We start from the raw sequence: 69377 nt of genomic DNA, 5'->3' as shown, positions 1-69377 counted from the left end.
TTAGAAATACTCCTCATGGTTGCATTATCATCTCTTTATATGTCGATGATATGATCATTACTAGTGATGAGATTACAAAGTTGAAAACGCAACTAGCAGAACAATTTGAGATGAAGGATTTAGGTACTCTTACATATTTCTTGGGAATTGAAGTAGCCTCATCTCCTAGGGGTTATCTTCTTTCCCAATCGAAATATATTGCTGATATTCTTGACCTGGTTAGTCTCTCTGACACTAAAGCTGTTGACAGTCCTCTTGAGACTAATGCTAGATATACATCTTCTGATGGTGTTCCTCTCTCTGAACCTACTCTATATCGCACTCTTGTTGGTAGTTTGGTGTATCTGACCATTACCAGACCCGATATTGCTTATGCAGTGCACATTGTTAGCCAGTTTGTGAGTTCTCCTACTACTGTTCATTGGGCAGCTGTTCTTCGGATCCTTCGTTATCTTCGAGGCACTCAGTTTCAGAGTCTTCTTTTCTCTTCAACTTCTTCCTTGACATTGTCTGCTTATTCAGATGCTGATTGGGCTGGGGATCCTACTGATCGCAAGTCTACTACAGGTTTCTGTATCTTTCTAGGAGATTCTCTCATATCTTGGAAGAGTAAGAAGCAGGATGTTATTTCTCGATCTTCTACAGAGGCTGAGTATTGTGCTATGGCATCCACCACTGCTGAAATAGTTTGGTTGCGTTGGTTACTTGCTTCTTTGGGTGTTGATCAACCTGAACCCACTCCCATGTACTGTGACAATAAGAGTGCTATTCAAATCGCTCATAACTCTGTCTTTCATGAGCGTACTAAACACATTGAGATTGATTGTCACTTCACACGTCACCACTTCCAACATGGCACCATCACCTTACCCTTCATTTCTTCTTCGTTGCAGATTGCTGAATTGTTTACCAAACCTCATTCTACTCAACGTTTTCGTTTCTTGACTAACAAACTCTCGATGCTTTCGATTAACGCATCTTGAGTTTGAGGGGGAATGTTAAATATATTTTAGTTATTAGTAAAGGGTAGTCTTGTCTTTTTGTATTCTCCTAGCTTCCTATGTATTGGCCCTTTGGCCTTATCTCTATTATCAATCCCATTTGCATTTCTCTCTTCTTCTTCTTCTCCTCTCCCTTCTCTCTTCCTATGCAGCTGATCTAACAGTTGTCATACTGGTTGCTTAACCTCGTCAATGTTTCCTCGAATTTGTGACTCACCATCTTTTGTTGGTTTAATTACAGCGGTGATTCTATCAGAACCTTTGTTTATACACTTGTTTTCTAGTTAAATTAGTAGATAGAGTATGACATTTGTAGTATTTTTTTATTGTTAAATTATAAACTAATTCAGATTCTTAGCTAACAATATGTTTATCATAAACTTCAAATTCAAACCTCTAACATTCGATTCCTTTGATTAATTGTTGCATTTTAAATGTTCAAATTACAATTATTTTAGTCAACCACGTGACCTGCACCACCAGCTAAGATTATTTGATTCACTTCATTGTAGAGCAAGTGGATTATACATACATGGTATATGAGTGCATGCCTATCTAGTTTTGAATATCTCACCTAAATAACAAAATTATTTACTATACAAATCTCATATGGACAAAAAGACTAAAAGAGGCATATTCTCCGTCGATTAAAAAAACTACGTCCTATAGTAACTAAGACGCGCATGGATGATATTATCCTATATCATAATTTTCATTTAAACTTTGACTTTTTTAATCCTAGTTTCTACTACTTCCACAATGCAATGAATTGCGTGTCTCCATCTTCATTTACTTGCTTTATTGTTTGCCAAGTGGCGAATATTGTGAAATACGTTAGACTTTAATTTTAACTCCCCATTAATGAGTTGGGTTTCTAAATATAAATCGTCTTTACCATATATACTAATATTAAACAACTAGCTCATACTATATATATCCTTAAATATTACATTGTGTGTTTATTGTTCATTCCATTTTCCAATAAAATTTTCACTTTCTCCATAATAATGAATAGAAATGATTAATTTTGAAATGTTCATAGACTTTTTTGATAATTTTGAGAGTGACATATAATTTAGTACAAGTGAATTATGTAAACAATATAATAGACTTATAATTACGTAAAATGTATGTACTCACAGAATAAGAGTTTTGACTAGTGTTGATAATTAGGATCATCATGCCCATGTTCATCAAAATTAGGGCGGACATGCCTATTTTTAAATAGGGCATGAAACATTATGCATTGCTCACCCTAAATATGAGCATAAAGGACTTACAGGCCGCCCTAAATTAAAATAAAACTAAAAATGATATAGTACATGGAACATTGTAGTATATTATATATTGTCTCTTATTTTTTAGTTCACTGCTTAAACATTACAATATTCATGTTATCATACTTGAGATTACATGGATGCACGGTGTGACAGTGAGATTCAAAACACAAAACATTGTTTTGCATAAACCAGACAAACAATTAATTGACAAAATAATATCTTTTGGAAAATTGTTACATTATACTTGAATGTTGACAACATGAATTACTCTTGTTATACTTGGTTCATCAAATTTCTTATTGTAGTATTCATTGATACATGTGGGTCGCTCTGTCTGCTTTTTTGAAATGTTCATGGACGAAAGGACATGTTGGGTGGATGAACACATTTTTTATGTCATGCCCGCCCAAAACATGCAGGTGTGTGAGCCCCATATGCATGACCCAAATTGTCATGATAGTTTTGACATTGTCCCTGCATCATTCACCATAAATTTTCAGTCTTAACTAAAAGTAATATAAATGAATGATGAATAATACACTAACTATATATAAATCTTGAAATTATTAATATATAAATTAGACTCTTTTTTAATCTGTGTGAAGTAGTAGTACACAAAAATGATTTCTAAGTAGGACATAATAGTTTACAGGAAAGAAATTAAAGTAAAAACGCGTGGCCTTATACTACTAACATACTTAAATACAAATGAATTAGTAACATAATGAATCCTACCCTTTCTATAATGAGCTGGAATCTACGAATTCTTTGTGACTGTTTTCGTGTCTATTAATTAAAGGGACCGACCATGGAAATTTAAAACCATTAACAAAATCTTAATTACCTATCCCATGAAGAAAGGCCAACGTAGTCAACACTTTGGTATAGCTTCTTTCAGTGTGAATTGAAGAATATAATTATTTCAACACAGTCATTGATTCTAATATGTTCCCGACCATGAATGAGTGTGTTGCTAAATACTAATTAATAGTTAACATTATATATGCATGCCGCTTATATTGACTGTGACTGATAAAGGGTCATGTTAAACTCATTTGTTGGGTTGTGGCTAAAAAGTTAGAATTAGATAAATGTACATTGAAAATATACTAGTTTTTGAAAGAATGAAGTTGTAATATCTCCAAACAAAGTTGGTGTTCTGAATCTTTTATGCAGAAGACGAACTGAGTGTAATATCTATGCATTAACAATATAAAGATTTATACATAATTAATTCATCATTTATTATTTATTTATATTAATTTTACTTAAGAGTCAATAATATAATGACAGTGTAAAAAACTTTTACACTATTAGTGTATACATCTTTTTCTCATTTTATTTTCACTGCCAAGTGCCAACCAAACATAAACATAACATTTCTGCCCCTTAAAATTGTTTTTGAAAATATTGCCTATGCACTATTCCTTTGTAATTGATCCAACATCTTTGGGCCAGTAGCCCAAATACCAAATATTAGGGTGTTGCTATTATGCTATATAACACTTTTCTTTATCAAGAGTTCTCATCTCATTTATTATCTGATATAAACTGGGAGCATTTACAAGACTAATGCTTTATATTCACACATTCTCCCCATATTCCTTGGAAAGCTATTCATTTAAAAATGTGACTATAAAGGGACCAGATACTCTCTCTCTCAAAATCACTATATCTCTATATTCATCGCTAATATCCTCTAATATAAAAATATTAATTTATATTTTTAAATATTTTTATTGGATCAAAATAAAAATTAGGACATGGACGAGGACATATAAATTTTGTCAGAAACAAAAATGAATCCTAAAATAATCATGTTTTTATGTCCCTAATCAATTAAATTCTAATAAGTAATATAAAAATATAACTTCTCTTTTAATGAAGTTTCAATTTTTAATTAGATTGAAACTACAAGTGATCTCCATTAGTGACTCTAGTATAGTAGTTTTAAATAATTCTAAGTACTCACATAATTTGCTATAGCACTGAGAAAAAATAACGAAATGTGTTTATATAAAAGGCACAAAAAAAAACAAATGTCTTTAGAGAAAAATGAATATAATTCGTCATTTTTAATCTTCATTCTCTCTTTAATAAAAATAATTTAAATAAATAATAATTATATATTATTTTTTAGAGTGTCAATACATATATATTACAATAATGCATTTATGTAGATTATATATATAGTAAGACAGAACAAATATATTATCCCACATTTTTGTGTCACTCTGATAGTAATCCAATTATGGAGGAGACCAAGAGGTCCAAACAGAAGCCCAAATGACTTAGTGATTATGTGGAAGAATTCTAATTTTAATTATTGCTTGCAGTGTTTTTCTCCCCTTGAGCTAAATGTCTTAAGCCCATTTTTTACTACTTGTCTAAACCTAAAAATAGTTGTTGAAGCTATATAAGAATTGTGGCTGCTAGTAGAATTTATCTTCTTATAATCTAATATTTCTGTTATTATCATTATCAATACAAATTATTCTTTATCACACTTCATGTATGAAAATATATAATTGACCAGAAAAATATTTAATGATTATATTTTTAACTTCAATAATTTTTTTCAATCTATCAAAATTAATGATGTATAAAGTAGTACAAAAAGTAAGATAATAAATATATTCCATAGTAAGAGCAAAAGTTGTGTGAAAACCAAATTATTATAAAAAATAATTTACACAGGAACATTTCCTTCATAAACATAACTACAAGGACATAAACGAAGCCACAAGTTATCAAATAAAATGAAAAAGAAAATATACATAACAGTAGAAGAACCCCACTAGGAGCATACAAGTAACATTTCACACAAAGCAAAACTCCAAAACATCACACGTTTGCTCATAAAACCTCAACATCACAACAAAAATTATTGGATCCCTATTATTCACAATTCCACAGCATCATATCATGGTTCCACCCACCAATCCCCCTCCAACAACAAAACTCACCCACATTAACCCTACCTTGTAACTCACGTAACCTGCAGAAATTTCCACCGGCAATGCACTATCACTTTCATCACCACCACCAACACTGCTACTACTATCTTCTGTAGATGACGAATTCATTTTATGTAAACCTCCTTTCTTCGCTGCCACCGGTGCCAGTGCCGGAGCTTTACTAGGAAGCACGAGATCAAGAGGAAGAAGCACCTTGTCCACCTAAACATTATATTAATACCATGTTAACACCATATTGTGACACAGTATGTTAGAAGTTGTAGAGTATAAAAACAAAATTGTTTTTATAATAATTTTGTACATGAAAGCTTGAAAAAATCAGCAATTTCTCTCTTATTATTTCCCTCTATCTTTCCCAAAAAGAAACTGTCATGCCAAGTTATTGTTGCATATATAACAATGTTGGTATAAAATACAGTGTTCGATATTCAATTTTGTTGTATAAATAATTGGACTCACCTGATATATAGCAAGCTTGCTGTCCGTGTACACAGCACCGGTGATGGTGGCGTTGACAGCGCCGGTTGCAATGCTGACTTGGTTGCCACCAAATGTGGTGACATTGAGTTGAAGCCTTTGAGCATCATTACCGGCTTGTGTCTGAACCGGGTTTGTGAGGGTGTCAAAGTTTGAGATTGAAATGAAGGAAGAAAGGGTGTGGAACTGAAGAAGCTCCACCTTTTGTCTATCACTTAGTGAGTTCAAAAACCCTGCTTTCAGTTTTGAGAAGGCACTGTCCTCTGGTGCAAAAATGGTTAACCCTCCTGAGCCTGATGTTAGAAGCTGTGAGTTTAATTGGTTGACGAGTTGTGTGCTTTTCAGAAGGCGAGTGAGGACTGAGAACCTTTTGGCCTTTCCCAAGATATTGATTATGTCAATGGTGGGAGATTTTGGGATAATAGTGGCTGTGGGGGCTGAACTTGGTGTCACTGGTACTATGGGATTTGTGTTGAATCCTGGAGCCGGTGCGGTGGCGGCCGGTGGAGATGGTTGTGACAGTGGTGGTGATGATAATGGTGAGGCCGGAGGTGATGTTGTTGGGGGTTGAATTGGCGAGAGCTGAGCTGAAGTTGTGGTGGTGTACAAGGTAATGAGTGCTAATATTAGAAGCGAAGTAGTGAAAAAGAGGGTTTCTTGCATTGTTCTCATTTTTAGGATTGAAGGAGTGTTTGTGTTGAGATGGTTTTGCAATTGGTAATGCCTAGTATAGTGTTAGAGCTTTGGAGATGTTGTGTATTGATGTGAAGGAAGAGGGTTAAGGGGTTGCCTTTTATTTAGGAGGGTTGGAAGAGAAATGATTGGTTAATTAGGTGAAGTGTTTTGTTAGAAAGATACCCTTGGTTTTAATGAACTATATATCTGAGAACAAATCTTCTTTACCTGTCATGGAAAGGTGGTGTATCATGGCTTGAGATTTGGGAGTGATAGAAGAGTGAGAACACAAAGGCATAAATTCATAATGATGTACATGCATGGAAGTAGCTATTTGCTCTCATGTCATTGTTGGTTTACAAATATGGTAAAAGAGTAAGGCAGCATAACATAACCTATAATATATTAGATCATATTTTTTCATAAACACATAACTCCATGTGTTTTTTAAAAAGTCTATTGTTGTTTAACAAGTGAGATTCCTATTAAGTTAAATTAAGTGACTTTATTTAATTATATTAGTATTCACCTTATACTATTTTTAAATAGACTTTTAAATAGTCTAATACTACTTTTAAACATATCATATCTGAACTTTAATTTTAAATGCTAGAAATGAATGGGACACATATAACATGAATGGAAGGGGACGAATTGGTATGTACTCAGGTTAACCGGTTTGGTAGTTTCCATCAAGCAGGATGAAAAAGAAATGAAATATATCAACTAGCATCGTCTAAAGGAAGTATAGGTAAAGATGGAAGGCCTAATCCTATACCTCAGGAATGTGACCTGTCCTAAAATGAGTGTGTCTCTATGTCCTTAACTAATAAGATTTTTTCAAATAATGCAAATATTTTATTTTATATTTTAGAATTTTTCTTTTTAATGAAGTGTCACTTTTTCATTAGACCGGGACAGGAAAATAGACAGGAATGGGGATTTGTCATCTCTATCCATGCTTTATACCTAATGTAAGATTAAATGTCTCAATATCTCTCCTATGCCAATCAGTACCTTATGATGGTGAAATTGAGAATAGTATTTTAGAATTTTAATTTCAATTCCAACCATGATAGAATTGTTATCAGTTCAAAATTATAAATTTTATATTTCATATAGAATTAGAGCATGAAATTATAATCATAATTTCGACGTCTTAGAATTAATGGGGGCTGTGGCTGTAGTTTGATGGTGGTGGAGGTGCTAGTGTTGGCATTTTGCATGACTTTGGATAAATATTTCAAAGTTGACAAGTGTGTCAAACAGAGCATTACAATGACAAGAAATGTTTGGGAAGTATTACCTTTCATTCTTGGAAATGGTTTAAATATATGTTAGTGTATATATACATATAATCAGTATACAACAAATTCCTAGAATATCTAGACTAAATATGTTTTACCTCCAAGTTTTTAGAAAGGATAAAGGATAGGGATTATCTTTTAACTCCAATAAAAGTGATATACAAGCCTCACAGTTTTGAAATTATCTATGTGAAGTAAAGAGCCAAGGTTATTGTGTACTTGTAAAGGCCTTTTGGTTATCTCAAGATGAAATAGCCTTGACAAAAAGGTTGAGTTAAATTACTGTTAGTAGATGCAAATTTATGAAATAGCGGGATGAAAGCTTGATTATTATTGATTATCCTATGTAGATCGCTATCTGTAAACTTATATGTTGAAGTTTATGGCAATATTTCTAAACTTTTAAATGAGACCACCCTACCTCTCTTTGAACTGTTATTTATCGAAGAAACGTATTTATTCCATTAGAGCAGTTACATTAATTATTAATTGTTATTAACAGAATAATAAGAATATTCTTACTGTTTCTATTATGTCATTTTTATTTCCTGGCTTTTGTTCTTAAATAAGAACAATTTTTTGTTGTTCTTAATTAAAGGAAAGTGAGGAAAGAGATAGATGATGTGGAAAAAGACAGATGTTGTAGAACCTAAATAAGAATAAATGATGTTTGTTATTGTGAGAAAAAGTAAATATTATTCCTTAAATAAGAACGAAAATGATGATAATCGTAGATGCTCTTACCACACTTGTGCCACATTCCTCAGCAATTATGATCAACTAGTACAAAAGTTACTAACCTAATTTATTTGGAGATACTATTATTTATACATCTTTCTGAGTATAATGCTTCCCCCAGACCTCTGCTCCAACAAATAAAGCAGCAATTACTCTATGCTACTTAATTGAAGCAGAGACATTCTGAACAGTGCATACAATTGAAAACATAAAATTAAGCAAAACAATCTTATATTCTTTTTGTTTTTGACAATAAACAGTAGTACATATACTTTTATTTAATGACAAAACAGAAAAGGAACGAAAATCTTCACAAACAAAGACTTCTAGTAGATAACACACAATTCATGAAAAATAAAAATAAGACAACATAAAGAAAGGTCCACATTCCACAAAAATAGCATGTTTTGTTCTGAAAATGCTGTTCAACATGAAATTGCTGCTGCTGCAGCAAACAAAGCAGCTCCAAGGGACACAAACGTTGCTCCATGAACACTGCTAAGTAAACTGATGGCACCAGAGCTGTTCTTAGTTGTCTCACCTTGATCATCATCTTCAGCAGAAGAGTTCTCCTTATCAGCTTTCGGCGCCTTTGCGAGTGCAGGCGCCGGAGCAATACTCTTAGGCTTAGAGAAGTCCAAAGGAATAAGCACTTTATCAACATGATATATAGCAAGTGTCTTATCAGTGTACACAATACCTGTAACAGTGGCATTTACCACCCCACTTGTGATATTCACACTGTTTTCATAAGCAGTCACATTTATCTGAAACCCTGTGGGGCTATCACTAGCCAGTGTCAAAACCGGGTTGCTGAGAGCATCAAAGTTTGAACTTGACACATAAACAGGTAGAACATGGAATTGTATAAGTTCCTTTTGTTGTCTCTCTCCCAAGGAGTTGAAGAACCCTGCTTTTAGTTGTGAGAAGGCACCATCATCTGGTGCTAGAATGGTTATGCCTCCAGATTTTGTTGTTACTAGTTGTGCATTGACTTGGTTGATGATTTGGGTAGTTTTTAGTAACCGGATTAGCGTGTTGAATGACTTCGCTTTTCTTAGGATTTTGATGATGTCTTGGCTTCCAGAATCTGATGAGGGTGATTGTGGTAATGATGGGACTAATGGTTTTGCTGGTGCTGGAGCTAGGGTGGTAGGGGCAGGTTTTTTTGCTGGGGCTTTTGTTGGTGCTGAAGCTGGTGATTGAGCTAAAGTGGTGGTTGAAAAGATGAGGGGAAGTAGTAGGAGTGATAAGAAGAGAATTTGATTCATCTTCTTATTGGTAATTGAAGTTTTGCTGCTTTTGGAAAAAAGTGTAAATGAATGGTTAGTTAACTTAATTGTTTATGGCAAAGAGTGTTTGATGTGTGGAAGGTGTAACTGGGCAGACAGGTTTTATAGATGCTAGATGAATCATGGGTAGGTACAAGGTTTAGTTAAGAAAATAATATGTTGTTTATTTTGTGAGGGGATGTCTTAATCTGTTAGGGAGATCAAGGTGGTGCATCAAGATTCAAGACAGGTAATGGTGATACAGAAGTGGATTTGGCTGCTGTAAGACATCACAGTTTGCTTGAAAATGCAGGGAAAATTGCATGAGAAGTGAGATCTGAATGGGTTGTGATGTGATACAAGATGCACATTATTATTGATGAAAAGGAAGTACCTCCCTTTTCATTCAGGTAAGAGAGATATGAAATCAAATCAACTACAGAAAGTTCTGCAAGCTGTAGAATCTGTTTCCTAGAGCCATTTTTATCATTTGGCTCATTAAGTTATCTGAGTATTAATAATAACTTTAGTAATGATATATTCACACTAGTTTTGCCACTACAACTTTTCATGCTCATTTTGTAACTATCAAATAAAAGACTTTTGCTTTGGAGATAACAATATGTAAACGATAGATGATTAGGATTCAGGTGTAGAAAGTGGAGTGAAATAACCTCTTTGCATTCCAAATAATTACAACAGGAAAAATGCTGCTATTAATGGGGTTAGATATAATTAGACCTTCAAATATATTGTTTACCATTTTGTCTTAAAGGTAATTAATCACTTTACTAATTTAATTCGTTGGTGCTGTTGTACTACACAACTAAGTTGGGACTTGGGAATGTTTCTTAGAAGAAAGATTTACAAGGAAAAAATATTGCAGTTTTCATTTGGTTGGGCAATCTAGACACCAAAATATCAAAACTATTTTACAAACCTATGATCATTTTCAAATGGTGTTCCTACTCTATCCACAATAATTCCACTACAGAGATCATCTAGAATGACAAGGATCATATCCTCCTTTATCCTATCACAAATAAGTTTGGCCCTTCCAACTACACCCTCCTCATCAAATTGCAAAAAAATGCTTCCAAGCTCTCTCTGAATTTTCTTCAGGTTTGGTTTCTCTGTGACACTTGCCATCACAATTACATCAAACAAGTTATCTAGTAGTCTTTTCGCACCTTAAAAAATGATATATGTTTGCCTGATTTGGTGTGTAGGTGTACACAATAAAGAGTAAAATCAAGGAGAATGCAAAATCTGGTATACCTCAATGGCCAAAAGAAAGACCAGTTATATATACAAGATGCAGGATATAGTCCAAGGCATTTACCATTTCTTTCACATTTTTTGTTAATTATTGTGACATGGTTTAATGTTCTATAACTGTTGCAAGCTTGTTAGGAAAGGAACTAAGGAAGTACCAAATGTTAAATTAAATTCTTCCATGGCTAAGCTAAGGAAGATTACTAACAAATCAGACACACGTCCTCTACCCAGCGTACCAAGTGTGTAAAGGAGCGTGCACACCCACTCCTCTATATTATGTCTTTTAATTATTTCACGATTTTACAAAGTATTTAAAGATACAACATAATTCAAAAATATTTCACTCTATTGTATATAATCATATATATGGATAATAGTGTATGAGTTTTGAATTCATGAAAATTAAATACAAAATAACCACAAATAAGAAGCGAAATAAAATTGAAAATGAAATAATTAAAATCTTGAAGAGTTGAAGGAATTGGGGTGTAAAGGAAGAATGCATATACTCTTTCCTTTCCCATGTTCTTTATCTTTATCTCCCAAACAAATGAGAGTTTACTGACAAATAAAAAATAATATTTTATTTTATTTTATTTTACAAAAATAATATATTAATATATTCAAGTGGTGATGCATGAGGAGGATATGGAATGAAGGAAAGAAATTGAGATTGCCACATCAGCTCCTTCGTTTGCTGACACACATGCACTTTACCAAAAGCATAAAGTAAATAATTCAATTTTCGCATACCCCTCCATTACCTTCTTCTACTTCATTCTTCTCTTTAGGGCTGGTGTGGGTTTTTTCATTGAAACGGAACCATGAATATCTTCAGGCTCGCGGGTGATATGACCCATCTTCTCAGTATTCTTGTTCTCCTCCTCAAAATCTACGCCACCAAATCATGCTCAGGTCAGGTCACATTACCCTTTTCCTTCTTTATTTTTACTATTTGTATTTCTCACTTTCTCACACATTCCTTCACCAATTAAAAGCTTTCCTTCAAATTCTGGAAACAGTATCTTCACTTTTGTGGGCTAGGCCTCATGCACTAGTTAGCATCTTATATTCTTTTATTTATTTATATTTTTTTGGGGTTTTAGGGATTTCTTTGAAAACTCAAGAGCTATATGCATTGGTGTTTCTGGCACGGTATTTGGATTTGTTCACTGACTTCATCTCAGTCTACAACACCATCATGAAGGTGGTGTTCATAGCGAGCTCTTTGGCCATTGTGTGGTGCATGCGTCTTCACCCTCTTGTCAAGAGAAGTTATGATAAGGAACTCGATACTTTCCGCCATTATTTTCTTATTGGGGGTACTTTTGCTCTCGCTCTTGTTTTGAATGAGAAGTTCACCCTTCAAGAGGTACAATGCTTGTTCATTCCTCACCGTGTCGTCTTTTATAGTTTATTATATTTCTGATTTTCGATCATTCTTCATTTCCCTAATTATTTAATTTCTCTGCTATGTATGTTCATTTTTTGTTGTTGATTAGATTCTGAGTGTGTGTTGCTATTTAATTTGTTTTTAACTAAGTTCAACGTACGTGGATGAGAACCTGTATCAAAAGAAACACTCGACGTGATAGGATTTGAAACTGAAGCAGTAAACTAGAAAGTTGGGGTAGCACCTGTTGTAGAAAGGATGACAGAAGATCTGTTGAAGCCCCAATAAAGAGAGTAATCAGATGGTGGGTAGCCTAATAGTTAAAGGTAGAGGGAAACCATAAAAAGGATTTAGAGAATAGAGATAAATGTTTTGTATTGGACATTATAGCATCGTTTGATTTATGTAGTTCACCCCACCTTCTGAGAAAGAGGCAAAGAGCTTGGTTGTTATTATTGTTGTTTTAAGAAAAGCATTGGATATGCTCTGGTATATGACTGTATGGCTTGGTGATTGATTTACCTGGTCCCAAAGACAAGCTTTAGATAAGCGGGAGACAATATGGTTATAAATTTTGGAGAAAGTCCAACTTAGGTCTGTTTTGGCGATTATAGTTAGAAGCATCGGAAATTTTGCATTTTACTGTTTATTTCTTTGAGGTCTTGCAATTACCCCCGGGGCATTTTGTTGCTATAAACAGTTCTTAACCCATGGATTCTATTTTCTGATTTTTTTCACTTCTCCTTTTGATGTTACTTGTCGATGTGCATTTGTTTGACCTTCTTTATTACTGTACCTGTGTTGATAACTTTCTCTATTCGATTATTTTTTGCTCTACTTTTCCGGCTTTAAAAATGACCCTTCTGAGAATCTGATGTCATACAACCCTGGTATAATTGGAGCTTTTTAGGATACTTTGTAAATTCAACTTTGGCAGTTGAATTACCAACAGCAGTGCAGACCTATGCTGCACCTCTTTCACCTTACTGGAAAGGAAATGTTTCAGTTTCAATATTTTTGTTATTAAAATAAAGGTAAGAAGCTGAAATGTATTATATTCATATATTGTGGCCCGATGAACTTGTCAGTTCATCAACAATCATCTTCAACTTTACAGAAATCCAAAGTGATGTGAAATGTTGGCTAAGTAATTTAGTCAGATACAATTTAAATTCTAGGGTGGAAATATAAAAAATTGAGTTAGTGGCCTACATCAACATGGCAGCAGCATGCTCAAAAGTATGGCCAACTTCTTGCTATTAGGAATCCTTCAAAGCTTGCTGCTTAAGGAAATTTTAGATATACCATTATATGACACATGTATGCCTCTTCGCTTGCGAGGCAAGACTGCATAAATCTATCCTCCCCAGATCCCACAAGGTAAGAAGAGCCTTGTGCATTGGGCTGCTGTCCATTATATGACACTAGTAACACACAAAATAGTTGATAGTCAAAATCCTTATCCATCACACATCTAGACATTGAATTGCAAACAATTGGACCCGTGCAATTTTTATGCTAATGCTTGGAGAGAAAACGGGATAACTTAATTTGAGTTAAACCTTCTCATAAGAGTTCATGTTTAAATATCATACCGATACTTTGTTGATAGTTTGAAGCATTCAATGTTGAAATGTCACCTTATGGTCTCTATAAATGGTTAACTGAGAAAGGCTAAAAGCCATATAAAATGGTAAAAGGTAGGCCAGCATAGTGAGTGATGAGACTTCTGAGGATATGATATCTATGTCCTTATGAAATCTGCTGCATGTGTAACTGGTCTTTCGTTCATATTTTTTTAAGTTAGTTGTTGCAAATCTTAAAGAAAACCTGTCATTTGGTTTCAAATGTTCTTCCTACCCAATAATATATTGCCTGTTGAATGATATTATCAATCTGGATATTTAAGTTGTATGCATTACATGTTAGCTTTATGATAATTCTGTTACACTGTAACATCTTGAATATACATGTTGACTTTATTGCAGGTCTTATGGGCATTTTCAATATACTTGGAGGCAGTTGCAATACTGCCCCAGTTGGTTTTGTTGCAAAGAAGCGGAAATGTGGACAATTTGACAGGGCAATATGTATTCTTTCTTGGGTGTGTAAACTTTTATTGATTTTAGTTCCTCTTTTAAGATCCGCCTTTATATTTTGCTTGCTTATACCGTAAACATATTCACCTTTGTGTTGGTCGTTAGCTGATAGTCCTGAGGTATTGGGATATTTTCTACTAACGGTTTAGAGTCACAATGATGTGTTATGGATTGTACCTCTGCTTGATTAGTTTATAGTTGTCCATTTTCATAATTTTTTTTATGTTACCTGATTTGCAAATGCTGTTTATTGGGCTGGATATGCATTTTTTTTGTTTCTGCATATGTATATTTTTTCTTGCCTCAAGTTTTATTGCTTGTGTAATTTACTTGAGCAGTTAGCTGTAAAAGTTATACAGATTTGTCAATTTGAACTTTTCTCAGAATGCATAGAAAAACATATATACTGACTATTCTTGAACTACAGTGCATATCGTGCATTTTACATTCTGAACTGGATATACCGCTATCTGACTGAGCCGCGTTTTACACGATGGATAGGTAATAAATGCTGAAATCAAGAACAACTTTTAAAACTGTGTACTTTGTTAATAATCTGACTTCTTTCTTGTTTTTTTATAGCTTGTGTGTCTGGCATTGTCCAGACAGGTATATATGCTGATTTCTTCTACTATTACTTCATCAGGTAATGATATGTATCTGTTAAGTTCATTATGTTTCTGTTTTGCTGATATAACAAATAGATAATATCAGGAATTTTGTCTTGCAGCTGGAAGAACAATTCAAAACTAAAGTTGCCTGCTTGAATTAACTAAAGGTTGTTTTAGAGTTTGAACTTGTTTGAGATAAATCAATGCTGGGTTTTATAGAGCGTGGATTGGACCAATGTTAGTTAGATAAATATGAGATTTAGGCGGTTCCAGCCCCCATCATGAGTGGGGGTAAGTGGGTTTTAACTTCTGATGAATTGGGTTTTAGCCCATCTCATAGCAACTCAAGACTAGGTTAAATGCAAGTGTTATGATATGTTTGGTAGATTCATGTCTCCTTTGCATATTGTATTTTTACTATTTGTAGGTAAGGTACCTGATTTTGCTTATGATTAGAAATTATGACAATTACACTAAGAAATATACACTTTCTACTTCTCACCATGGTAGCAAAATTATAAATTTGTTACTTTTCAAACATGTGGATTGCATAGTTAACATATTTCATCCAATTTTTTAAATGTAATATACACTTCCTTTACAGTCTATTTAGAGTCTGTTTGTAAATTGGTTTTTGAATGGTAATGGAGGGTAGTGAAAAACTTCATAACCATGAAGTATATGTGTGAACTTTATGGTATAACTTTGAAGTCTTCCACTTTCCTTTTTTTTTTTCATCCAAAACTCAACTGATTAAGTATGTACATGTGCAAACTTTGTTTTTAAATGTTGCCATTTCAACAGCTATATGTTTGGTGTGAGAAATGACCACCCAGGTTAGGTGCTTGATTCATCACATTGATGGGAAATAACGTCCTTCGATAGAATTATAAGAACTAAATACACTAAATTAAGATCCTGAAACTTTAAATCTCGAATTTTCAACTTGTGTGTTTTTGATAGAGGTCATGTTTTTGTTTTAACAAACCAAAAGGTCATCCTTAAAAAATGCTCGATGATAACATATGAAAAGAATTTAATAACCATTGACTAGGCTCCAAAAATTTAGGGAATTCAGCCCAATAGGATAAAAAAACAGTTTTAAAATGACACGACAAACAATTTTTGTCTAGTTCTACATGATGTCAGTCAATATGTCATATAAACAAAATATCATATCCAATTCGGTAAGAAGTTTCCTAGCACATGGGTCATCAGCATTTGCATTAAGTTTAGTTATCCTAATTAGACTTTTCTCCATATTGAAAAATTACAATGCTGGGGCAGTTTAAGATAAGCAACATGATAAAAAATTATCTTGTTCAATGAACTCTATTTGGATTATAACAAGACTAATTAGATGCTTGTTTAGGTGTAAATGTTTCAGCTTGATTGCATTTTAAAGGATGAAATAGATTAGAGCATATTCTCAGCGTATATTTAGTCTCAAGATTCATAATAACTAGATTGAGTATTTTATTGTCTTTCTATGCAGCAATGTATCCTTTATATTTTATCTGTATTGCTAGATAATCCTTATTAGTCTTATAAAGAACATGAGAGTAAAGCATCAACAATCAGAGTGGCGCAGCGGAAGCGTGGTGGGCCCATAACCCACAGGTCCCAGGATCGAAACCTGGCTCTGATATTTCACTGTTGCTTCAATTTATTTTTGTTTTCCAAATTTTCTTCTACTTTCCCAGTGCTGGAATGTGTTTGTTTTGTAATATGAACAATTTGATTCCATTTTTTGGAAGATTTAATGTTTTTACACGGATAATATTAAGATTTATACATAGTCGATGGATCATCAACCATTCATTTTTTACTTAGTTAATGATGATTGAAAATAATTTTTGTGGAAGAATGTAATGTTTATACACTAATAGTATCAAGATTTATACACAGTCAGTAAATCATCAACAATTCATTTGTATAACTTTTATCTAAGAGCCAATAATAATTGAAAATTAATGAAAGATAATAAAGTTATTTGTATTATTACTTTTGGGGTTTGTGACTACCTTTCTTAACAAGTATCATTCTCAGAAATTGAACCTTAAACCTTGAAGTCGAATGCAACCTTAAACTATTATACCAACCTTTTGTTGGTTTTCAACTCTATATTTGAAATTTCATTTTGTGACCATAGATACCTATTGATTAATTAAGTGCGTGTTTCATTTCACGTATTCACTTTTAAATGTTGTAATAGTGATTTAAAATTTTAAATGTTCTGACAATTTAATAGAATCTCGTTTGGAGTCTCATGCATCCCCACTTGACTTTGAAGTTTTTATCATAGATGATCGTAATTTGCCATTTTTGTCCAATATATTTATATGATTTATTCTATACATAAACATTTATACTTGTATATTATCTTAAAGTTTCTGGAATTACAATTCAGATAGGGAAAAATGTAGTATCTAATTATATATATATTTTGCTATTATATGATTTTAAAGGAGTCCACGTTATTTATTTTCCACACTTATATTAACTCACCATATTTGAAGACTTTTATTTATTTATTTATATATATATATATATCATGAGTATATAGTTTTATATATTATTGATGCATCATTCAGATTTACGTGTATGAATTTGATTCAATAATAATATTGTTAACATAAATAATTGATGGTGTATTACAATATATTACAGTGTCATTACTTATATTATTTTCTTATAACATTTATCTAAAACCAAGAAATTAAAGGGTCAAGCGGTGCTACACAATGTAATGTGTCAAAGGTGATTGTGGTACAAATTGCCGTCTAGAGAGTACAAAGTAAATTTTGCTTCTCTAGGAGAAAAAACAAGGCATATTAAATCCTATAAATAAAAGAGACAAATGCAATGAACTTGTAGAAGTGATCATGGGAAACAAAGATGTGAAGGTGGTGAGCTTTTGGGTGAGTCCATTTGTTAAAAGGGTCGAGTGGGCTCTAAAACTCAAAGGTGTTGATTATGAGTATATAGAAGAAGATATTTACAACAAGAGTCCTCTTCTTCTGGAACTAAACTCAGTTACAAAGAAGGTTCCTGTTCTTGTTCATAACCACAAACCAATAGTTGAGTCATTCATTATCCTTGAATACATTGATGAAACATGGAACCAATATCCATTGCTTCCTCATCATCCTCATGAAAGAGCTCTTGCACGATTTTGGGCTAATTTTGCCGAACGAAAGGTAATATCAAATCCACTGCTTCCTTTTCTTTAAGATGATTATTTTTTGATAACCAAATTGCCACAACTTTTTATGTTGGGGTGGAAAATGGGTTACAGGTATGTTATCTAATATATCAACTTCTATTTTGCTCGGCTTGATATCTATATAATAGAATAATGATATATTTGTTAAATAGGTCATGTATGAAAGCACTTATTATTCTTTTAATTTAACCAACAAAAACAACCACAATTTTTGGGACAACTTATATATAAGCAAATAAAATAATTGAGAGAGTAGGAGTAGGCTCCCAATATGGGATTAGACATATTCCCATAGAATCACACTCCTCTCCGTTAGTGGAGAGAGGCCAGTTAGTGGAAAATACATGGAAAAATCAAAAAATAATGACATTTTTATCTCTATACTTTAATTGTTATTACATTTTTTACCTTAAAAATATATTAAAAAACCTAATTGTTCCCTCTAGTAATGGAGTAATGGAGAGGAGTCTGACTCATTCCCATAGTGTAATATGTAACGTGTATATGTGTGTCTGTGTATTAATTCCTAAATTAGTGTAGGTTTCTTCAATCTTCTACCTGAATAAATATATATTAAAAAACCAAACTTTACTCAATAACTTAATTTCAATATTTGATTTGTGTATACAATAGCTTTTAGACATTGCATGGGTTGCAATGTGTAGCAGCGGGAATGAACAGGAAAAAGCTGTAAATATAGCAAGAGAAGCAATGGAGAAAATAGAAGAAGAGATAAAGGGAAAGAAATTCTTTGGAGGTGAATATATTGGATTCCTTGACATTGCACTTGGATGGATCTCTTACTGGCTTCCTGTTTTCGAGGAAGTTGGATCTATGCAGATAATAGATTCATCAAAACATTCAGCCACCATTGCATGGATGAACAATTTTCTTAGCCACCCTGTGATTAAAGAGAGCTTGCCCCCAAGAGACAAAACGCTTGCTTATTTTCACACTAGGAGAAAGGCATTGTTATCAACTTTTCAAGGCTTCTTCAAGGATTAAATCTGTTCTCTATATCACAACATTGGAATTTGGTTGCATCCACCATACCTACTCAGTTGTCAATATTTGTAATAAACGCAATGTAACCACAACTTAGAATCACATTTAAAACTTTGGTAATGCTAATCAATGTCAAATTATTTCGAGCAAATCTCTTACCATTAGTCAATTTGGTTCAAGTCGGGTTGAGTTGACCAAATCCTTATTCACTAGATCATGGTTAATTTTAACTCGACTTATATAATATCAGTCCGATTCACTTTGGCTGCGACCAGTGGTGAGTTTCTCAGAAAATTTGGCTTATGTTAATGGCTCTAGTAAATTACTTTTAATTTATGAGAAATAGAAAATGGTACGAACAAATATTTATAAAACGGCATACAATTTAACAATAAATAACGAGCGCAACCAGCTTTAATAGCAGACACGCTTTTCATTTTTTCAATAAAGGAAATGTAGTGTTTTTCACATCAAAATTTGACAATAACTTATCTCGTGAAGATCAAGAATGAACGGAAAAATCAGACAATAAGTTTTTAACCCCAAATATATAATTGAAGAATGTTAACTACGAGATTCAAGAATTTAATACTCAAATGTATGAAGGCTAATAGTTAACGGAGGGCATTAACCTGAGGTCAATTCAGATGGTCAGATAACAATGTCAGAAAAATCAATCAGAGACCAAAAAGAGTTTTTGTCACGAGTAAATTTCATAAAAAAATGCACCATCGCCAGATACCCAACCTAGTCTCAATTCAGAAAAATTAATAACAACGGTGAAACAAGAATTCGGACATAAGTGAGAAAATAACTTATTTACCAGTAATAATAGCTCATAAAAACTCACGTCGTGTACAGGAGTACGTAAATGCTTATTGTCATGACAACTGAAACCTGGAATAGAAAACAGCACCGTTTGAAGAAAAGCCAACGATCAAAGAATGACACAACTATTGCCACCACGTTCTTCATTTGCCATCCTAAGATGTTCTCTGAGTTTCTGAATTTCCTCATCTGATTTGCGTTGAGCTGACTTAGCATCCATCTCTGCCTTACATCTTGCATCTCTTTCCTCTGCCAATTGTTGCTCAAGCCTTGTCATTGCTTCTGTCAACTTAGAAGTAACCTACAAAACAGTGTCATTAATACTTGTGTCCTATCGAACGCGTTATATTTGGAGACAAATACAATTATAAATTTTATACGCCACGACAAATACAAACTATTTTAGACCATGTTTAAACTTTCGGAAAAATAAGATTAACATCAAGTGAAATGGGATAGGGGATATCATAAGATATATACATAACAAGTTACCATCTCGGTAATTCGTTCTAGCTGGTCATCATACTTTTGCTGCATTTGGAGCATTTGCTTTCTATAGTCCAATATCTCTCCCTTTGAACATTCCTTCGTAGAATCAGCCTTTCTTTGTTGGTCACGCAAATTAATTGCTCCCTCCTGCACTCAAGTTAGTATTTGGTTACATCGTATATTAAGCTCGTTTATTTATAATTTTGTATTAATAAAAAATTACTTCTAATATTCATACGCTTGATTTGTTGAACTGCATAATTTTAAATTCAAAAAATGTTGAAACTCAGCTATTAGTGGAAGCTCAATTTTTCAACTTCTAACAAAAATTAATCCAAAAACATTGCAAGAGTATAACCTTTTGTTTTAAGTCTATACATGCAAATATTATTGATAAATAACATCACTAAAATTTGCAAAACCTTTACCTTCAGGTCGGTAAATATCTCATTCGTAAAAGGACCTCCTCCATTCTGTGATATAACCATGTCAACAAGAGAGACAAGTAGCTGAACTTGTTCAAATTTATTTTTTTCATCCTTAGTCTTGTTATCAAAAAGCACACAACGATTCTCACAAAGCGTAAGAAGTTCCTACAAAATAGGCAAAACTAAAACCATGAACAATTGATTTAAAAGCAAACCGGGAAGACATCTCAGCTATTTATTTCAAAACTAAAACCATGAAAAATTGAACGCAATCCTCTAATACACTGATTGAATATCACCAAATCACTAGAAAAGCCTTCAACTTCACGGGTAAAACATTCTCAAATTCAAAAAATAGAAGAAAAAACAGTTAAAGCATTCATGTGGTGCACATAGAAAGAACACCAGACAAAGAAAATAAGGCATCCATGAAAAGTTTTGTTTATAAACCAATAAATTCTATAGAATATAAAAGAAAACCAATATAAACCAAATATGCTACAACTAATTATTTTATATATCTCTCTAACTGGAATGGAACGTAAGAAAAACAAAAACGTGTTGCCTAGAAGCTTAAAAGGCCACGAACAACTCAAGGTCTTAATCTTGTAACAAGCCATGGAAAAAAAACAAGAGATACTATGAATATAGATTCTTTTGAATCAGAATATAGAATGAATTAAGATGATTAACTGAAGGAAGAATATCCTATTTAAACTAAAGGGGGAAAGAGGATACTAACTAACTTAACAGAAAAAACAGAAAATAACCAAAAAGGGAAAGACCCAAAGAAAATAAAGAAAAGGGATAAATGGGCTTCAGATAACAAAAGGCCCAAAAACAAATAAAAACATCAGCAAGTTGCTCCGTAGTGGAAATAGGTAGTAAGGGAACTAAACCATGTTGTATCTTTTCTCTGACCACATGGCAATCGATCTCTGTGTTTAGTTCGCTCATGGAAGACATGATTATGAGCTAGCTAGACAGCTGATCTGTTATCACAGGAGAACGGAGTTGGAAGGGAGGAAGGAACATGAAGAACATCAAAAAGATAGTTCAACCCTTGTAATTCACAGAAAATACTACCAAGAGCTCGACATTTTGCTTCAGATGAGGATCTGCTCACTGTTTATGTTTTCTAGTTTTCCATGAAATCATTGAAAGGCCATGGAGGATGCAAAAGCTTGAGATCTGAGTCGGCAAAATCAGAGAGCTTCATTGTTAATTTTGAGAAGAATAAGAGACCTTCAGCAGGGGAAGATTTAAGGTAGCGCAGGACCCTTAAGGCTACCTTATAGTGGGAGTTCAAAGGATTAGACATGAATAGGCTTAATTGTTGAACTGCATATGAAATATCAGGTCTGGGGATGGTGAGGTAGATAAGTCTGTCTACAGGCCTTCGGCAAGAGGATGGATCAGTGAGAGGGGTGCCATGATGTAATTAAAGTTTGGTCGAAGGGTAAAAAGGTGACTTGGCCGGTTTAGAAGCAAGACTGCCAGAGTCTTGAAGAAGAGAAAAAGTATACGTTCTTTTGTTAAGAAGGATACCATAAACTAATCTGGCAATTTCCAAAACCAGAAAATATCTAAGGGGCCCTAAGTCTTTGATCTTGTCGCATGTGCCCAAAATTTGCTTGACACATTGAATTTCAGTTAAGACAAAGTCAACCACATAGATGAGAATTGTAATGAAGCTGGAAGGAGAAGCTTTGGTGAATAAGACCCGACCAACTTGTGCAAAAATGAATCCTAAAGAGACTAGCTTGGAAGAAAAGGTTGTATGTCATTAGCTGTTGACTTGCTTCAGTTCATATAATGATTTGTGTAGTTTGCGGACAAGGTTGGATTTTGATTGAGTAAACCAGGTGGTGTCATATACACTACCTCATGGAGATCGCCGTGGAGGAAGGCTGTTGTTGTACAATTGCTCTAGAAACCAATTCTTTGCTACTGTAAGAGCCACTATAACTCAGACAATGGTTATTTAAACTACGGGTGAGAATGTGTCTCTCTACGACGCCATCAGCATGGGACTTAGTTTTTAAACTCATTTACAGTCAATTGCAAATTTGTCTTCTGGAAGGGGAACCAAGGACCATATGTTGTTGAGATTGAGGGCAGTGAGTTCTTGTTGCATAACTACTTGCCATCAAGGTATAGTAAAAGCTTGTTTGTAAGATGAGGATTCTATGACAGAAGATATGGCACAACAGAAGCTCCTATAACTAGGAGAATAGTTAGTATAATCAAGAACAAAAGATAAGGGATAAAGAGTACTTGTAGAAGAAAATTTTGTATCAAGCTTAGAAGCAACAAGGTTGTTGTGAAAGTCTTAGAGAATGTCTTCGGGGTGTGGTAATCCATAGATCAGATTTGACTATTGGTTCCTCAATTGAATATTAAATCCAGGATAATATCATGTTGTTGCATCTCACCCTGGGATTATGAAGAAGATCATTCGATGGTGGCTTTGCGAGGATTCCATCAATGAACCTTATTTTGTTCTTGGATTCAATTGCCATCTTAAATGAAAGAGCCCAAGAATGATTCTTTCTCTCATTCGCCAAGGGAACTACCAAGCTTAAAGTTGGACTTTTACTACCATGAAAGAAGTATGGATTCTAAGGATTTATGTTTTGGTCTGCCATAGAAAAACAAATCGTAGAGAAAAGAGAAAGAGAGAAAATGAAACTGGAAAATGGCAAAAGGAGAAGGAAGGTTGGAGATCAGAGCAACAGTTGCCCTGATACCATCTTAATCTGGCAACAAGCTATGGAAAAGAAACAAGAGATATTATGAATACTTCTTTATTGATTCTTTTGAGTCATAATACATAAAGAGTTAAGATGATTAACTCAAGGAAGTAGAATCCTATTTAAACTAAAAGGGGAAGTGAATATTGCACTTCCATGGCTGACAAAAGATGAAGAACAAGCCTTGCAGCAATCACTGATTTGGCATAAAACAAGGCAAAGAGAAGCATATGAAGCTTTTGAACGAAAAAAGAATGAATTTCTTTATAGATCATTTAATGAATTGAATTTAGAAAGAGCAACCTGAATCCTATTTATCTTAATCCTAATGAATCAAAACAAATTCATGCTTATCCAACTGAAAAACAGAAAAACGGGAAACTACTAAAAAAGGAAACTAAACTGATAACAGAAAAAACAGAATTATGAAAACTTGCTTTCAGTTAAAGGCATTGGGCTTTTATCTGGACTTTGTGAATTAGTGGTAATTTCAACACACTCCCACAAACTTGGCATATGAAAGTCAATTTTGCTATGTTTGGATAGGATGCTTCGAAATGGTGAAGGAGATAGCGATTTGGTGAAAATTTCTGCAAGTTGAAGATAAGTATGAATAGCTAGAAGATGTACTGTGTTATTTAGCAATCTTTCACGAACCACATGACAAACAATGTCAATGTGTTGGGTTCTTTCGTGAAAAAACAGATTTGATGCGATGTGTAAAGTAGAATTGTTGTCAATGCTAACTAGTTTGTGATGTGAAATGCCAAGATGTCTGAAGAGGAAGAGTAACCTTTGTGCTTCACAAGCAGTCATGGCAAAGGTCATGTATTATGTTTCTTAAGATGATCTTGATACGGTGTTTTGCGTCTTTCTCTTCCAAGATATGAGGGAAGATCCAATGAAGAAGCACCATACAGTGACAGATTTTCTTGTGTCCAAGCATGTTGCCCAATCTGAATCTGAGTAACCTTGGATGATTTTTGTATTGTGAATGGAAAGAAGATGCCTTGACTAGGGGAAGACGTCCAGTATATGAGAGTATGTGTTGCTGCTTTATGGTGTTGATCAGTAGGAGAGGCAAGGAATTGGGGCTAAGACATCACACAACAAAAGAAATTTCAGGTCGAGTGTGAGTAAGATAAAGTAATTTGTCTATGAGTCTTCCATAAGGAGTGATATCTTGGAGAGGAGACCCTGATTGAGAGTGAAGGGTGGTGTTGTAAGCCATAGGTGTTGAAGCAGCTTTAGCTCCTAGGTCTCCTGTTTCTTGTAGAAGCTCAAGGGTGTAGTTCCTCTAGTTTAATGCTATGCCTTGTCTGGATCTAGCAACTTCCATTCGCAAAAAATACTTTAAGTCACCAAGGTCTTTAATACTGAATTTATTGTGAAGAACAATTTTGGTGTGGATGATTTGGTCTAAGTTGTTTCCTATCAAAATCAAGTCCTCTACATATACTAAAACAACTGTAGATGCCAATTAAATTTTTACCACTGGGCTAAAAGTTTTCATATAGTCTACACCCACCGTTTGAGTGAATCTATTTGCAACTAATCTTGCCTTGTATCTTTCTACGGGCCTTCGGCATGGGGTTTAATTTTGAAAACCCATTTACAACCTATGGCTCTATTATCTGGTGGGAGCTCAGTTAGGATCCCGGTATTGTTGTTAGCTAAGGCTATTAGTTTAGTATGGATAGCCTATTGCCATTGTTTTGATGGAATTGCCTCAGAATAATCCTTAGATGTTTGATTGACAGATATGTTCAGAGAAAAATGTTTGTTTGTTGGAGAGGTTGTTATAGCTAAGGTTTTTGCTAATGGGATGTTGGACATGTGGGTCAGGAAGTTTGGAATTGTGAAGAAGGGTCCAACGATAATCTCTTAGATAGGTGGGTAAATTTCTAATTCTCTGAGAGTGCCTTGTGGAGGCAGGGATGGTTGAGGCTTCGGGTGTGTTGTTGGATTGATTAGGAGTCTTAGCGATGTTAGGAGGTGGCAAGGTGGTTTCAGGCATAATATAAGTAAATACATCTTGTTGGATAATAGGGAGTATAGGTCGGGAGTTAGGATTGATTTCAGTATGGGTGGATGAGGTACTAGAAAGAGGGAAAATATGTTCAAAAAAGGCAAGGTCTCTAGAGATAAAGATCTCATTTATTTTGATATCAAGTGAGACACAACCTTTAAGTCCATGGGTAACCTAGAAATATGCATTTTCTTGCTCTATCCTCCAGTTTTCTTCTTTGATGGACTAGTGCGAAAGCATAACAAAGACTCTCAAGTGCTTGAGGTTGGGCAAGGTGTTATGTAATTCTTCAAAAGGAGATTTATTAGATAAGAAAATAGTAGGTTGCATATTGATTAGATTAACAGCACGTGATATGGCATAGTTGCAAAAACATATAGGCAAGTTAGATTGAAAAATTAGAGCGCTAGCCACACCTAGAATATGTCGATGCTTTCTTTCAACTATGCCATTTTGCTGTGGTGTTTCAACACCTAAGGTTTGGTGATGTAGTCCCTTTTTCCTTATAGAAATCCTTCATAGTAAATTCTCTCCTATTATCTGATCTAATGGTTTTAAAATTCTTATAGAATTGATTCTGAGCATATGTGACAAAAGCCTTAACAAGGGGAGTGGCTTCTGCTTTTAATTTCTTGAAAATCATACAAGTGAACCTGGTCTTATCATCTACTATCGTCAAAAAATACTTGTGGCCAAAAGTGGATGGGGAGGATAGAGGTCCCCACATGTCTATGCATACTGAGTCAAAGGAAGATTCAGACTTAGTGCTAGGAGTGTAGGGAAATTTTTTTTGTCTAGCTAAATGACAAATCTCACAAGGATCTAAAGTTTAATTGAATCTAATAAAAGGAAAACAGATTGTATAGCAGTCATTTTCTTATGAGATAAGTGGCCTAATCTACAATGTCACATGTTACAATCATCGTAGCTAGTAAATGAATTTAGGTGATGTGGCTCATAGTATTTCTTGCTGGATTGTTTTAACACATCAAATCCTCTCCTTAGCACAACTGCACCAATCATCTTCAAGGAGTAAAGGTCCGGAATTTCAAAATGGTTAGGTGAGAAAGTCAAGGTGCAAGCCAAAATGGAGGATGTAATTTTAGAAACAGATATGAGGTTGAAGTGAAAGACAGATACGTAGAGGACATCAGTAAGGTAAAAGTTATGAAAGAACATAACAGTTCCGGAATGGCAAGCCGTGACTTGATTGCCATTTGGTAATGCAATCAATAGAGGTTTAATCCTCATGTGATTCTAATAAAGAGGAAGGGAGTCACAGACATGGTCTGTTGCTTCTGTATCAAGTACCTAAGAACTTGACTAGGTTTTGCATACAAGAGAGGTCAGAGATGTACCTACCTTGGTTGGCATTGAGACAGATATTGACCCAACATACTCAGATTCCTCTGGTGCCTCAGTTTGTGGTTCTGTGCCTGAGCAACAATTGATATTGGTAGAATTTGTGAAATATCCTGAAGGAAACCCGTGCTTTTTATAGCCTGTATGAATTGTATGTCCAGTTTCTGGCAAGAGGTGCAAATCTTTTGTCCTCTACCCCTTGTAATGGAACCATATCTACCTTGAGTGTTAAATCTTGCACGTGTTGTTCCTCTTATCTCTCTGCCTCTTGACCAGTTGTCATAGGAATTGTTTGCTATAATGGCTGAGAAACTTGGTTCTTCAAAGAACATTTGTCTTTCTTGTTGAACCAATATCGAAAATACCTTGTTGATTGGGGAAAACGGTCCATAAGCATAATTTGTGATCTAACAGAGGAGAATTGATCATTCAATCCTCTAAGAAAACAGATTACATTGTCATTTTCCCTATACTTTCTTATGGTTGGTATCAATGAACAATGTCATTTGATTTCACAGTAGCAAGGTGGAATTGGTTTGTAATTGTCCAATTGTTGTCACAATCGCTTCATCTGAATGTAGAAATTGTCAATCGAGGCATTACCTTGCTTGATTGAATGAATTTGACCAATTAATTCTTAAACTCGAAACATGTCTCCTGGGTGTTACCTTTCCTTCAAATCTTCCCATATTTCATGTGCACTTTCCATCTATAGCACACTTTGCACCATTGACGGTTCTATTAAGTGAGTAATCCTGACACCACTCAGTTGTTGCATCTCTTCCATGTTGCATTCATCAGATCATGTGGAGAGGCTTGGTAAAAGATCCATCGATGAATTCCAATTTGTTTGAGTTTCTAGGGCCATGGTCATTGCTCTGGACCATGAATGGTAATTTTCACCATTCAGCAGGGTAGAAATTAGAGCAGACCATGGGTTCTCATTAGGGTGGAGGTAATATGGACTTGAAGGATCTAGAATTGGGATAGCGAATTGATTGGCCATCAAGAGAACAAGAAAATACAGATTCGTGGAAAAAGAAAAAGAAATGCAAGAACAACAAGAAGAAAAGAAGAATTGAATGCTTAAAGGAAAAAAAAAGGAGGTGAGGATACAATAGATGTGCAGCAGAGTCACCCTCTTAAGGGTGCTCTGATACCATGTGAAGATTGCACTTCCATGGCTGACAAAAGATGAAGAACAAGCCTTGCAACAATCAATGACTTTGCATAAAACAAGGCAAAGAGAACCTTACAAAGCTTTGAATGAAAACATAATGAAGTTCTTTATTGATTCTTCAATGAATTGAATTTAGAATGAGCAACCTGAATCCTAGTTATCCTAATTCTAATGAATCAAAACGGATTCAAGCTTATCCAACTGAAAAATAGAAAAACATAAAACTACCAAAAAAGGAAACTCAACTGATAATAGAAAAAACAGAATTATGAAAACTTGTTATTTCAGGAAAGCTTTCAGTTAAAGGCATTGGAACCATCAAGATCCTTCAAGCTTTGATCTGAGGAGTCTGGACTTTTATCTAGGTTTTGTGAATTAGTGAGAATTTCAACAAGGAAAAAAGGATACTAACTAACTTAAGAGAATAAACAGAAAATAACCCTGAAGGGAAAGGCCCGAAGAAAATAAAGAAAAGGGGACAAATGTGCTTCGGATAACAAAAGCCGGAAGCCCCATAGAACCAAAGAAGAGGTGGAGGGATGGAGAAGATGATCAAGGTGCCTTGTGAATGAAGAAACCGTGTATTTAACACAAGGATCTAGAATAACACAAAAACATAAGAACAAAATAACCATATAGCCCCAACCGGCCTGGAATATGGAATTTGACAAAAGTACAAGAAACCACTGCACTTTAATTTACTTAGGAAAGAATACCAATCTCTGAGCATATATATATATATATATATATATATATATATATACACATATATATATATATATATATATAAAAGTACATTACATATCCACAAGTCTGGAGATATGCATCACCTGCAATCACACTCATGATGTATATCATTAAAAAACTGTATTGTTAATTTGAAAACTGTGCCATGTTGATTAATGCAGAAATGAATCTAGAAAAGGCTCAATCGTAAAAATTGTTATTTCAAGGATTTTTTGTCCCCAAAAAACAAACTAGTAGTTGCAAGCCCAAGAGAATTTAATAGATTAAGAGAAGAATTCAATCTAAGAAAAAAGAGAAACAGTTAATCCAAATCATTATACTCAAATAAACCTTCAAAAGCTGCGGACACTCGCATCCCAAATAATCATCGAGTGTTTCCCCATCATCTTCCAGAACATCCCCTCCAGTGAAGACCAGTATCATGTAGTTAACAATTTTGTCTCCAAACAAAGCCTGCAAGCGATGTAATATAGCAACCTCTTCCTGTGTAAAACGGGATCCAACAGAGAACACTAAAAGGACTGCATGGATACCATCCTTGGCCAAATCAAAACATTTGACTATTTCCTTCACAATAAGCTCATCTCCAACCGAAGAATCAAATAGCCCTACAAATTAAAGCATGTAAAGGTTAGACTGAGACATGACGAGACTTTTAGGAAGCACATAAAGAGTAGCAACACAATAACTCTCTTTTAACTCAAAGGAAACACAGAATTATGTAATTGGAAGTTTCCATGCATTACCTGGAGTGTCAATAACATTCACATGCTGTCCATCACTTAGTTCAGTACTCTGAAACTCACAAGTGTTTGTGACACAAGAGGAGCTTGTCTTCGATTTGAAGACTTTCCTTCCGAGGATGCTATTTCCTGTTGCGCTCTTACCATTGCCAGCACGGCCAACTAGTAGCATAGTCTTAGCCTCCTTAGTAGAGGATGTAAGCTCCCAATCATCGTGAATAGAACTACCACCCATCAGATAAATTTACGTGGCTGCAAAGACAAAAAATATCCTAACTAAACTAATAATAAGAGACATTGATGATGTTAGCGATTAATATCTTCACAAAAAATCCAACATAAAAAAAACCAAGTTTCCAAATATCAGGGAGTTACCAATCACAAGCTTAGCTAATGTAAGCTTGTACCAATAACAGATCAATCATACTTTGCTAATCATGTTTAGATATATAGAAGCTAAAATTTGTTCATTTTAAGACACTCTACATTGGCTCTAATTTATTAACAGGAACGAAGTAGAAGCATTGTACAAGAATCAATACAATCTAAATCCCTAAAAACGTTTGAACATGAAATCAGGCAAACATACTAACATAGTAATATTGTTATAAATTGCAGGATCAAAATGCACCTGTATCATTCACAATTACAATAAAAGCACCCACAACTACAATTTGAAACAAAATAAAAACTTGTGTTGCCAAAAATTTGGATTTCCATGGGAATGAGATGAATGGTAAACAGAAAGAAGAAGCCTCAAAATGGCAAATTCTAAACACACAAAATGGAGTGAAACAACAACAAAAATAACAAGATGGAGTGAAAAAACAGTGATCAGATGAATATATCTGTTGTTGTAAGTTTAAATTAGAGTAAGAGGATTGTACCCCCGAAATCTCTTTCTTCACTATCGACGAAGTGTAGAGGGGTTGCTTGAGAAAATAGAAACCCAATCAACAAGGTAACTGTTATTTAAGAGTTTGAGAGAAGTGAGGGAGTTTTAAATTTTAATTTTTTCGATAAAGATTTGGCTTACTTAGACTTTTCAATTTCTTCTCGGTGATTGGTTTGGATAGAATTTTTTGGTATTTCTCATAATGAAGTGCCTATATCCAATGGCATGCTCACAGAAATGGAAGAGTCTTACACCAAGTAATTGAGAAAATAGAGGAGATGAAGGGAAATAAATTCTTTGGAGGGGACAATATCTCTGTTACATCAATACTAAATTACAATTATATAGTTTTGTCCTATTACAATACATTAGATTATGTTTGAATTTGGATAGGGATCATATGTCTCTATTCATATTTTATTTGATGTCTCAAGCTAACGAGTAAACTTCATTTATTTAAAAAAAATATAAAAATAAATATTAATATTTTAATATTTTTCATAAAATTTGATTGAATTAGGATACGAGGATAGAGAAATTATGGGACTTCTACTCCTTGTACTTTCCATTGTATCTAATTAGGTCACATCAAATTTGAAAACTATTTTTAATCTCAAAAATTATGATACAATGATTCAACCACAACTGCAGCTATAATTTAAAACTTTCATACATGTTCAGCCGTTTCTCAACCATCTTGTGATGAAGCGTCATGACCCAAAATGCTTGACTACTACCGCTGTCGTTGAGCTAGAAAGTAAAATTGTCTTCATATTTTTATGGCTGATCAATGTTTTGATCCGTACCACTATAATATATGTTTGTTAAGGCAGAGGAAAATTCTTATCCTAAAGAGAATTGATTGACTAAGTTGGATTAGGATTGGGTTGAGTCTTTAGCTTTTTTTAGTCTTATATTGTCAAACAAACTCCAAACTTTGTGTCCAAATCGTTGGCGAGTGCTTGAACTTCTCTATATGATAGTCATCCTCAAAACATGTCTTTATATGTTCTTTTAGGTTGGTTCATATTTAAATTATGGTGAAAGCGAATTGCATATTAGTTTGCTTTCAAGCGAACTACAGGCGTTGGATGAGAAAAAATTGTTACCGATTATCATTTGTGTACCTTTTAAAAGTCGTTGTGGTATTATACGACTTTAGTATAGAAGTCGTGATGGTGGAATACAACTTCTGATTAAGGTAAAACTGAGTTAACTAAAAAAGACTTCAAAGTTAAAGTTGTTGTCACTCAAAACGACTTCAAGCTTGAAGTTGTTATAATTGAAACCGAATTCTGAAGTCGTTATCTTTAGAATCGACTTCAAGAAAAAACATTTACACCGTAGCCAATTTGATAAAAGACAATTTGAATTTTAAAGAGAATGTGGGTTTGATTCCTTCCTAGTCCATTTTTGTCATATTTTTCATTTGATTTGATATCATTTACTAAATTATAAGCTAAGTAGAACAAATTCATTGTAGTTCATTTGGTAAATTGTGACTTAAATTTGTGGGATTAGTTGGGTTCAATAATCATAGTTTTTTTTAATATTCTAATATTGGTTCTTCGTCAATCAAATTGACATATCTAAATTTAATATGATCCTTAATTGGGTCATGTAAACAACAAAAAATATTAAAGTTATTATAAAATATAATAAGAAATGTAATTCTAATTTAATAAAAATAACTATGACTAGAGGATGTTTCTTTGAAAAATGAAAAAAAAATTAAAAACATGTACAAAATGAATGAGGAAGGGATTGAACCCACATCCTCCTAACAATAAAATAATGAAAAATAATGTTACATTAGCCTAGGAAAGAGTGCAACCCACCTTCACATTAAAATTCACGTTGCTTTATACCAAATGGGTTAGAGTGTAATTGCATTTTGCTGAAATCGGTTTTAGTGATAACTACTTCATAAGATTTCTCTAGGAGAAGAAAGACTTTCTTCTCCAAACCGACTTCTCTATGATAAAAGATTACTAATAACAAAATCAATAACTTAGATGAACCATATTTTATTCTACAGGCTATATATATATATTTGGCAATTTAGTCTTTGCCTTAAATTATATATTGAAGTTTAATTATGTTTTCCTTCTACCAATTTTGGTGTTGTGGTTAAAAGGATTAACATGTCATTGTAACATCAACCATTGTCCCAATTTTGGACCCAATTGTACTCTTTATGTACGGACCTGTGCGTCAAAAGACAGCTTGCAGTAGGTCTATACTGACTATGTTAAAATAATTAATTGAACTTTCCAATATAACGTGTTATGTTCTTAATTGTTTTCTCATCTACTGTGTTTTATTTTTTATATAGATCCTTTATTTTTCTTCACTATAAAATATTTCCAAAACAAAGAAAATGCCAAGTTGCTCACGGAATGACTAGGTGTGGGTTTTGCTTAAAAAAAGGAAAGTGTTGTATAAAACAAATTAGACAAATTTTACTTTATCTATCTATATTATATGTAAAGATAACATAGGATAGAATTTCACTTTTCTATTTTGCCCTTAATTTTTTTAATTTCTAGAAAAAATCATATAATCATATGTAATCACCAGTAATATATTAACTATTTCTCACACTTTAAATTGAACATTATAATAAAACAAAAATTATAATGAATAGTATGTCAATAAAAAATATATATAAAATATATTCAAATACAAAAAAAGAATTCTAATTCTCCAAAATAAAATATATAAAATTTGAATACTTAATATTATAAAAATAGTATGAATGTGGATTCAGATCGGCTTCAAAGCTTTTTCACTTTTTTCGCTTAGCGCTTCCACCGATGCCTGAATGCTACTTTCGTCTACGTATGGGTTATCTATATATATATTAATATATAATAGATAGACCTAATTCTAAGATAAGATAAAATATATTCCCTGAAAAATTCTTTTTAGGATATATACAACTCCCTTCTTTAGCGCTTGTTCGTAATATAAGACTGACTTATCTTTCTACCTACACATCTAAGAGCTCATATACCTGCGCATCTCACTAGCGTATCTCCTCTCTGTCCCATAAGCATTTAGGGTCTTACTCTCTCTTCTTGGTTAGTATATTCCCCTAATCTCTCTGTCATTGGCATTGGCATTGGAATAGCCAACAATAATAGGTAATGAACTCCTTGGGATCGAAAGATAACTTTTGCTTGGGTCTCGAGGAATTGTTGAGTGAGGCTTACTTTAGAGGTGTAAGCACCATGAGTCTCAATCCAGTCAAATTCCTGTTCTATTATTGGCTCATAACTGAGTGAAAGACATAATAGATTCTTGCTCTTCTTAGCCTTGCAAATGAGGCGGTTGATAGACACTTCACCACTAATGATAAGAAAAAATGTCTTTCAAAAATAGGAGTTGTTGAGTAAGGTGTTCAAGTTGAAATATACACATATCGAGGTTTAAGAAATTAAAACAACAATAATACACCAAATCTGATTGAAGGGTTGTAGCCAAAGAGGATTTCAAGTCTCAAAACATTCTTTAAAGAATCAAAGTTTAGTGGCACACAGGCAGTGGCAGGCACATAAGAAGTTAAAACAACAATAATACATAATTCAATGACTGATGATTAACTAACATCGTTAATAAAGCATACCATTACATAGTATATATCAAATCTTAAATATGATATCAACATACAACTTAGTACCCACTAACTATCAAGCATACAGATATAACCAAGAGGAGCCTTGTATTGGAAGTTTGGAACCTCACAAAACTACCATAAGACATTCATTAATAATAGATAACTCACAAAGCTACCACATTCAACCAAGTCAATCCAAATATCTGGTTTTGCCACAAAAACCACAAGTGTATTTCTTCTGCCAGCAACTTACACACAAACATAAATATACAGAGGAACACAGAGAAAATGATAGTCCTTGAATCATCCATGTTGAGCAGAAGAAAACTGCTGTCTACGAAGGTTGTAATAAACAAGCAACTTGTCCCTTGGGGGCAAATTGTCCTTGATAACAGGGTGGGTCAGAAAATTGGTGATCCATGCAGTGATGGCTGAATATTTCAATGGGTCTATTATCTGCATGGACCCAACTTCCTCCCAAATAGGAAGCCAATAAGAAATCCATCCAAGTGCAATATCAAGGTACCCAATATTGTCCCCTCCAAAGAATTTCTTCCCCTTTATCTCTTCTTCTATCTTCTCCATTGCTTCTCTCACAGCATTCAGAGCGTTTTCTTGGTCATCCCCGCTAGCACACATTGTATTCCATGCACCATATAAAATCTATAACTTACATAAAGAGAGGGTTAGAGAGCATTGGAAAATAGTTTTTAATTAAAATAATTTTTCACAATGATGTTGAACTAACGAAAATTGAATAGATAGATATGTTTCTATTCTTTTACTCTTGCATCATATTGCATGTTAAATATGCATCTTAACTAATTTATCACTCTTTTTGGGTAATGATGCATAGATAGATATTTAAAAATAAAGAAATAGAAAAAAAAAACTTGTCACAATAATAAATATTTAAAAATTGATGATTATGATTGAATAATAAAGAATACATGTTAAATATAAAATAGAAGAAAAAGTGTAACAATTAGGAGAACAATTTTAATGCAAAATCAACACTTATATAGAAGGATGAATTGTATTTTAACATCAAAATTGTGCATTAATTCAATAACAACAACTTCTATGACATTAAATGAAGTCAACTATGTGGATGGAATGATACTCTCACACAAAGCATTGAGCTTATTAACATAAGAAACTAACACATCAAAATATTAAAAAAATGAGAAAAAGAGATGGAGGGTATGATAAATCACCTTTTGTTCAGCAAAATTAGCCCAAAAGCGTGCAAGAGCTTTTTCATAAGGATGGTGAGGAAGCAATGGATATTGGTTCCATGTTTCATCAATGTATTCAAGGATGATGAGTGATTCAGCTATTGGTTTATGGTCATGAACAAGAACAGGAACCTTCTTGGTAACTGGGTTCAACTCCAAAAGAAGATTGCTCTTGTTGAAGATGTCTTCTTCTACATATTCATAATCAACACCTTTGAGTTTAAGAGCCCATTCAACCCTCCTACCACCTGGACTTAACAAAAAACTCACCACCCTGGCTTCACATGATTTTGTTTTATTCTCTTTCATTTCCATCTTCTATTCTATGTGTGTATGTTATTTTACGTGATGGTTTTCTTCATCTTTATAATTTCCTAATCTCATTTTCTACCTCTTAGAGACATCATGTGTGACGTAATGGCAACATTGAAAGACACTATGAGAACATTCAAAAACAATATGACAACTTTGTCTAACCACTAGTTTTACTTCTTTCAAGAAACTAGTAGCTAAAATCACTATATCCATGTGTTTTTAATTTTTTTATTTTAATTAAGACCATGATAGAAAGAAAGGTGTGTGATTTTTATCTAGAGAAAGACTTACATGGAGACATATATATATGAAAATAATTAATTTAAATTTTATCAATACATTAAAATTTTAATTTTGATTAAAATATAATCATAAATAATAACATCAACAAACATAAATAGTGACTTTTTCTCACTTTGTCTATTACATGTATTAAACATGGGACTTGTCAGTAGGTTTGGCTCCAATTTTTGCAGAGTTTTAATTCCAAACTAAAATACTAACGAAATTTCAATGAAAAATATATTTTTTAAATTATTTACTCTTTCTCTCTTAATATATATGTATATTCTCAATGCTGTGAAGTGTTTTACATAGATATAAGGTAAATATGAAGTATATATGAACTTTATCTTGACATATTCTTGCCGGTAATATTGATTAGTTAAAGATAAAGAATAAAAATTTATTTTGATTCCTTAAAATATCTGTGTTTATTAATTTGATTCCTAAAAATAAAAACTTGAAATAATTCAAAAAATATCAAATGCGACTCAATAATTATTTTTTAGTATTTTATGACTCATAACATAATTGTTTTAATTACATTTATATTCTTTGAATATCATTTTGAATTTTTATTTTCTTGATACTTAAAATATCACAATGAAAATTTACAAGGATGGAATTGACTATTCATACACAAATTTAATGATCATTTAGATTTAAAAAAAATAGATAATTTAGTAATTTAACTTTCATGGATAACAAGTTTTATACGGAAGTGCTATGCAAACACGCACTCCTTATCCACGACTTTCATGGATAACAAGTTTTGTTTTGTTTTACCTCTGCTTTTCAATATACTGTGTTAAAAAAAATCATCAGATAGGATTTCGCCTCTTTAGCTAGTTTAGTTTCTTTTCTTCCCTTGACCCGTTTAGCATCAACAATTATAAAATGAAACTTATTATGACTTAGCTCGGTTTTCTGACTCTGTTAGTATACATGCCTAGATTTTTAACTTAAATAACTGCATTGTTAAAAGGTATAGTGTCAATAATTAATGAGTTTAAAATCTATGCATTACGCACATCATCTACCATTGATTTGTAATACTTTGGTATGAATGAAAGTCAATACTAACTAACATATAAATGATGAAAATTTACTGATAGTATAAAAAATACTTATAATCTCAATTACTAAGTCCATAAATAATATCAATTGCATGGTTAATAAATTCGTTCAGCTTTCCTGAAACATGAGTCGAGTCTGTCGAGATTCTTAAAAATTAAGCTTCGCCTACAAAACGAGAAAATTAAAATATATCATACTGATAAGCTGAACTACTAAAGTAGGTTAAAATCTTCATGCACTTTAACTGCCTTATCCATTTTACACTCAATTGAAGGAATTTTATGTCACTCAAACTATCCATCGCTAGATTGAAATTTCATATCTTAATTTTATGTCACTCAAATTTCATGGCTAGATTGAATGCCGCTGAACTAAATTGAGTGCTACTTGTACTAGTTTGAAAAGGGCTAGTGAAGTTGGACATAAAACCTTATTAATAGGGTCCTCTTTAACAATTAGTCCTCGGTATGGTGCCTGCCTCCAAATGAATTTCTAAACAAAATAATAAAACTTTAAGGTGCACATTTGATCCAACAGTTTTTTAAGATATTATCTATAACTTATTAACTATACAATCATATTGAGATGTAAGCCCTTGTGCATCACAAAATGCACCATGTATGTAAAATATAAGCCTTCATTCAATTTTGGTTATGTATGTCTTGATTTGAAATGAGACAAATTTCTTCCTTTCCGAATAAAACTTTTTTTTTATCGGCAATGAATTTTATTAATAAGGAAAAATATAAAGTAAGAAAACAGGTAATATTTATATCCACAATTCTCAATAGTTAACAAATAGAAAGACAAATAGATGAGTGTAACAGCCTTTCTACATAAGAGAAGTTGAAATGGTATCATCGTGTATATATATAATGCAATTTAATGTCAAAAGGAAACCATATAAAAAGGATTTACGCCTCATATCTCCTAAAACCGTGTTTATATTTATAGGTTAAATTGGTCTTACTTTCCTCTCACACCCAACTTTGTTGAGTCACACTACATTCACGTCATATTACTTATTTTTCAAGAAGGCACAAATCTATGATATATTATTATAAATTGTTTTATTGTCCTAAGTTGACCGTGTTGTCCCACACCTTGTGTAAGTGAAGACTTGAGGCTATTTTCAGTCACAATCGTTCTTTCGGCTACGTGATGTTTTCCCACCAATGTGCAACCTTGGTCCCATGGTTTTGCTTCAGTGGGATTCATGAACTACAATCAAGGAAATAGAACTAATCAAAGAAGAAATATATCAATTTGAAATTTGCAATTCTAGTGTAAGACAAAAAGATAGTACAACTAGTATAATATCTTCATCCTTGTGTCATTTTAATTCAACCATCGTGATCGAAGAAAAGTTGGGGATTTCTGACGTAAAAATGGAAGTAGTTGGCACTGTTTCTTTTCTTGTTCCATAATATTTTTTGCAATTATTAAGGGACACATGAAAAGAAAGTCTAGTTCTCTTCAATTGAAGATAGAAGACAAGTTGTATGCATGTATATCCGAGCGTTGCAAATAATATAAAATGGTGGTATTTCATGTATTTTCTATTGAGATTGGTTGTCAAATTTATAAACTTTACAGCAATTTAAACTAATGATGAAGATCTATGAAACACCGATACTATATCAGGTATATCGATACGCATATTTTTAAAAGTACATGATATAATATATTTGGAATACATATATAAAATATCTACATAAAATGCATATAACATAATAAACTTATAATTATTGTTATGAATTTTTAAATAAATAATATATTTCTTAGACATCACTAAATACAAAATAAATCATATTTTTTTAGGAAATCTTTATTTAGTACCACCAAATAGGAATGTTATCAATCTTGTTTAATAAATGATCAGCATTATGCATATGCATTTCCTATTCATTCTTTATATAACACATGTTTTGTCTCTTCTATCGTTACAACTTCACTTGATAGATTGAATATTATGTTTCTATCTTGAACTTAATTGATTGAATGCTAAGGCATGATGCTTTCGGTGTCTATGAAATATCAAGTAAATATTTTAAGAATATTAGAGAATATCTGTGAAATATCAGATTAATAAATTATTTATTTTTACAAAAAAAAATTCTCTATATATATCAAATACAATATGTGAAATTTATTGAAATATGGGGGTTTCATATGAAGATATGAGTAAAATGAGGTAAATCAATAAATATGAAAACAAGGAACAAAACTAATAAGTGTTTTTAGATTTTCTTATGAGAATACAATCAGAGATGGAAAAACAGATAAAAATGTTATATGCCGAATTTCACATGGATTTATAGTCACGGATCTAACATTTTTAGCCAGTTTAAAATATCATAACCTAATTACTGTATCTAAAAGAACACGACCTTAAATTTAAAAACAATTAGTCTCTATTAGTTGCTGAAATGGACAGCAGCAAATGACAATACCCGTCAGATTACAATTGTATTTATACTTTCAAATAAGTATAAAATGTAACCTAATGTTCATAATTTTTAAAAAATGTAAAAACGAATAAATAAGTTTGAAGAATAGACCAATAAAAGAACCCCACCTTAAAGTAAAGTTGCTCAAATATGATATTAAACTTGCATTGCTTTCTGATTTTTAGCTTAACCATTGGTTTTAAATAACTCTTCAATCTTAACACAATAAATTATGTTCCAAAAACTTCTGGATCATTGATTTTAAATAATTTCACTCCTGCCACTTGATAACTTTGTACATTAGTTGTTTGTTTTTGACTTTTAAAAAGTTGTGTGCAGAGAGCATTTCCATCTTTCTGCGGCCCCTGATGCTCTTATCTCTTGTGATAACCATCCAAATATCTTTTGAAAACGATGCTTCTGACTACAGTGTCCCCCACTAGTTAAGCTATACATATGTAGTAATGTAGGTATCTATATCAATATGATACTTCATATACTTTTTATATCTGACACATCAATATGACATACGGGAAAGGAGTTGGGTGTCCTTACCATAAGCAAAATGATATTTTTCATTTTAAATAACAAGTCATCACATATTTTCATTTTAAACAATGGTATATCGATCGATGAGAGGAATAAGATAAATGGAGTAAGATGACATATAATAACCGTGAGAGCAAGTATCAAATTTTCCTCACAGACATCACATATCCTATTTATATAGAAACTAAATTTTTATATTATTTTGTGAAGTTTAATTATTTTTTTCTTGAAAAATCAATAATGATTAAAAATGAATGATGAATAAAAAATAATAATATAAATACCATGATGATACATTTTTTGTGAGTTCCACAAAAGTGTGCCTCTGCACCTAACTATTGTCTATAGCAAGCTTAGACTAGTTAATAGAATAATACATGATTAATCATGTACATGGGTTGTACTAACAATTTTTATACTATTATATTATTATTTATTATTATTGATCTTTAAAAAAAGTAATTAAAATAAATAATGAATGTATATAATTTTTTACAATATTAGTGTATATATTATATTCTTAAAACATATGTAAATATTGGAGAGAGAAAATAGAGTTCAAATCTCTTATATTGATTTGTTCGTATACACAATGAATTTCTTTCGAATGCTTAGTGAATTGTTTTTTCCAAAACAAAGTTACTTAACATGTCCATATGATTCATAATGTTCTCTAACTCCAACTGTCAAGCACGTACAGATTCATACAGTTTTTGGTAGACGGAGATCCATGTTTTAAATGGTGTTTACTCTATGTCCTAAGTTAATCAAAAAGCTTTATTTATTACTTTTTGCTTTTAGAATTTTTGTTTTATCCACTTGTTAATATATAATTGACTTGAGATAGAAAATGAAACACCTTTAAAGATATGTAATCCCCATCCAATTCTTGGCAAATTCATGTACATGGTCTGGTAGGCTCCATAATGAATAAAGATTATCTGTTTCAAATAATATTTTATTCATTGTCTCAACGTAATCATAATATTACGTTTTGTTTTTTAAATTTATTTATTCATATAACAATATTTATTGACTCGGGATAGTTGATCTCTATCCCGTTCATAATAAGGTGATAGGAAAAATTATGGTCTATTCATAAAACACTATCTCTAACGCATTTACATCATTGATTATGCATTATTCTATTAAAATTATGTAGGTATTTATAAATTTAATGGTATAAATCTGTTATATAGCAAGATAGACAATAATTTCTCATATCATAGCGCCATCAATCACGTAAGGCAATAAGGCTCCACCCTATCATTTCTCTTGGTAGCACTACAAGTATAGTATTCCCAAAAATTAAGAGTATGATGGAAAAAGGGAAAAAGAGCAAAATCAATGACTACTTATATGGCAAAGTCCTTCTGCTACAAGCGTACTTCGAGTATTCATCATAAGAAACCACAACTACCTTGTCGCTTAGTTTTTACAATCATTGTTAAGGAAGAGTGTTTTTAGGGTGTTAGTTAAGAAATTCAAGCATAAAAAACTTGGATTAGAAAACATAATGTTTTAATTTTTAAAGTGTGACATATACCACTTTTTAATGTAAACCTGTTCCATTTTAGTCTTGGACCAGTATTCTAATGAAACTAGTTAATATTTTCTTTTCTTAATTTCTTAATGTTGCTATACTATATTAATTTTAATATAAGTACCCGGCTTTATCCTTAGCTCAAGCCTAAAAAACACACAGTGTAGTAGTCAAAGATTTGTGCCTTCTTTTCCAACCAAAATCCCCTTTAGCTGCAAACATTTCCTCTCATAAGTCCAAACTCTACCACTATCTTGGATCATCTTTGTTTTTTCCTGTGAAATTTGAATATATATTCACCTCAAACTCTTATTCTACAAACAACAAATCTTATTAGCCTTGAGATGGAAACCATTACACCAAAATCAGCAATGAACAATAGTAGGAGCAAGAGATTTGCCAAGACATTTCAGAAGGTGATTAGTCTCAAAATTGCTTCAAACAATGGCATTTGCATGCTCAACTCTAACCTCAAAGTCAAGGAAGATCCATTCACTGATCAACACATCAAAGCCAATAGCAACAAAAATGAAGATAACAACAAGGCTAGAAACAAAGCAGTAATGGAGGCTCTAATGGCAAGACTCTTTGCTGGTGTCACAACCATAAAAGCAGCATATGCTGAACTTCAAATGGCTCAGCACCCTTACAACAATGATTCCATTCAAGCAGCTGATCAAGCAGTGGTGGATGAGCTTAAAGCCATTTCAGAATTGAAGAGAAGGTTCATGAAGAAAGAGCTTGATCTTTCACCACAAATTACCATAATGCTTGCAGAGATTCAAGAACAACAAGGCCTAATGAAGACATATGAAATCACCATCAAGAAGCTTGAATCTGAGGTTGATGTTAGAGACTCTAAAATCTCATCACTCAAGAAACACCTTGATGAGTCCATGGCATACAACAAATCACTTGAGAAGAAACTCTACTCTAGTGGGTCATTGTCAATGTTTGATAATGTTAAACTCTCACTCTTGAACCCAACCCACTTTGTCCAATTTCTCAACCACACTTTGAGATCAATAAGAAGCTTTGTGAAGTTGATGATAAGAGAAATGGAATCTGCTCATTGGGACCTTGAAGCTGCTATTAAATTCATCCACCCAAATGCAAGTTTCACCAAACCAAGCCACGAACACTTTGCATTTGAATCCTATGTTTGCATAACAATGTTTGAAAGCTTCAACTATCCAAACTTCATTCTCCCAAATGACCAAATCCACAAACACCACCAAAACAATAACCAAAACCTCTACTTTAACAAGTTCAAAAAGCTCAAATCTTTAAACCCAAAACAATACTTAAAACAAAACCCAAAGTCATCATTTGCATCTTTCCTTAAGTCCGAGTACCTTCAAGTTGTTCATGCAAAAATGGAATGTTCATTGTTTGGTAACTTGAACCATAGGAAGATGGTGAATTCTGGGGGCTACCCTGATTCTGATTTCTTCATAGCATTTGCTGAGATGGCCAAACGTGTGTGGTGTCTGCATTGTTTGGCTCTTTCATTTGAGGAAGATATTTCAGTTTTTCAGGTGAAGAAGAATGATAGGTTCTCTGAGGTGTACATGGAAAATGTCACTGAAGAATCAGTTTTTTCAACGTCAGGGGAATCATCATCCACTGGTTCTGATTCTAGAGAGATTCGAGTGGGTTTCACGGTGGTGCCGGGTTTCAAGATTGGTAATACAGTGATACAGAGTCAGGTTTACATGTCTCCATTGAGTTTTAGGGTGAGTCAATGATAGATTCACATTTATGTCATTGTATGTAACAAAAACTACTGTGGTACATTAGGGAAAGAGATTACTTCGCTCCAACAGTATCTCATTGTTTATTTTGAGTTATCAAAATGTTTTGGAATAGAGAATAAGTTACCGTTAAAAGATTTATTAGATTTGTTGGGAGTGATTAAGGTACTCCTATGTGTGAGGTGGTAAAAACAAAATCTACAGTAACGATAAATAAAAGTTATTACATATTAGACACTCATCACTAGTAAGTAGTAGTTTTTACAATATACAATGTTTGGTTTTAAATTAATGGAAATTATTCTGAACTTTTTTAAATGTGAATTTTGTGGTTCAAATCAGTTGTTTAAGTATGAGCATTCATAAACTAGTTTTGATGATAAAATTCACATTCAGAACTTATTGGAATAATTTTCATATAATACGACCACTGTTGTATTTTTAAGAATCTAATTTGAGAATTTACTCAGAAATATTTGAGGTCTCAACTTGGGGTCAATACTTAGAAAAACAGGCACCAAAGTGAATCTCACTATCATTAGTCAATTTTTGAAGTTCTGAATGTACATTTAGTCTCATAGTAGGGATGCTTTCAGGTGCTCTATAGTGTACACGTTCTTCAAGGAGATTATAGTGCTCTATATATAGATATATACACACCCTTTCAACTGACTGAACACATCTATTGTCCGATTTTTTGTATCATTTCATGTATCATTACTTCTGATTCGTTGAAAAAAATTATTTAAATTAAAATTAAAATTATTAAATATTTTTCTTAACAATCATATCCTTTAGCACAAAGGAATTGGACAGCAGATATGTACCCTTCAAGTTGTACTATGTTATCAGCAATATTAACTGTAAATTATTTCGTATAATGGTACACTATGCTGTAATAAGCGAAGGATAAGTCTCTTGTAGTTGATTAGTATATATTTGCCTAAGTGACAAATATAGATTAATAATAATGGTACACATCCAAAGTGTAATCCACACGGGTTTATGTTATTCTGATACAGTGATACTCTAATTAGCTTTGACTTTGTTTCTTTATAATCAAAATTTGGTGTAGCAAATGTTCTCAATTATAGACGTTGGCAATGATAAGAGTAGAGCTTGTGCTTATCATAACATGAGACATCTTATGCTCAAACCTTACCTTTACATCCAATGCTTCTAGCTACAAGTCTTCAACTTTGAATTTAAAATGTTACATTTGCTAGAAACTTAGTATAAGCATGCCTTGTCTGCATCATTAATGGGCCAGAGCAACAATCAGAGCAATTTTTGTGCTTATCTCTTTAGTCAATCAAAATTTATAGAATAATATAAATATTGTTTTAACTTATCTTTTTAGTAAAATATTATTTTTTTAATTAGATTGAAAAATCAAATAGAGATATAAAATAAGAATATCTTTATTCCAACCAGAGCCAAGTATAATAAAGTAGACTTCAATTTCAATGACAACAACTGGGCGCGTGGGATAAGCCTAGGGAGGAGGAGCCACAAATGACAGCATATAAATTATATGTCCTAATGATATATCACTCAATGTTCAAAACTAATCAAAGTATTACTGTTTTATTTTAATTTTTCTTTCTTTATATACATTTAATATATGATTAGTTTGTGATGGAGAATGAGAGACTGTTTGAAACAGGTCATCCCCATCTCAAATGATGACCATTGTGTAAGAAGATAAAGCTGAGGGCCATTGGCATTTTGGACCCACATGTAAAATAGGCCATCAGACTGGCCATATGATCTTGAAGTAAACTAGATAGACTAGTGGGACAGGGGATAATGATATTTTAAAGGCCTAGCAAGAGTTTCTACTTGCAATACAATTTTGTGAAATTAAATTTGCTGTTACAATAGTAATCGATTGAAATCATCACCTTTATTGTGTATATCTGATAACAAAAATACAAATTCTCCTATATCATAAAATAATATTTTATTTATTAGATAGAAGACATGATCCACCATCACATATGACATCATTAGACAACAATGGGAAATTACACTAGATTACTAGACCAGAACCAAGCAAACTGACCGAGGCACAGGAAAACCTGACCGAGCCTTAAGCGCTAACACAGGCAAATCAGGCCAAATAATTGCACCAGATAATCCAACCAACTTGGGCGATAATAGTATGCATTTCTTGGATCACAAGTCATCCAATTATTGTCATGTTTTCTCTATACAAACACGTGTGTAAATAGAAGTAGGTTTTTGGTTAGTTTGTTAGGTTGTTATTTCAGAGCCTTCTCATATAAATAAGGCTAGTTGGTGTTTAATTAATCAATCAATATGATACATCTAAATTTCATCTTCTTCGAAATTCTCTTTCTTCCATGTTCTTTCATAGAAGTGTTATTCACCTCATTTTGTTTTCATAATAGTTGAAGTTCTTTTATTATTTATTAATGATTAATTTACAATTAATATATATCTTTTTTGTGGATAAAAAAGTTTTGTAGAATAACATATCATTATTAATATATGATAACATATGCTTAGCTAATGAACATGGTCTATCCCTAATTTTATTTACCTTTATATCACTGGCGCATGTCATTCAATAAAAAATAATATATTTTTTTGTTGCATGAGAAAGAAGGAAAAAAACAACAGAACTTTACCTTGTTTATCTCAAAATGATGTGCCATTCCTTATCCCATGAGTAAATTTGTGGCACTCTCTTATTTTTCATTCATATATGTTTATAATTGAAATCACAAGTTTTGTTTAACTTACTATTGGTTGTTGATCTGGTAGAAACCCTGGAAGACAGACGATATATAGCAAAAATTGAAACACATCATCCTTCTCTCTTTAATAGCCTAGTTCTTATCTACTTTACTTTATTGTCTTTTGCCCCATATATTAATCGAGGGTTTAGATTATTTGTCTTTTGATAGCACAATTAATTCAAAGTTGTGCTTCTTGTGATCTAATTGTATGTCAAGTTGAGTCATCAAAACACATTCTAGTCCATCAACCATTAAGATGTAGTAGGATAGTACTTGGCAGCTTCAGGCTTAAAATCAGTTAAAAATCCGGTTGAACTATTTTGAACTGCTTTATACACAATGATTGGATTGGTCGTTTTACTTACATTAAAAAAAATTAAAAAAAATAGATGTAATAAAAAGAACTATTAAACTTTATCTCGTCTTAACATTCATTTATCACTGACTTAGAATTTATATGCCATTTTTAATTATATAACATATATGACATTATTTAGTGTGGTTAAACAATTATATCGATTAAAACATATATAAAACTTTTTTTGATTTGATGTGCGTAACATTATTTTGCATCATATCCGTACCAACATTGCCATCGAACACTTACGACTGAATTAATTGTTGTACAACATCCATTCATTATTATTACTATGCACTACACACATGGCCATTCATGTACATTTAATTAAAGTCCACACATTATAATATGAGTTTTAGAAACCAAAAAGTCAGTAAAGAGAGATAAGGGTTACACATAGAATATCTTCTTCACAAGCTGTTCAAACGGACGGCCAAGTTATGCTACTTACAAACCACGTTGGGACACTCTGTCACAATCCCCCAACAACCCCCTTCTTTTATATTCAATCCCCCTTCCCCACTTGCACCATCTTCTATTTCTACCTTTAATTTATTCTTTTCAAAGGAAAATACAATTCAAAATCAAGAAAATGTGAAAACCAAAAATTGAAAACTTTGGGTATGTTTTGTGTCTATGGCACGAATTGAAAGAACCTATGAAACAGGTTATCACATACATCTATATCATGTGGAGATTCCAGAATGCTAGAGTTTAGGAATATTGTGAAAAAATGTGACCCTGCCAATTGCAATCCCGGTAAGTTGAATTTCTGAGAGGAGAGGAAGAAAGGAAAAAAGAAGACGTAAAACATGTCACCTGAATTTTAGGGTTCGCAATTTTTCTTTCTCCAAAACTCAACTAGTAGGCATTCACTTGAAACTATCATCTCAGTTTAAAACCTCGGCTATAGCCTCTTGAATCTTAGCTTGTGGTCCAACACCACCGCGGCCACTCCTCCGCTGTCTCTAGTGACCCTCGCTTGAATACCGGAGAGAACTCCGGCAGTTCCTCAAGGTCAGCGAACAGCAACTCGTCCTCCTCCCTCATAGGCATGAACACCGATGCTACATCATCATCGTACCCACCAAATATTGGACCCTCAAGAACGGTAGACGACGTCGTTACAATAGTCTCCATCCCGCCGAACCACCCGAATTCGTCTGCAAACTTATCATCCGGTTCGACCGGCTCCGCAATTATCCGGTCCGGTTCTGGTTTGATGATGGGTTTTGCAGCCGCGGAAGAAGAGTGGTTGTTGTTGTTGCTGTGATTGTGATTATGGTGGTGATGGTTTTTGAAAACTGGTAAGGCATGGTTGTGTTCGGAAGAGTAAGTAACCACGAGCATTGTGGGGTCCATGCGGCTCCTCTCCACTTGTTTCCTTGCCGGACATCCTTTGTTACTGCTACACCTGTAGTATCCTCTGTGTGTCCAACAATCACAAAAAATATATAACGTTAGTTACAGCTTACAGCATCTCCAATGATAAAAAAACATTTTCATTTTTATTTAAGAATTATATATTATTTTATAATTTATTATAACTATTCATCAAATAAGAATAATATCTATTTTTTTCCACAATCATAAACATTATTTTTGTTTGGGTCTCATAACATTTACCTTTTCCCACGACATCTACTTCTCTCTTCACTCTCATTTGGTTAAAAAGAACAGAGAATTTTTCTTATTTAAAAACAAAAGTCAAGACATAAGAACATCACAATAGAGAATTAAGAACAACTAATATATCTTAGGAACCAAATATTAATACAATTAATTAAGTTTCTAAACTGTGATCCAGAATGGGGCCTCAAAATTGAGATTTTGATGATAAAAACTTAGTAAATGATTGGTTTTGAGATATAAATGCACGAAAATACAAACAAAATATAACTCACCATATCCATGTGACACATTACACCTATATATGTCAAAAAGGGCGGGTTTGGTCGGGTAGGTCCGGTCCATCAAAACCCAAAAATTTATAGGACTTGAATATCATTTTAAATACTTTTTATTAAATTTGGGTAATTATAAATTCGGACTCGGGCCGAGCTTACCCGGGCGGGTTCGGCTACCTGTTTTACTTATATGTCTTAATCTTTTTGAGACTTTTGGCTTGGTAATAAGCACTAAATGAAAATTTACAAAACAACTTATAATAAAAAATAGATAATAAGTATTATGTTATTATATATTTAATTAGATTTAAATTTACCATAAAAATATAATAAAGAAAATAATATTTACAACAAAACTAAAATCAACGTGAATTGTTTATCATAGAGAACTCCACACCACCAAATTTAATATAATAGTTCACAATGAAAATGTTGATAAAAAACATACAAAAGATAATATTTTTATTAGTATCAAATGTTTATATATTAAAGTGAAGTTACAAATTATATTGTGTTAGAGATTAAGAGTCCAATAGAAATGAGAGATTTAATAAAAAAGTTATGTTAAAAATCATATACGTGGACTTAACATCATGCCTTAACTCAAACATAATGTATTAGATCTATAAGTTTGGTTGCATTTTGCATAACAAATATGTTAAGAAAAATTATACGTTAATATCAAATGATACAAATTTTTTTTTGAATAGATTAAATATATTAAAAAACTTAAAAAAAATATTTTTTAGTATATGGCGGCCGGCCCGCCATAAGCTACAACTCGCTTAGGGCGGATTTGGGCTACCATTTAATATGCATAAATTGTATCTGAGCTTTTTAGTCCGGCCTGGCTTAGCCCGAACCCGATGTGGACTAACCCAAACCTATCCGAGTAGTCCATTTTGACACCTCTAATTACACCCCATAAATGATTGATATTTTATGGCTATTCCTTAATGTTTACAGATTGAAGTGATATTATAGTAGGTACCTGGGATAAGGGGAACCTTTGATGGGTTTCTGGCCGTACTTTCGCCATGCCCATGAATCCGAGGGTGGAGTGTTGCTGATTGAACCCTCTGTTTCTTTTATTGGAATTTGTACAACCCTTTTCTGCTTACCTCGCCGGCTACAAAATTATCTTAGTTTATCAATTCAATATTCATATCCAATTTCATAAATGAAAAGCTTAATTTATAGGAGCAGTTCTGATTCCTATTTCCTTCAAATAATTCAACAAAATGTGATGGGATAATATTACTATTATATAATAATAATTATAGTAGGATTTAGGAGTAAGAATACTAACCTTTTCTTCAGTGAAGAGGAAGAAGTGGATGGAGAAGTAACCATGCCACCCAAGTTATAGACGATGGAAGAAGAGGGAGACTCTGCAAAGTTTTCTTGGCCTCCTAGGTCACTATATTCTTGTTCATTCATATATGCACTATTGCTAAATTTACTATCTATTTCTTGAGATATGATTTGGAGCTGCTTCTATCACTCTGGTACGTGGTGGCTCTAATCTTTCTTGACCCTTGATCCCACTAGAAAGGTGATGATCTATATATGTTGATTAATGTGGTCACAGAAATTGTAAAAGAGGTGGAAGGTGAGAGAGAACAAAGGAATGCCCTTTAAAAATGGGGTTTCATGTTGACAGATTGGCTAAGGTACCTCTGTGGCCTTTGTTTATTAGGACGTGCGAGCAAAAACTTCATCCTATACAAAATCATACTGATCTATATCAATAATATGAATATGTGACTTGCAAGCAACCTTAGTCTTCTTTATAAATTATTCCAAATAAAAAAAAGTTCACGAGCTATTTTTGAAAGAAATAAAAAGCTTAAAAGTCATCTTATAAGTGGATTTTACAATTCTAAATATTTTTTATCATTTTTCAAAATTCAACTTACAAACAAATCCTAAGAATAAATAAACCTCTTGATTAGTTTTAGAGTGCATATGTATGATTATGACACATGATAATAACAAAAATCCAATGTTTCATATTTTTATTTTTTTATAAATTAATAATTCTAAAAATTGCTCCCTCTCACATTCCCAGTAATGGAGAGGAATCCTGTTCGCATAAGATAGTAAGTTGTCTAACCTTTTGTCTTAATGACAGGAACCCTTCCAAAGGTGGAATTAAAAAATATAGGTTATAGTTAATACAAGACTAATCAAATCAACAGATAATATAAATTTATTATACATTAAATTGATGCACAGATTAATATATTGAATACATATTTTTTTATTTATAATGATGAGGCCATTAATTTAATCTACAGAGCTAGCGTATCTGGACAAGAATATCTCCTTTCAAAGAGAACTTAGTCTAATTTTGCTTACATATGCATCTGATCTCCTCCTTTGAATTAACTCAAGATTGAATTTAACATGGTTGTAATGAATGGGATGGTGCTTCTAGAAGAATTGAAGTTCATGATATTATATATTAACATGAAGATGGAATCATTGCTTAATGTCGTTAGTTATAAACAAGGTTGGAAAAAGAAGATAGTTCCACACTTCTTCCACCAGTGCATGTTCAAGCCATAAAGGAGGTAAATATATAAATTAAGAAAAGGGAACAAACTTTTCACCTAAAAACAAGGAGGAGGAAGAAATCAAAGAGATTACATTCTTTCTAATAAAAAGCTAACTTCATATTATTCATGTTGATTTTCCTGAAGTCAAACGAACGAAACTTATGAGAAAATAATAATAATGTTTTGTTCGTAAGATAATATTTTTCTGGAATATATACCAATAATAATTAAATATATGAATTAGGTATTATAGTCTGTTGAAATTAGATAGGTTTTAATTCAAGTTGTAACTGTTTAGTAGTGTTTTTTTGTTGATAGTTGAAACTTACTATTTTAGGAAATCTGTTTAAAATTTAGTTATGACAGGTTTACTATAAAAGGCAAGTTTCTATTTGCTTTGAATGCAATTGAGGAATATTCAAGATAACTTTCTCTTCTTCTCTCTAACTCACAATCTCTTCATTTTCTCTTCATCTTTTATTGTTATAGTTTCTGTTTTTGGTGTTGTGTGGCAAGCCAAAAGGCCCCAACAAATTTGGTATTCAGAACAAAGACAAATCAAAGTCCTGTGGGAATCGAATTGCAAAAGCTGATCTGATTGAAAGAGAGTTGAGATAGCTGTGTGTGAATCAACTGGTTGGAAGAGAAGCTTGACAGAAGCAGAACAGTGAAAGAGTTGAAGGATGAGTGGAAAACAATAATCTTCAAGCAATGGGGCTTCCTATTCTTACCAATAAGAATTGGGATAGATGGTAAACTCAGATGAAGGTTCTGTTTCGATATCAAGAAGTCATTGAAGTTGTACAAGATGGAGTCTTATCACTAGATCAATCAGAAGCACAAAAGAAAGATAACAAAGCTTTGTTTCTGATCCACCAATGTGTGGATGATGTTCACTTTGAGAAGATACAAAATGCCATGACAGCCAAAGAAGCGTGGGACATATTGGTGACAAGCCATGCTGGAGGGGACAAGATCAAGAAGGTTAAATTGCAATCACTAAGGAAGCAATATGAGCTATTGCACATGGAGGAGAGTGACAAGGTTGGTGAATATTGAGAGAAATCCAATGAAGAAAGCAGAACAAGCCTTAAAAGCAATTCACAAGGATGATGATAGAAGAAAGGATAAGAAGTGGAAAGGGAAAAAAAACCTCAACAGAAGGAAAACAAGCCAAGATTGGTCTGAATCTTCTGACAAAAGAGGAAGATCAAAGTTCAATCAGAAGAAGTTTGATAAGAGCAAGGTAGAGTGCTTCAACTGTCACAAGCTAGGCCACTACTCTTATGAATGTGGCAATGAGAAGAACAAGCAATTTAGGCACAAGGAGGAGGCACTCACAACTCAAGAAGACTCAGATTCAGAACCTTTAAATCTAATGGTTATAGATGCTGCAACAAAATCACACTCTGAATTTTGGTACTTGGATTCAGGATGTTCAAACCACATGACAAATCATAAAGAGTGGTTGAAAGACTTGGATTCAACAAAGAGAAGTAGAGTCAAATTTGCAGATGATAGCTCTCTATCAGCAGAAGGAGCAGGCAGTGTTGTGATCATGAGGGAGAATGGATCAAAAGCAATAGTATCAAATGTTCTCTATGTGCCAAAGATGAAGTAGAATCTGGATTCTCTGTTCTCATGAAGAATAGCCAACTTGAATTGTTTGATTCTGATGGGAAGCTAATCTTGAGAACCAAAGCTTCCAAGAATAGAACATTTCAAGTAAGCTTCAATGCTGCAGAAGTCCAGTGCATGAGTTCAGTTGAAACTATAGATGAAAGTTGGATTTGGCATCAACACTACTAGAGAAAATATGTGAGGTATGTTTGATTGGAAAGCAAGCAAGGAACTCTTTCAAGACTGAAAAAATAATGACTTCTAAAAAAGTCTTGGAAGTAGTTCACTCTAATGTATGTGGCCCTTTTGAAACTCCTTCACTTTCAGGCAACAAGTACTTTATCATTTTTGTAGAAGAATATAGCAGGATGACTTGGGTGGATGTATTGAAAACAAAAGGTGAAGCATTTGTCTCATTCAAGAACTTCAAAGCTGTTGCAGAAAAGGAAAGTGGAAAACACTTGAAGATCTTGAAAACAAATGGAGGAGGTGAATTTACTTCAAATGATTTTGAAGCGTACTGCAGAGATCATGGAATCAAGCATGAAATCACTCCACCATACACACCACAACTCAATGGTCTTGCAGAAAGGAGAAACAGAACAATCATGAACATGGCCAGAAGTCTGATTAAGGCAAAAGAACTACCTCAAAAGCTATGGGCAGAGGTAGTGGCAACATCAGTGTATATCTTGAATAGATGTCCTACAAAGAAATTTGAAGGAATGGTACCTATTGAAGCCTGGTCTGGAAGAAAACCAACAGTAAGTCATCTCAAAGTATTTGGCTCATTGGTCTACAATCACATACCAGATCAGAAAAGACCAAACTGCAGGACAAAAGTGAAGCAATGATCTTAATAGGGTATCACTCAAATGGTGCCTATAAACTTCTAGACCCTATCAATGATAGAGTAGTGATCAGCAAGGATGTGTTGGTGCTTGAGAATGAGAAATGGAATTGGAGACAAATGCAAACAAGTCTAAAGAAACTGGTTCCTGAGATTGAATCTGTAACCAGAATTAATGAAGATACAAGTGAAATCACAGAATCAATAGCAGAAGGCAATGAAGTATCAAGATCACAAAGACAAAGGTCAATACCAAGCAGACTCAGAGACTATGAGATATGTTCTGATGATCAAATCAACCATGAAGGAGAACTGATCCACTTGGCATTGATGGCTGAAGCATGTCCAATTAATGAGGCTGAAGCAATGACACAAGAAGTATGGAAGAAAGCAATGAGTGAGGAAATCAGGTCCATTGAGAAGAATGAGACACGGTCCTTAGTAAAACTTCCAGCAGACAAGCATCAGATTGGAGTCAAATGGATCTTCAAACAAAAGCTTAATCCATATGGCTCAATCTTGAAATACAAAGCTAGGCTTGTGGCCAAGGGATTCCTACAAAAAACAAGGTGTAGATTACACAGAAGTTTTTGCTCCAGTAGCAAGAATTGAAACCATAAGATTGGTGGTTGCAATTGCTTGTGCAAAAGAGTGGAAGCTGTTTCAATTAGATGTGAAGTCTGCATTCCTTCATGGTCCATTGATGGAAGAGGTATATGTTCAACAACCACCTGGTTTTGTGGTAAAAGGAAAAGAACAACATGTATACAAATTGAACAAGGCATTGTATGGATTAAAACAAGCACCAAGAGAACAAGAGAATTGATGCATTCTTGTTCAAGCTGAGGTTCCTGAAATACAATATGGAGCATGGAGTGTATGTTAGGGAAGATAAAGATGGAGAAATCCTGATCATTTGTCTATATGTGGATGATCTACTTGTTACTGGTTCAAGCACAGAAAGGATAGAGGAATTCAAAAAGGTCATGAATGCATAATTCGAAATGACAGATCTAGGAAGGTTGAGCTACTTTCTAGGAATGGAATTTGCCTACACTAAGTCAGGGATGGTGATGCATCAAAGCAAGTATGCTAAAGAGATACTAAAGAAATTTAACATTGACTCTTGCAACTCAGCAAACAGTCTCTGACAATGGATGAACATGAAGAATCAGTGAAGGAAACTAACTTCAAACAAATAATAGGATCTCTAAGATACTTGTGCAATAGCAGGCCTGATTTAGCTTTTGGTGTTGGACTAGTAAGTAGATTCATGAGTAAGCCAAAGAGAACTCACTTACTTGCTGCAAAGAGGGTATTGAGATATGTTAAAGACACCAAAGATCATGGAATTTTCTTTCCATTTGGTACAAAGAAATCAAAACCAAAACTTCAGCTTGTTGGGTATGCAGATTCTGACTTTGGAGGAGACTTGGTAGAGAGGAAGAACACCTCTGGATATTTGTTTTTAATCAATGAAGCACCTATCTCATGGTGTTCATCAAAACAGAAAGTAATTGCCCTCTCATCATGTGAAGCAGAGTATATCTCAGGGTGTTTTGCAGCATGCCAACTGGTTTGGCTTGAAAAACTTATTGCAGAATTGAAAACCAGAATCACAACTCCTCCGCAATTCAGAATTGATAATGTTTCTGCAATAAACTTGGCTAGAAACCCAGTAAGCCATGGGAGAAGTAAGCACATAGAGGTGAGGTATCACTTCTTGAGAAGCTTGGTTAACAAAGGAAGAATTCAGATCATTCATTGCAATACTAAAGATCAATTTGCAGATCCTCTTACAAAGGCATTGAGGGGTGATCACTTTGAAGAATTGAAGCAAAAAATGGGTGTGGTATCACTAAGCAAACTTGAATTAAGGAAGAGTGTTGAAATTAAATAGGTTTTAATTTAAGTTGTAATTGTTTAGTAGTGTTTTGTTGTTGATAGTTGAAACTTACTATTTTAGGAAATCTATTTAAAATTCAGTTATGATAGATTTACTATAAAAGGCAAGTTTCTATTTGCTTTGAATGCAATTGAGGAATATTCAAGAAAACTCTCTCTTCTTCTCTCTACCTCCCAATCTCTTCATTTTTCTCTCCATCTTTCATTCTTCTAGTTTCTGTTTTGGTGTTGTGTGGCAAGCCAAAAGGCCCCAACATAGTCAGCATCACATCCTTTGCTGTCAGCATTAGATTAAATTATTTAATTAACTATCACGTTAAACATTGAAGTTATTTATTTTTGCCAGAGTTTATAGAAGACCTCACCAATGGAGAAAGAGAATGAAATGGGTAAGATTGGAGCCACTTCCACTTATCTAAATCCGAATCTTACTTGTATATCAAATCTTAACATTAAATTCATAGATATATAGGAAATGGGTAAGATTGGAGCCACTTCCACTTCCACTCATTTTGTTATTGTTCTCAGTTCCTCACTTGCGCACACACACACCTTAGATTCATAGATATATAGAAAATGGAGAAGGTGAATGTGTGAATTAACAAGAGAAGTAGCAGTACAATTTTGTGCCACCATCCTCCACGTTACCATACTCGTTCATTTTATGTCGGCATCGTCAATCACAACCCTGTAAAAGAAACTAATCACAGTCATTCAACATTAACCTCACCCCTTCCCCCTCGAAGTAAAGATCAATGAATGAGACCAACAACCTAAGGGATGGTTCCATAAAACGCCATTGGGGAGAATTAAATCCATAGGAACAATATTGGTTATTGTAGATTGCATGGGATTGAGTGGAAATTGTGTATAATTTGGCTCACTTAGATAAGGAGCTTGCTGGGTATTATTGGTTTGGTTTGGTTGTCGGAAATTAACGAACCATTAATTTTGTGAAAGGTTTCAAGCTTGCTAGGCTTATTTTGAAACACATAAAATATTTATTTAAAAATAGAAAAAAATTTATTGAACAAATCCACTAGTTTATCAATTTATTGATCCATTCTTTTTATCTCCCTCAAGATTATAGTATATAAGAATATAATAATCAATCCAAATTTGATGTAAGAATTTAGTGCAATAGAGTAGATTATTTATCATTAAGTATTATTGTTATTGCATTTTCTTTCACTTATTAACATTTTAACATTATAATAATAAAAGAAAGGCCATATACAAATGTATGAAAATAATTCATTCAGTTTTGCTGGGTCTGCTATTTGTAGATTCTTGGGTACCCATCAGATCTACGAATATCTTGAATTCAAAAAATATTAAAAATAATTATAAACAATATATACAATTGGTAGGTTGTTTCCTATAATCTCATGCTATTTTAGACAATTAAAATGAGAAAAGAATTAGAATGATTATTTATCAATTAAATATAACTCATTTTACTCAAACGAATAAAAAACACCATTACTTTAACATAATGATTGAAATTTATTTATTAAAAATTGTTTAATGAACATGTTATTATAACTAAGGATTAACAACACAACATAACTATAAAAATTACAATTATGACAAAAGTATATTTAGTTATGTTAGTGTATGTATGTTTAGAGATTTACGAATTGCGGATTTGAGTTCCTCATAACTCATACTCTCATAGTTAGACTTGTTCACAATGAGTTTCAAAATTTTCAAACCGAATTACTTATGGATTGAAAAAATATAAAGACCGACTCATTATAGGTAATATTGTGGGTATTCATATGAGTTAGGTACCCATTACCATCCATACCTATATGTAGTGACAGAGGCACGCTTATTCCAACATCTTGGTAGTATTGATTTCCTCATCTCCATCTACATTTTTATATTCTATTATTTATGATATGAGTCAAGTAGCTTATACTATATGTATTATATTATTATGTTAATTTTTGTATAACATGGTTGAATCCATGGTGATGAAGATGAGTAAAGAAAGGGAGAGAATCAGAATGTTAAAAATAAAAAATGTGATTCTTGAATGGAATGCCTTGAAAAGTAAAATGATGTGCATAAAATCTTGATGATTAATAACTAAAACAAAGAATTAAATATATAGAACTATAACTAACAAAACTAAACTAACTAACAAAAATGTTTTCCTGCCAAAATAGTTTTTTAGTTTTCTTCATGATTCTTGTTTTCTCGTTTGGGTTTGTTGATGTGGGCTTGGCTTGGGTCAATAGAATTGGTGTCCAACAGCCCCCACAAGCTTGTCAGTGAAAATTGAGCATGCCAAGCTTGGAAATGTTGGAGTGAAAGAGCATTAGTGATAAGAGTTTAGTGAGTAAATCTGCAGGTTGAGAGGAATAGGAAATGGGTAGGAGATGAAGAATGTCATTCTGTACTCTTTCCCTGACCATGTGGCAGTCAATTTTGATGTGTTTAGTGCGTTCATGGAAGATCGGATTGGCTGCAATGTGAAGAGCTGAGTTGTTGTCACAGTAGAGGCTGATTGAGGTAGGATGAGGTATTTCCAGATCTTGAAATAGGTATAACAACCATTGCGCCTCACAAAAGATCATACCAAGAGCTCTATATTCAGCCTCAGCCGAAGATTTACACACAATGGTTTGCTTTTTGCTTTTCCAAGAGATTAAAGAGGAGCCAAAAAAGAAACATCATCCAGTGACATACTTTCTGGTGTCCAAACAGGCTGCCCAATCTGAGTTTGAGAAGCCTTTCAAAGTTGTTGTGTTATGAACAGGGAAGAAAAGACCAAGTGCGGGTGATGACTTGAGGTATTTGAGGATTTTGTTGGCTGCTTGATGATGTTGATCAGTAGGAAAAAAGTTGAATTGACTTAGGTGACTGATTGCATAGCTGATATCAGGTCTTGAGTTTGTTAAGTAAAGTTTCTTGCCAAGTAGCCTTCGATAAGGAGCATGATCAGCCAATGGGGATCCAGAGGTTGAAAGCAGTTTCATGTTGTAATCCATTGGTGTTAAGCAAGGTTTGGCAACAAGCATTCCTATTTCAGACAGAAGATCTAACACATATTTGTGTTGATATAAAGCAACCCCTTTGGATGATCTAGCTATCTCAAAACTAAAAAAGAATTTTAAGTTTCCTAAGTCCTTGATGCTGAATTCAGTATTGAGGAGTTGTTTTGTTAATGGAATTTCAGAAAAATCATTCCCAATCAAAACCAAATCATCAACATATATCAAAATAGCAGTAAAATTTGGTTGTTTAGACTTAATAAGAAGGGAGTGATCAGAGTGTGACTTGTGGAATCTATAGGATAGAAGAACCTTGGTTAGTTTTTCGAGATATTGTCCATAGCTTTCTTAAGTCCATAAATGGGCTTATGTAACTTGCATACCAGAGAAGGGTTGTCAATGTTGAGGCTAGGAGGAACTTTCATATAGGCAACCTCATTGAGGTCACCATGAAGGAAGGCGGTGTTGACATCAAGCTACTGAAGAAACCAATTATTGATGGCTGTTAATGATAGAAGAACTCTAGTGGTTGTCATTTTAACTATAAGGCTAAAAGTATCAAGATAATCCACTCCTTCAGTTTGAGTGAACCCCTTAGCAACTAACCTTGCTTTAAACCTTTCTATTAACCCATCAGGTTTGTGTTTAAGCTTGAAGATCCATTTGCATCCAATGGCTTTTTTGGCACTAGGTAATTCAGTAATGATCCAAGTGTTATTGTCTTGGAGGGAAACTATTTTAGAAGCAATAGCTTGGTGCCAATATTCATGAAGAATGACATCCTTATAGAAGTTAGGTGTAGTTATGAATGAAAGGGCTTGGGAGTAGTGTCTATGAGATTGGGACAAAGAGTCATAATTAAGGTATTGGTGTATAATATATTTTATTTTATGAGAAGGTGATGGTAGGGAATTTGCAGCTACATTACAATGGTAGTCTTGGAGGTATGCGAGTGGTCTAGTTATGCTAGTGGATTGTCTAACATGTAGGTCAAGATTGTTTTTAACAGGGCTTGGAACACTAGTGGTAGTGTTGTGGAATGAGCCATCATTATTGTGGGGGGCATGAAATTGGTGTGGTATAGGTTCATTCAAGTCAATGTTATAGGAGAATATTGAATCAAAATTGTCATTGGATTCAACTGATTGATGTTGGAGGGGGGGGGGGGTCTAGCTGATTCATTTTGACTGTTATGGAAAAGATAGATGTGTTCAAAGAAAATAACATTCCTTGAGAGAAAGATTTGTCTTTTAAGACAATATAGAACAAGATAGCCCTTGGTACCTTGCCTATAACCTAGGAAGACACATCTTCTTGAACTAGGGTCAAGTTTATGTCTTTTGGCAGTGAGAGTAGACACATAACATAGACTGCTAAAGGTCTTTATGTGAGTTAAATTAGGTAAGGTTTTATATAGAGCCTCAGAAGGAGACTCGTTTGAAAGATATTTGGTGGGTTGTCTATTGATAAAGTGAATAGAGTGTGATATAACATAATTCTAAAAACATATAGGTAGTTTTGATTAGAAGACGAGGGACCTAGCAACAGTCAAGATGTGCTGATGTTTCCTATTAGCAATTCTATTTTGCTGAGGGGATCCAACACATGAGGTTTGATGATGTACTCCTTGTTGGGCATAAAAAAATTCAGTAAGGAAAAACTCCTTGCCATTATCAGTTCTAATGGATTTGAGTTTGGAATCGAAATATGTGTTGACATAAGACACAAAAGTCTTTATGTGTGGGTTAACTTCAGTCTGTTCTCATGAATGGTAGCCATGTGAATCTTGTATGGTCATCTATAATGGTAAGGAAGTATTTATGACCATGTGTTCAGGAGACATAAAAGGGTCTCCATATGTCCATATGAACAAGGTCAAAAATCTTAGCAGACTTTGAAACACTATCAGGATAGGGCAATCTTCTTTGTTTAGCCAAATGGCAAGTCTCACACGAATTCATTGTTTTATTACGTTGAATAAAAGGAAATAAAAATTGCATAACAAACATCTTATTGTGAGATAAGTGCCCTAATCTACAATGCCTTAACTTGTTATCATTATAGCTAGAAAAAGTATTAACAAAATGACAAACATGCATATTCAGTTTTTGTTGAATCATTGCATACAATCCCTCCTTCATGCTAGCTACACCAATCTTCATCAAGGATTGGGGGTCATGTATGTCATAGTGTGTGTTTGAGAAAATTAACCTACATGACAGACAATCAGTAAGTTTTGAAACAGAAATTAGATTGAAATTGAATGAAGGCAAGTATAGAACATCATTCAAGTAAAGTTGAGATGAAATCACTATTGTACTAGAGTAGTGAGCATTTAAGTTTTCTCCATTTGATAATCTGATGGAAATATGTTTGACTTGTTTAAATGATTAAAATCTTAATAAGGAGTAACACACATGATTTGTGGTTCATGTATCAAGAATCCAATAATCAGATTTCCTAATAGTGGAATAATCATTGGTGTTACCTAAGGTCTTTATGTCATGTTGCATTGGTGTAACCACAATTTGGCTAGCATTATGGTATTGAGAATTGTTAGAACGTTCTAATAGAGACACAAGACACTTATATTGTTCCTATGTGAATCCTAAGAGAGCTCATTCACTGTGTTCCTTTTTTGATGAATCAGTGGCCTTATTGGTGAATTGCTCATCCTGGTTCCTAAGTTATGTAGCTTTTTATGTTGCTTGTGATGGAGAAGTAATTTGGTGGGAAACCATGTTTCCTGTAGCATACATCTATAGTGTGGCTCTGTTTGTGGTAGTATGTACATATCTTGGTGTTGCTACCTCCTCTAATATTGGTTTAAGGTCTAGACTGACTTTGTTGTCTTCCACCTATTTGTCCACGAAATCCTCTACCTCTTGTTCTGAATTTGTTGTCAAAGCTATCATTAGAAACATTTGCAATTAACTTGTTGTAATCATGGAGAATGTTATTATGCCTCTCTTGTTGAACTAGTAGGGAGAAAACTCTATTGATAGAGGGCTAAAGGTCTATTAACTTGATCTAAGTTTTAACTATGGAGAATTGATCATTTAGTCTCATTAAGAAGCAGATGTCATAGTCATTCTCTCTATACTTCTTTATGATGAGAATAAGAGTGCATTTGCACTTTACCTCACACAAACATGAAGGACTTGGCTTGAATGTGTTAAGTTGCTCCCACGGTCCTTTGATTTGAGTGAAGTATGCACCAACAAAGAGATTTGGGAGTACCTTTCTTTCAAGTCATCCCAAATCTCTTGGCCAGTTTGCATCCAAAGAATGCTTTGGGAGATGGACGAGTCAACAGATTGATTCAGCAAAGACACCACTAAGTTGTTACATCTTTTTCACTAGGGATAGAAGGGATCACTAACATCTAGTTTTGGAAGGGTTCCGTCCACGAACTCAATCTTGTTCTTGGGTTCAATGGCCATCTCCATTGCTCTAGCCCAAGCATGATAATTGTCGCCATTCAAGATTGTTGTTACAATCTTTGATCCTGGATTTTCACTCGGATGAATGAAGTATGGGTTTCCAGAATTCACCACTGTTGTTTGAGTGGCAATCTGATTCGCCATTACTTGAGAACTTGGTTAGAGAAGATGTGATGAATGAGGCTGCAAATGATGGTGAAGAAGGAATGGGTAAATCTGATGGAAGCATAACAGAGACACCTTCAATAAATGTGCTTTAATACCATGTAAAACATGGTTGAATCCATGATGATGAAAATGAGTAAATAAAGGAAGAGAATCTGAATGTTGAAAAGAGAAAATGTGATTCTTGTATATTCTTGAATGGAATACCTTGAAAAGTAAAATGATGTACACAAAATCTTGATGATTAATAACTAAAACAAAGAATGAAATATATAGAACTATAACTTACAAAATAGAACTAACTAACAAAAGTATTTTTCCCGCCACAATGGTTTTTCAGCTTTTCTTCATGATTCTCGTTTTCTGACTTGGGGTTATTGATGTGGGCTCGGCTTGGGTCAATAGAATTGGTGTCTAACAATTTTATCAAAATTATTTAATATCACATGGACATGCGAGTTAAACTTTACATTATTTATATATTCTTTAATTTTCACCCTTAATGATTAAATCATTGCTCTGCCTCTTTGTATATTACTTACAGTGTATTTGTTAAGTTTCATGTTCCCCAATATTTGACCCCCTTTCCTTCCGGCATTATTCTACGTTAATCCTAAACTTATCTTAATTGTTAATGCTATCCACGTCTAGTATCTTACATATTTTGTTTTTGTTTATCTAATGCTTGGAAAGTCACTGCCAAACTTTCAAGAAACAGGAGGGTTTTTGGGAAATTGATGATACAGTACAAAGGGATTAAGATTAATATACAAGTAACCAACTATCTAAATAACTAACTTCTTTCATCTACGTGTCAATAATCAATCACTTAATACATAAGATCCATGGTTGTTATTCGTTGCCAGGATTGCTTGTTATGCAAGCAACTTAATCTATGCCTTTCTTGGCCCCTGGTTTTGTCTCTACCTGAGCATCGTGCCTTGGCCCATGTTTGTGTCTGTCTTGGCTCGTGCCTTGGCCTATGCTCCTCGTGTCTTGGCTCTGTAGTCTTTGTGCCTGTGCCCCGTCTTGGCATGCATCAGTCGTAATCTGTCCCGCCGAGGTGCCTTGGCTTGACACACACATGTCTCGTGCTAGGTTCCTTGACTTGGCGCATGATTGTCTTCGTCACTTGGCGCATCTTGGCTTGTCACAAGCGAAGTGCCTTGTTAGCACTTGTCTAATATTCACTTGTAACCTTCTCTGTTTTCGTTAGGGCATACCCTGCAACTGTACAAATCAATGATACCCACCTTGTGTTCCTTACAGCACCAACAAATAAAAGCTAGATTTTGAAAATTCCATTATGACTACCAAGTATTATATTCATGTTCATGTTTAATATTTTTTGGTGGTTTACATATCCCAAGGTGAAAACATATTAGACTAAATTTATCTGCCACGTCTTTGTTCGAGATCAACATATTCTTCATAGAAGGAGATTACAAGTACTCCAAACTCTTCTGCCTTTACATGTCACTAGTATTTATATAGAAGAGGAACATGAAAATGGTATTAACCAGTTTATGGTACACAAGAGAATGTTGAACAGATTTGACTGAGTACTTGGGAAAAAAAATCACTAATTAATTACAGCATTTGTGTCAAGCTTATGTTGAGTCCTTTTGACCACTTTCTTTTCCAATAGCTTTTAGAAGTGCTTCAGTAACATCTCTCACATCCAGTTTTTTATCCTCAGCCACAACAATGGCTTCCAGAGAAAAGCCATTTTCACATGAAACTTTTGCTTGTTCAACATTCAGACCCATCTCATCAAAAGCCTCTAAAATAGCAACCAGCTTGTCACCTCGTTTGTCGCAGGTCACACTCACCACAAAGGTTCCAGTGTTTATCTTCTCTACTTTCACATTCTGTTCAATGTTATAGAACATAATACATTAATATATATCAATATCCTCTAGTTTTTGCCAATAAAAAATGTTGAGATATCCCTTTCCTATCTTTACTTGTTGTGTTCTTGATGAGTTTCACAAGCAAAACTTAAATCTACTTTACACGCCCTCAACAATGTACAAAATTTAAGCTAATAACATAATTTTTGACTTATTGGCTACTCATTCATTTTCATGATAGAAAAATCATTAGTTAGTATATAAATTTTTTTATAGGCAAATGTTAGTATGTTAGCATTTATAGTGAGACTCGAACTCTTAATATCATTTCACTTCATTCCTTAAGTCCTTCATCTTAACCAGCTGAGCTGCTGATCACCTTAATCCAAAAATATAACTTAACCCTAAATTTGTACATTAATAATTAATATGAATAAGTCTTATATTTTCTTTTAATTAACATGGTTGCTTAGAAAAAGGGCAACAAGAGATTAGACATACCTTGTTCTCTTGGACATGGTTCAATAGGTTAAGGTACTGGCTTCTGATGGCTAGTAGGTTTTCATACTCTCTTTTGACAGTTTCCATGGCCACCTTTAACTTGTATATGTATAGAATAGTACTCTTTTCAATGGTGGTTCTCTTAGCCTTGTAAAAAAGGTAATAACATCAGTGCATGGAGAAAAAATAAAGTCAATATACCATTGTGAAATCAAGGGAAAGAAGAGAAATTTGATTGCTTTACAGAGTTGGAGTTGGCAAGGGCTCTCAGAATGTGAAGTTTTCTACGCATTGATATCTTTTTCTGCACTCTGCAACCCATGATCTCGTCTCTTTACAAGTCTTTCTATCTCTTCTATGTTTATCTTTCTTGTGTGAATGTTAAAGTGAGAGTACTGAACTCTGGCATCACATTTATAGTTGGTGAATGAGTGGAGTGTGTTGTTGTGTTGTGTTTTGGATTCTTGTTATTTTGATTTATAAAAATAGGACAATGCTACTTTCTGTCTGTCTTTTATGAAATTTGAAATGATAAGAGATTATAAACCCAAAAAAGATCTATTCTTCATAGGGAAGGGAATAATGAAGGGTTTTCATATAAATGAAGGGAATAATGTTGGTGGTTCATTTCATATAAATGAAGGTTCTAAATCATAAAAATGATCATGTTGATGTTTTGTAATTTTCAACTGTTTTAAATTATGATCGTAGTTGTGATTGTGATAATGATTATGGTTTTTGTGATTGTGGTCATTGTGGTGGTTGCGGTGCAGATTGGGGCCATTGAGTTGTGAATTATTTTATGATTAAAAAATATTTTTGAATTTGATGTAGCTTGATGCAGTTTGATGTTATCCAAATATAGTCCAATACGATTGAGTTGTAACTCAATGCAGCCGCATCATTATAATTCAGAATCATACCATAATTACGATGTGATATAGTTGCGGTAGTGGCCACAATTATAATATTACAACCGCGTTAGGTGATATTATCCATAACTTAAATAAGTGAAAGCCACTAAAATCACAATAGTACATCTACAATAATTATTGAACTGCTATTTTAAAGTAGTATACTTTATTGTTAATTTGAAGTGACATCCCTTCTCAATATTGTTTTTTTATACTACTATACCAAAATCAAAAAGATCACCAAAGGACCGAGTAGACTTATTAATGATGTAAGGGATTGGTTGGTCTACTGACCACACACAGAAGAATAAGAGTAATGTGATTTTAACACTCATATTTGACACATCAGGTTGACATTTTTCAATTCAGGAACAAAAGTTCTCATTATTCTCGTGACCATTTTCTTATCATTTCACTTTTTCTATTTTCAAATGAAAGGTGTCAGCTTCAAATATCAAAATTGAGTGTCAAAATAAAATTCTCTAACAAAATGAGATGATATAGCTATCATCATATTCAACATGAACCTATATGGGAAGGGATATATGGTAACGGAGCCAATGGGCAATAAGTGATGAAGATTGTCTCAATCAGAAAAGATAATAATAAAAATATGATCAGTGACTGAATCATAAAGTCAGGGTCAGATAGCAATAGAGACATATAGGTACATGCATGCATATGAGTCCTTCACGGGCCTCTGTTTCACTAATTCGTTTGGTTTTGCTTTGTCTCTCACTCCACATTATACCTTCAATTTCATCTCATGCCAAACAAATCTCTAGCTAATGGCCATAGCTGTGTCACATGCATGACACCACTGTTGTTTTATTCCTTACATCCTTCCCTGCCCAATCAGATTCCCTGCCTTGTCACTACTTCAATTCATTCCTAAATTATAAAATTAGGTGTCTCAACACATGTGATAATACCTACCCCAATTCTAAGGATTAAAAATATAAACCCTGTATTTCAAAAGTGATGTATTTCAAATATGAAAATCTTAATCATATTATTTTCAATGCAAATTTTCATTTTTAATTATTTAATACATTCTTACGATCAATTACTGGTTGGATATAGTAATAATGCATAAAACTAAAACTAGTATAACATACATTTTTCTCCTCCATCCTTTTTACACTAACGAATGAGAAACCAATGCATAGTTATATGCCCAAAACATTCTCTTGGAATCTCATTTCCCAACAAGTGGTTTGGATATTTAAAGGCAATAATGCTTATTCACACATCACTGACATTTACATTATCATATAATTTTATTATAAATGGAATTGTTTCATTTTCCCGGCTACACTCTGAAGAGTCATTTGTTTATGTACTGAAGAAAAACAGTATCCACAAACTTTTTTGACAATCAACACTTTTGTGACAAGTGAAAAATTTAACCTCTTTTTTCTTCAAATAATTATTTTTATCATGTTTAAACCAAAATAGTGTTAAAGGAAAAAAATGCCTAAATAAACGGGTTCAAATTCTTTGTTTTTTAAATCTTTGTAGGAGTATTTCAAATATATAGTTATGAGACTAATTCTTGAGATAATTGTTGTGTTTTGATAAAATTCTTCCCAAAATCATAGGTAAAATCATGTAGGAACATAATCCAAATTCATCACAATTAACCACATTTTTGTTGTTGCCAAATGTACTTAAATTTAATGCATATAGAATATGCATCGATAATTTGAGAGTCAAAAAGTGGTAGTTCCATGATTAAAAGATTTAAGAAATAGAATGAATGAGGTTATGGATTCGAATTTAGTTCACAACAAATACTAACATATTAATGTTTGTCGATAAAAAAATATAGAATATGTATGTGTCTCTAGCATTTCCCATTGCAGCAAATATTTTGATCAACTTATAAATAATTTAACATTGGATTATCAAATCATTGATAATTGGTCTATAGCAAAGGAATTAGAAGTAGTAATGATACCAAAATAATTGTTTTAGAGATTTGAATTAAGGACTGGCACTCAATTATTGCATCTACCTAAGCCAGAGCAGTCATAGGCTGAATGGATAAGGGAAGAGATTTGAAGTATTAATTCATTAAAACTTTGACACATGAAATGTATGATATTATATATTAAAACCCAAGTTGAAGGAAACCGTTTGGATTAAACAGTGGGATTTGGCTGGTCATTCTATAAAGCTAGAAAGTGACAAACATATTAACACATAACCTGAATAAAAAGGCAATTGAAAAAACTTGTCTTTTTCAATTATCTCATTCATGCACAGGCAATGAATAGCACTATATATAAAAGGCAAAAATAATTATTGGATTTTAGTAGTTGCATGTCTCCTTAAATTGCTCTTATTAGCCTTGTTTTGTTGTATACACTAACTTCACTTTTTGAAGGCCACTAGCTAAATGCGTAAGAGGACTAGTTTAGTTTATTGTATCCTTATTTTTCAAGTATCAATGTTAAAAAGTTAATCTTTCCAATTGTTTTAGTTGTCGATTTGTGCTTGACATGTCCCTCTCACAATTGCAAAAAGGAGGTTAGATTTGTATGTATTCATTGGCCTCTTGCTAAATGCTCAATGCTATTCATCCGAGGAATCTAGACTCACATGCACAAAATAAGGGAGCAAGGTTTTTGTATAAAGCTAAACATGTCTATGGGCGTGGCTTGGTCATGACTAAGGTTTGTGCTTCGAGGAAAAGAAAATAAAAGCATATAAAGATCGAGTGGAAACAATATAGAGAGGGCCAAAGGCAAATTTTTTTTTCTTCGGTTACTCATTTTACCCAATTTTGTCTTCATTAGCTCACCGACCTTATATATATATATATATATATATTATGTTAATTAATCATCATGCAATTTAATTTCCAGTTACATTGTTTAAATTTGAAATTATTTTAGACACTATATTCATTTCTCAATTATAATTTATGTCCCAGCATTTCAGTATATGCGTCTAATGACATTGATAATGTTGCTTTAATTTGTCACTCTATCCATATGTTTGGGGGCTATATATTAAGCAATCTAACCAAAACCTGTGTTCATTATAAAAAGGATTTCATATGATATATTTTTAATTTACTTTAATACATTGTTAATAGAAGTTATTTTGTAATGTCAACAAATCAATGTGAATGAAAAATATGGTTGAAAACGAGTCGAACCAAGCTGAGTAAGAGCTTAGTTTGGTTTAGCTCGAGATATTGTTCAACTTGAAATTAAACTGAAGTTTGATGTAAGTTGTTTTTTAAGCTCGAGTTCGGATCGGTTAAAATTTACAAACTATTTAGTTCAACTAGAATTGATTCATTTGGACAACTTAAATAATTGATTTATTTTTAACAATGAAGTCACACACACCAAACATTTTCTTTTTTTAGCAAGGCTAATGCATGGGTCAGACTAACAATAATCACAAAAAAATTAGTTTATATATATATATATATATATATATATATATATATCAATTCAATTCATAAATCTAATGAGTTAAACTGTATTTAACTCAAGTTCAACTCGTTTATTTAATGAGTTTAATTTTAACTCATTTGATTTATAAATCAAATTTATCAAGCTAAATAATAAGTAAAATTTGAACAAGTACCAAATTAGTTCATTCATTACCAATCCTTATTCAAAAGTTTTAGTGGGGGTGTGATACTTAAAAGAAGGCTCAAAAACCAATTAATTAAACATATTATTAAAATGTCAAGTTCTGAATCATAGCTCATATGGATTGACTTAAATGGGCTGGCCCATAGTTGGTGCACCACTTGCCCAACTCTAACATTGTCTCCTCCTCCACACTTTCTTAAAAAATAAAAACACCCTATAATGTGTTTTCTACATTTTGGGAGGATCTAGAGCAACTAATATCATTTATAAGGGTCATTTTTTCTCCAACCATATAT

The 69377-nt window shown here is 33.2% G+C and overlaps 9 protein-coding genes and 1 non-coding gene across 10 annotated transcripts; 4 read left to right on the top strand and 6 right to left on the bottom strand.

Moving 5' to 3' along the window:
- On the bottom strand, positions 4980-6647 carry LOC109362766 (fasciclin-like arabinogalactan protein 11). Its single transcript, XM_019608785.1, has 2 exons — positions 5719-6647; positions 4980-5460 (listed from the first exon to the last, which is right to left on the bottom strand). Exons 1-2 carry the CDS (start codon positions 6406-6408, stop codon positions 5200-5202), a joined length of 951 nt encoding a protein of 316 aa, XP_019464330.1. The 5' UTR covers positions 6409-6647; the 3' UTR covers positions 4980-5199.
- On the bottom strand, positions 8729-10200 carry LOC109362767 (fasciclin-like arabinogalactan protein 12). The gene has a single exon (XM_019608786.1). The coding sequence runs from the start codon at positions 9725-9727 to the stop codon at positions 8882-8884; it is 846 nt and encodes a 281-aa protein (XP_019464331.1). The 5' UTR covers positions 9728-10200; the 3' UTR covers positions 8729-8881.
- LOC109362769 (ER lumen protein-retaining receptor A) lies at positions 11770-15609 on the top strand. Its single transcript, XM_019608788.1, has 6 exons — positions 11770-11920; positions 12112-12377; positions 14387-14502; positions 14925-14998; positions 15080-15143; positions 15228-15609. The coding sequence occupies exons 1-6, from the start codon at positions 11830-11832 to the stop codon at positions 15262-15264; spliced, it is 648 nt and encodes a 215-aa protein (XP_019464333.1). The 5' UTR covers positions 11770-11829; the 3' UTR covers positions 15265-15609.
- Positions 16685-16756, top strand: TRNAM-CAU. The gene has a single exon. It is a non-coding gene; the product is annotated as a tRNA-Met (tRNA).
- LOC109362768 (glutathione transferase GST 23-like) lies at positions 17942-19498 on the top strand. Its single transcript, XM_019608787.1, has 2 exons — positions 17942-18308; positions 18968-19498. The coding sequence occupies exons 1-2, from the start codon at positions 17994-17996 to the stop codon at positions 19337-19339; spliced, it is 687 nt and encodes a 228-aa protein (XP_019464332.1). The 5' UTR covers positions 17942-17993; the 3' UTR covers positions 19340-19498.
- On the bottom strand, positions 20277-30133 carry LOC109361890 (immune-associated nucleotide-binding protein 9-like). Its single transcript, XM_019607418.1, has 7 exons — positions 29902-30133; positions 29486-29763; positions 27449-27635; positions 27229-27302; positions 21085-21249; positions 20660-20803; positions 20277-20468 (listed from the first exon to the last, which is right to left on the bottom strand). The coding sequence occupies exons 1-7, from the start codon at positions 30131-30133 to the stop codon at positions 20277-20279; spliced, it is 1272 nt and encodes a 423-aa protein (XP_019462963.1).
- On the bottom strand, positions 34389-36003 carry LOC109361674 (glutathione transferase GST 23-like). The gene is made up of 2 exons (XM_019607191.1): positions 35630-36003; positions 34389-35075 (listed from the first exon to the last, which is right to left on the bottom strand). Exons 1-2 carry the CDS (start codon positions 35963-35965, stop codon positions 34716-34718), a joined length of 696 nt encoding a protein of 231 aa, XP_019462736.1. The 5' UTR covers positions 35966-36003; the 3' UTR covers positions 34389-34715.
- LOC109361754 lies at positions 42011-43702 on the top strand. Its single transcript, XM_019607293.1, has one exon. It carries the CDS (start codon positions 42211-42213, stop codon positions 43612-43614), a length of 1404 nt encoding a protein of 467 aa, XP_019462838.1. The 5' UTR covers positions 42011-42210; the 3' UTR covers positions 43615-43702.
- LOC109361614 (probable WRKY transcription factor 65) lies at positions 47403-50384 on the bottom strand. Its single transcript, XM_019607123.1, has 3 exons — positions 49960-50384; positions 49642-49779; positions 47403-48169 (listed from the first exon to the last, which is right to left on the bottom strand). Exons 1-3 carry the CDS (start codon positions 50088-50090, stop codon positions 47668-47670), a joined length of 771 nt encoding a protein of 256 aa, XP_019462668.1. The 5' UTR covers positions 50091-50384; the 3' UTR covers positions 47403-47667.
- On the bottom strand, positions 63606-64967 carry LOC109361655. Its single transcript, XM_019607173.1, has 3 exons — positions 64795-64967; positions 64551-64697; positions 63606-64067 (listed from the first exon to the last, which is right to left on the bottom strand). Exons 1-3 carry the CDS (start codon positions 64870-64872, stop codon positions 63807-63809), a joined length of 486 nt encoding a protein of 161 aa, XP_019462718.1. The 5' UTR covers positions 64873-64967; the 3' UTR covers positions 63606-63806.

This window comes from Lupinus angustifolius, chromosome LG12, assembly GCF_001865875.1.
Source record: "Lupinus angustifolius cultivar Tanjil chromosome LG12, LupAngTanjil_v1.0, whole genome shotgun sequence".
Lineage (NCBI taxonomy): Eukaryota > Viridiplantae > Streptophyta > Magnoliopsida > Fabales > Fabaceae > Lupinus > Lupinus angustifolius.
Note: the sequence above shows the minus strand (reverse complement) of the source record. Positions and strands in the feature narration are given on the sequence as shown.

What these genes read in the sequence shown, in the direction of transcription:
- LOC109362766 (XM_019608785.1), bottom strand. Translation starts at nt 6,408, where the DNA reads ATGAGAACAATGCAAGAAACCCTCTTTTTCACTACTTCGCTTCTAATA. An exon ending in GCAAGCTTGCTATATATCAG is followed by an intron (nt 5,461 to 5,718) that starts GTGAGTCCAATT and finishes TATAATGTTTAG; the next exon opens with GTGGACAAGGTGCTTCTTCC.
- LOC109362767 (XM_019608786.1), bottom strand. Translation starts at nt 9,727, where the DNA reads ATGAATCAAATTCTCTTCTTATCACTCCTACTACTTCCCCTCATCTTT.
- LOC109362769 (XM_019608788.1), top strand. Translation starts at nt 11,830, where the DNA reads ATGAATATCTTCAGGCTCGCGGGTGATATGACCCATCTTCTCAGTATT. An exon ending in CAATATGTATTCTTTCTTGG is followed by an intron (nt 14,503 to 14,924) that starts GTGTGTAAACTT and finishes CTTGAACTACAG; the next exon opens with TGCATATCGTGCATTTTACA. An exon ending in GCGTTTTACACGATGGATAG is followed by an intron (nt 14,999 to 15,079) that starts GTAATAAATGCT and finishes GTTTTTTTATAG; the next exon opens with CTTGTGTGTCTGGCATTGTC.
- LOC109362768 (XM_019608787.1), top strand. Translation starts at nt 17,994, where the DNA reads ATGGGAAACAAAGATGTGAAGGTGGTGAGCTTTTGGGTGAGTCCATTT. An exon ending in CTAATTTTGCCGAACGAAAG is followed by an intron (nt 18,309 to 18,967) that starts GTAATATCAAAT and finishes TGTATACAATAG; the next exon opens with CTTTTAGACATTGCATGGGT.
- LOC109361890 (XM_019607418.1), bottom strand. Translation starts at nt 30,133, where the DNA reads ATGGGTGGTAGTTCTATTCACGATGATTGGGAGCTTACATCCTCTACT. An exon ending in GAATGTTATTGACACTCCAG is followed by an intron (nt 29,764 to 29,901) that starts GTAATGCATGGA and finishes TTTAATTTGTAG; the next exon opens with GGCTATTTGATTCTTCGGTT. An exon ending in TAGAACGAATTACCGAGATG is followed by an intron (nt 20,469 to 20,659) that starts GTAACTTGTTAT and finishes ACTGTTTTGTAG; the next exon opens with GTTACTTCTAAGTTGACAGA.
- LOC109361674 (XM_019607191.1), bottom strand. Translation starts at nt 35,965, where the DNA reads ATGGAAATGAAAGAGAATAAAACAAAATCATGTGAAGCCAGGGTGGTG. An exon ending in CTAATTTTGCTGAACAAAAG is followed by an intron (nt 35,076 to 35,629) that starts GTGATTTATCAT and finishes TGTAAGTTATAG; the next exon opens with ATTTTATATGGTGCATGGAA.
- LOC109361754 (XM_019607293.1), top strand. Translation starts at nt 42,211, where the DNA reads ATGGAAACCATTACACCAAAATCAGCAATGAACAATAGTAGGAGCAAG.
- LOC109361614 (XM_019607123.1), bottom strand. Translation starts at nt 50,090, where the DNA reads ATGAATGAACAAGAATATAGTGACCTAGGAGGCCAAGAAAACTTTGCA. An exon ending in TCCTCTTCACTGAAGAAAAG is followed by an intron (nt 49,780 to 49,959) that starts GTTAGTATTCTT and finishes ATAATTTTGTAG; the next exon opens with CCGGCGAGGTAAGCAGAAAA. An exon ending in AAAGGTTCCCCTTATCCCAG is followed by an intron (nt 48,170 to 49,641) that starts GTACCTACTATA and finishes TTGGACACACAG; the next exon opens with AGGATACTACAGGTGTAGCA.
- LOC109361655 (XM_019607173.1), bottom strand. Translation starts at nt 64,872, where the DNA reads ATGGGTTGCAGAGTGCAGAAAAAGATATCAATGCGTAGAAAACTTCAC. An exon ending in CCCTTGCCAACTCCAACTCT is followed by an intron (nt 64,698 to 64,794) that starts GTAAAGCAATCA and finishes CTTTTTTACAAG; the next exon opens with GCTAAGAGAACCACCATTGA. An exon ending in ACCATGTCCAAGAGAACAAG is followed by an intron (nt 64,068 to 64,550) that starts GTATGTCTAATC and finishes AACATTGAACAG; the next exon opens with AATGTGAAAGTAGAGAAGAT.